The sequence below is a fragment of the Poecilia mexicana genome, unplaced genomic scaffold (assembly GCF_051168715.1).
Source record: "Poecilia mexicana isolate PSO_F unplaced genomic scaffold, ASM5116871v1 scaffold_4, whole genome shotgun sequence".
In the NCBI taxonomy this organism is placed as follows: domain Eukaryota; kingdom Metazoa; phylum Chordata; class Actinopteri; order Cyprinodontiformes; family Poeciliidae; genus Poecilia; species Poecilia mexicana.
The window spans coordinates 17,340,989-17,408,020 of record NW_028263373.1 but is presented as its reverse complement, the minus strand read 5'-3'; the positions used below and the strand labels follow the sequence as shown (position 1 = coordinate 17,408,020).

The following is a 67,032-nucleotide window of genomic DNA, read 5'->3' as shown; positions in this document are numbered from 1 at the left end:
AATTAATTTTTAACTAATCTTTGAACAGACCTGTTGAACTAAGACAGGAATAGATTCTGATTTGAGGAGCAGGCAATATCAAGCACGCACACCGTGCTTTTATTCTTCAGCATGCTTAGAAAGAAAGAGTCTCAAAAAGCAGAGCAACTTTAGATAAATTAAAGCACGGTGCCCTCTTACACAGTAACCACCCTCTGTGCCTTGTGTATGTATGTTCAAGCAAGAAGCTGACTTTCGTCCCACTGCCTACTACTCTATGTTTTCTGTAACCAAATTCCACCCTCATCCCTTTAGCTCAATGCAAATTCAAATTCAAACCACACTACTAATCTACTTCTTGCAGATTTATTCACTTTTTTCTCTAATTCAAGATTCTTGCAGTGCCTTAATAGAGACACAGTACATGATAGGCACACACTTTATAGTGTTGGACCTGATAAGCCACGCTGAAAAAGCCAATAAAAGAGATAAATCAGCTCAGAGGTTTGACTCTAAATCATTTTAACATGTCTGTAAAACAAGAGATGGTTCAAGCGGAGATAAACTTTTAGCTACTGGTTAGACAAGCGCACTCTCATGAAACACAATCTAAAGATATTCCCATTCCTGTGTTCCTTCTTTTGTACTTGTGCCCGAAGGGGAAGGTATTTCTTTTGTTATGAAAATCTGCTTTGACATTCATGACTCATGATTTTGCTGAAAAGACATACAGACAAGAACACTCAGCATACACAAGACAAAATGTTACATCCGAAGTCTGAGACGTTTCCCTCTGGTAACTTCATGAACATAGAGGTTTGAGCATGGGTTTGACGAATTAAAAATACGTTTGCGTCCGTAATTTCTCTGGTGTAAGTTTTGCTATGTAAGCTAAACACTCACAGTGATGCTGATCTCCTTTTATTAGGTGATATGATCTGAACTTGCACTGAGATTTCAGGAGCTGATAGACAAAGATAGCCAATGTAGGACAGATTGATCGTTAAGATTGTGAAAAGGTTTATTTACAGAAGACATCACTTGTACATACATTGTATGTGTGTATATAGGAATATATACACACGTGTGCGTGTGTGTCAGTATTACATACATTTACATGACTTAGTCTTAATCACCACCCACTACACCCCTGCCACCTGGGGTTGTAATCACAGAAGTTTACATTATTACATTTAAATAAATTCAAGAACTCCCACATTTGCCCCCCTTCTTTTACTGGGGGGCAACAGATGCCATACAATCGTACCAGCAACAGTTTGAAATTCACAGTGTTATTGTCACCTCCCTTTCATAAATTTATGTCAAGTATATCAGCACTTAAATCCACAGACTTAATGTGTGAAACAGGTATAAATATGTTTTTTTTTTAAAGTTATATGTATCCAATAGACCTCTAGATTAAACCAGACATGTTCCAAAGCAACAAGTGAAATGAATTATGTTATTCAGATGTTCTAAAAGTGGCCAGTGATATTGAAAGATTATGCCTCAATATGACACACTGAACATTTTGACGTTTCTGCAATTTTGAAGTTTCAGAATAACATACATAAGGCGCTCAGCAATGTTTAAATGTTCTGACTTATTTATTTTTAAAGTATTTCAGTATGATCTCTAAAATATTGCATTTATTCAAAGTAAATCCAGCTATATATATCCAATTTAGATATTATTTAGGGTAGATAACATAGCGATTAAAAAAGTAGCCAATTTCAAAGCCTTTTGTTTTCTTGCTTTAAATCAAGTACAACCAAAAAACAACCTTGGCTCGCAGTACACTAACTTAAGTAAGACATATTTATTTGAGTTTATGTCTGTTAAATAATTTATTCTTTCACGTTTCTTAATTTTATACTTGATCTGTTTTCATTTAACAAAATTGACATAAGCATAAATCACGCCCGTATGGTGTGCTGTCTTTGTCCACAGAAGTTGGATTTTCTGAGTTCCTAGTTGGAAAAAACACAAGAATGCCCAATAAAAATCATAATTTCAACTCAAAAAAGTCGGAAGTAGCTGCATAATCCAGAGTTCTACGACAAATACATTTCTGTCAAGGCTGGAAGTATAAAATCTATGAGCAACTCTGATAGTTTGTCTCTCCTTAAACCAGTCAGACCGTGTTTAAGGAGACACAAACACATCACTTAGTGCTGTAAAATCCATATCTCTAAACAACTTCCTTTATTATTTGAACACTTTTAGTGGAGAGAAATGCACAGCTTTGTCTTACGTTTCCCATAGTTAGCACCAATCCACCTAATAATTTCTACCAGTTTTCCAACTTGTCACTAGAAAACACTCAAGTGTGATGAAATTTTCATAACAAATCCTTCACACCACTACAGATTTTTTTTTTTTTTATTTAATTTCATAAAATTGTTTTTAGTTTTTTCTTTTCAAATAAATATTGTTTGGGTTTTATTTGACCTGCTTTAAATGACTCAAACAAAACTCTGAATAAAAACTAAATACTTCACATTAAACCAGTCAGGCTGTATTATAATATATAACAACATAACTGTTTTGCCTTGAAAGAAAGCCATGTAGCTATATTGATTAATGCAAGTTAACAAGCTGGTTTGTTGGTTTAATGCAGTTTTTTGCTCATCTGAAACTCCAGCATTTAGCTTCTATTACCCAAAAGGAGGCAGCTCAGAGCATCTAGCTGCATGCTGGAGCAAAAGCAACCTTGATTTCAAATGAAACATTTGGGTCTTTTACTTAAACATAATGCAGTCATACTTTTTTCTTGAACAAAGTTTCTTTAAAGCAAAGTTAAACCCCCATTTGTTTAGAGTTGTCTTTGATTATTAAGTGGATGCAAATGAATTCTAGTCTGCACTGCAACTTTTTACTTCACTTTATTTTGCCGCAGTAACATAAAGTTTCTTTTGTCTTTGCTCGTGGCATTTTGTTTTTGCCATGTAAAGCACTTTGAACTGTGTGTTGTTGCTGAAATGTGCTATGCAAGTAAACTTGATTTGAACTGCTTTCCGATGTTGCAGCAAATACAGTAAAACATGTTTTGATAATGCACCGTGTGTGCTTTGGAAACTTAAGTTTATAATTAGTAATAATCTAAAAGAGAGGACAGTGGGAGAATTGTTGTTTGGACCACAAAAAGGGTGAGGAGTAAGTCATCTATCATTGCTTGTGGCACCGTGAGGCCATTTTTGAACATTTGCAGCAGAGCCTGCAGCTGCATATTATCAGATTAAAAATGTGATTGGGGTAGATACTGTCTCTGAATTTGAACGCTAACAGAGTTTTCAGTACATACATATAAACCCACAATTCTTTATGAACCTTTAAAAATGGCAATAATTTACTTGACAAATTAAAAACGCTCTCCGACTCTCTCCGAAGAGTCATAAAGGAGAGTTTACTTGGAAGTTTGCTTTGTTGCTCGCTGCATTTGGCAGCATTTCCCTTTGGTGCTCTCTGTGGTAAAGTTAATCTACAGGGTTTCGTCTTTAACTCTCCCGGAGCTATAGGAGTTCTACTTTCTTCGAGCAGTTCAGTTCACTGTTCACCAGATGCCACATGCGCATGAGGTCCGACGGGAGGAGCTTGTGCACTACTATCATGTTTTTGAAGAAACAGGGCTCCCGGTTCATTTTACTGTTTTTGTTTTTCACTAAGCCAAATGTCTTGAAGGCATTGTGTTTTACAGGCGTGACCTGCAGCGCTTCCAGGCACATACCCAAGAATACATCGTCAATGGGGTAGATCTCAAGGGTCTCTGCGGCCCAGTGAAGCCTCCTCGCAAGCGTCCCATGCATGAGAAACCCCCCGCCTCCGGCATACGGAGGGTAGTAGGTTTTATTATAGAGAATATGAGGGATGTAATATTTGTTTTCCTTCTTACGAATGGGCTTGGCCTTGAAAATCACATCCCCTACAAACAGGTTCTTGTCATGGCTGCTGCCTTCTAGAAACTCCAAAATGTTCTCCACACTTACAAAGACATCATCGTCCCCCTTGAAGACATACTGCACTCTAGGGCAGTAGGTGTGGAACCACTTGAGAAAATGAGTCTCTTTAAGTGTCAGATTGAAGAAACTGTCTAAGAAGTCCCACTGAAGAAGATCTCCATAGATATAGTTTTCATACTCTACAAGTTTTTGATGATTAGCTCTTTCTTCAACATTTGAAGGCGTACCAAGCAGGAACAAGGTTTTTATCCTCTTCCCGTCCACCACCTGCTCCTTACCCCAGGTTTTTCGGATGACTTCTCTGCGGTCATGCTGGGTGGCCACCGATTTAATCACCATGAGCAAATAAATCTCCCCCGTGCACTTCTCTGGGTGGTTGAGAATCATAGGGAAAAAATGGCAGTGGCGATAAAGCATGAACTGCTTGAAGTTGTCCTCAAGCGCCTGGAACCAAGCCTGGCTTGACAGGTTGAGGTTGGCGCTGCAGTTGGAGCTGGTCACGTCCCAGTTACCGGGGCTGGTGTCGTCGGTAACCCCGGGCTCCTGTGTGGTGGCCCAGGCTTTGGCCTTTGGCTTCTGCCTGTCAGCTTTCCAGAAGCTCTTTAACCCCAGGTGCAAGCTAGGTCCCTCCTCTGGAGGGGCTCTGGGTCCATCTGCCGGGGAGGCGTGCATACGAGCCAGCCTCTCTAACTCAAATGGAGTCCCCATGTTGATGCTGCCTCTCTGGACAACGGTGAGCGCCACCACAGCCAGGAAGAACATGGCACACACCCTCTTGTACACTCTCCAGCGATCTCTGTTGTTCATTCTACAGGAAGTCAAAAATCACAGACAACGTTAGGATTTGTTAACAGTATTGAATCGTATATTTTGATTTGAAATGTAGTATTTGCAAAGTCAATGAGAGAATCAAACTTTTTCATGTCTGTGTAGATTACAATGCCTTGCTTAAATACCAATTTTTTCACATTAAAACCACAAACACTCATCCACTCATGGTCTTATCCATGAAAGGTTGTGGTGGTTGCCTCAGGACACCTTGGACCTGGTGCCAATCACAGAGCTACACAGAGACAAGCAGACCAAATAACCACACACACTATACCTAAAGGTAATTTAGAGAGACTAATTCCTCACCGCATGCATGGGGTGAAAATGCAAACACCATACAAAAGGCCGCAGCTCAGGGTTCAAACCCAGGACCTTCTTGTTGCTAGACAACAAGGTTGTACCACCATGCACTCAAATGATAAACTCCTCTGTATCTATTCATTTATTTTTTTAATTTTGTATAATAGACCAGCAGTAAGGATAAATCAGCTGAAAATACATTTATATATGGTTATCAAATTTTTTTTACTAAGAAAAAACAGAATACAGTGGCATGCAAATTTGTTCAACCAAATGAATCTGATCTATCTAAACACAATTCGATGCAAGCATTTGTCCCATGATCAGTAAATCTATATGTGTGTAACTTAATCTCAGTATAAACAAGCTGTTCTGTGAAAATTAAGAGGTTTGTGAGGGAACATCATCTACTAAATCGCATAATGAAAACAAAGGAACATACTGGACAGGTCAGGGATAAAGTTGGGACTGTTTAACAGAGACGATCATAAAAAAATGTCCTAAGCCTTGAATATGCATTTTTACATGTTCAATCCACCATGTAAAAATGCAGTAAGATTAGCAAAACTACAAAACCTACTAAGACATGTCTACCTAAAATGAAAGGTGTGTCAATGGTATTAATTGGAGAAGCGACCAAGAGGCCTGTGGTAACTCTGGAGAAGCTGCAAAGATTCAGAACTCAGGTGGGAGAATATGTTGACATGACAACTGTTATTTTTGCACTTCACAAATCTGGCCTTTATGAAAGAAGATCAAGAAGAAGAAAAGGCAATGTTGAAAAAGGCCAAGAGACATTGCCTTTGCAGGCCATGTGGGACCCAGCAGTTAAGGGGAAAAAAAAAACTGTGTACAGAAATGCATTAATGGAATACAACTGAGCAAATTATATCCACGTATAAGAAAAACTCAAAAGTTCAGATCAAACTGAATCTGTTGTAAGACTTAAAATGTTTGTAGATTCCCTCTGTTTTTCAGATCTTTTGTTGTAAAACCATTTATTCATTTCTCTGCTCAACAAAACAAATTGAGGTTTGTGGTTGTAATGTGACAAAGTACAGTGGGTATAAATACTTTTGCAAGGCATTGACAGCTTGAAAATAAAACGTTATGAGTTTCCTGTTTATTTGGAATACATTTTTGAAGCAAACAAAAGTTAGTCTATAATATGTAAAGAAACCGCTATGAGTATCTTTTTTGTAATAAGTCAGCAAAGACAGCGAAACCCTGAATAAAGTGTATTTGAGCAAAATCAGAACAAAAACAGAGAGAAGCAAACAATGCCAGATTTAAAAACGCATTCTATTTTACATATTTTCCCCCTTTTGTACAAAAACAATTAAGATTACCACAGCGGAAAACTCAGCATGGAGTCTTTATAATCACACCAGTATATAGGTCCTCTGGAAGAACATGTGGAATGCGCTGCAGATTCTCACATTTCCAAAATGTCATCCCGGGGCTCCCTCTATTCACGACCACTAAGACAGTGGGCCCCCTTACCCTTGAGGGATTCTTTCTCCTTCTCGCCTCTTAATTATCAGCCAGTTACTGAATGTCAGCTGGGAAATATATAAGTAACAAAATAAAAAATAAAAAACTATAAAAGAAAAAAACCCATAAAAATCCGAGATAAGTATGAGAGGCTCTGTCTTTAAAGAGATGTCTTTAGTTTTCTGATTAAAGTATCTTGAAACAATAAACCAGATGTGGCTTTTTGAAATGGCAAGGAAGAGGAAAATAAAAAATACTTTAAAATATTTTTATTGATAATTACATATATTTGAAATTCATTTTTAAATCAAATGTAGAATGCTGAACACCTGCTCATATGTTATACGTGCTTTAATAAAATGGTTTTTAGTTTTATTTAACTAACGATGAGGTGTCCCAGTTTCATCTGAATGATTTCCGCAAAATATGGCTTGATTAATCTTTTACATATTTTACAGAAAGTCAGCTGTATAACGATGACTCTAAGCGAGTGAATTTACTGATTACAACGTTACCATAAAAAAGGGGGGGCAACTTACCTGTTCTGTCTTCTGCTTTAGACGATGAGATCGCTTGACTATTTCTAAAAATACAACAGGGTTTCCGAAAATCCGTAAGAGGCGAATTGGTTCTGATTAAGGGGGCAACTACGGAGAAAGCAGATGTGCCATGCGAAGCCGCTTCTCTGCGCTCTGATGTCTGCGCACCGTTGCGCGGTCGCAGCTCAGGAGTGCCGCGCGCTCTGAGCGGCTTTTAAAGGCTCTGCTGCGAGCACGTGAAGCAGGATGTGGAAACTGAAAGAGCAGTGCGGCCACGCAAGCAGGGCAGTCAATCACAAGTCATGCTAAAGCCTCTAAAGACAAACCAAACATTGTTGTGTTTAGATAACCAGAGAGGGATTAGCAGACGTGGAGTCCTGAACTAAAAACCAGGAACACTAACTTAAACTGAGCCTTTTAAACAGCATGGAGCTTGATAATAGTCATGATATATAAAAAAATTAAGCAGGTGGTTATTGGTATGGCTCTCAGGGATGCACTCAGCTACATCTATCTATCTATCTATCTATCTATCTATCTATCTATCTATCTATCTATCTATCTATCTATCTATCTATCTATCTATCTATCTATCTATCTATCTATCTATCTATCTATCTATCTATCTATCTATCTATGTTTGTCTGTTCATCTGAAAAGCTATGCAAAAAATGTCTATTTATTTGCTTGTTTTTCTTATTGAATGATCTCCATAGCAATAGTATGACAGTAACATTCATGCAAGAGTAGGAGGTCAGAAACATTCTTGCATCAGAATTAGTCAATCAAATAACATAATGCCAGGTATTTTATTGAAAATCTTCCTTTTCCTCCTTCAGTACATTGGTGTTTTAGAACAGTTTTGAGGGAAACATACATATAATGTCAAGATAGTAAATCAGCACCTTGTTACCACTGCTGTGCTGCCATGCAATCAGACACTTTTATTATCATTAGTCTGGCTTTGCAACATTTACATTTGCTTCTGCTGTTGTTAGTACCACTGCATGTTAGAGAGGGCACATTGTACTAAATCTTAGATAGGTGACAGAACTGGCTGAATGTTGTATGGGGTTCTTTACAGCAAATTTCCCAGTCAGGCTCATCGTCTGTCAGCCACAGCACCATGAAGGTAACTTGTATATTATCAGTATTTGATCTTTACTTAGTAAACCAACAGTGGATTCCATAGAGTTCACATTTTCGACATGCAGTTTTGTTGAGAGGAGTTAACATTTTACCTGCAGTAAAAAAACAACTTTCATTAGCATGTTTTGTGAGTAGTCTCACTGGACTAGCCTGAAGGTTGAAGTGGCAATCAGAGCTGAGCCAACGGCAAAGCAAACACTCAGCCATTAAACCATTAAACTGCTGTCATGTATACATTGTGTCTTTACAACCAGCCCTCTACATTTTAATGCTGTCCTGTGAAATTTCAAGGGCTCTTGGGGACTCCAGGTTAACAGGGGTCCTAAGCAGCTGCATATAGTGCTTCAGAGCTTCATCATCTTATGGTTGGAGCCAAATCTGTAAGAATCTATGCCAAAAAATGCCAGTCTTTTTTCCTTTTTTTTTGCACTAGAACAGTTAATTGTGATTGTGCCTGCCACTGGCTCCTCCACGTTTAGAGCTTATGTCTATACATCAGAATGTTTTATTTAGGATGATAAAGTTTCAGAAACAACAATATCAATAAATGGCACATTTTGGTTTTAGTCATTCAAGACAGCTCATGATCTGTTTATGGTTTTCAGTTTTCTAATTTAAAGTTTCTTCACTCAAAAGAATTATTTGAGTAGAAATAAGTCAGCTGACTTCGATAACTAAGTGTCTCTCCATCTTTTTGTAGTGTTGGGAAGGAACAATAAAAACTCCCTCTGCTTCAAAACAGATTTTTTTTCCAGTCTAACAACAGCTGTGATTCAAAATCCCTCCTTCCTTTCCATCTCTCTCCATTTCCTGAATCCAACCAGCCATCCTTCTCAGGGCCATGTGCATCCTGTTAGCTGCTGGTGATGTTTTTTCCCGTTTTGATTTTTTTTTTTTCTTTTTCACCTCTCTGCTGCTTTCGTCCACACATATTCTGGAGAAGAGAGAAGTGGTGATGGATATTACGGTTCCTTGTACTTCCTTAGCAGATCAGAAACAATTAGTCACTGAAGACAAACAAAGGCATCAGCCAATAAGAACGCGGAGGGATTTGTTGCAACATGACCCTTCCCATGGACGGGTCAGAATCACTCTCAGAGTCCACCAGCTGATTGATTGAAGCTCAGCTCTCTTGACCGCCTCCTTCTCCCGCTGGTGTATTCAGGGACGAGGCGTTAAGGTTAACACATGTGCTTTATCAGGAGAAAGACTTCTTCATTTGGGCTTACAGACTCTGGTCCAAAGAAAACTATCTGAATATCAGCAGAAAATTAATTTTTACTTAATTCATTTCATTTTCATAAAGTGTTCAATGTAATTACAATGTAAAGGAGGAGTTTATAACATGCTATTGCAAGATTATTGTGGAAATTTGTTTTTTTTTTTTTTTTGACTACGCTGACTTTTCCAGCCTCTTACAAAGCAAACAACGACTAACACACTGATTTCTGAATGTTCACTTCCAAAGTTCTAAACATTTCCAATAAGGTAGTGATTAAAGTCAGACCTATTTTGCTTTACATCACACTGTGTCCTGGTTAAAATGATTCCTGTACTGGACAAAGTGATCAGAATATAAGTTATAAATTATATATTTTCATGTACTTTTCATCTAGTTTTTATCTCAGCCACCCAATCTGGTGTCCACCTCAGTCAGGAATTTTAAAACTGAGATCGTGATTCAATTTCAAAGCAGTTAATGATTGGAAAGCCGTTTTCACAGCTAATAAACCTTGATCATGTGTGGAATGAATGACTGTAAGCAGGAAACAGAAACGTAAGTGGTGGATTTTTTTCTCAGCACATTAAGTTGCAAAGTTACTTATATAACTTTATAACTTTCATTGTAAATTGGGACTTCCTGTTATTCAAGCTTTTGTTCTTGAATGAAGGTTGAAGGTTCATTTGACAAACAATGATTTTGTAAGAAATTGACAAGTTTATTTTTATTTCATTTATTTGTTTTATGGGGGAAAAGGATCCTCAGAAATGTTTTTGTCCATTACATCTTTGCTGCTTAATTTGTTTTGGATACTGATTTTGACCTATTAATCATTTACCAATACTATTTTGGAAACTTGGTGTCGTCAATGTATAGTCGGCACCTGAAACATATCAACAGTTTGGTTGTGGAAGCTGTGGAAACTTGAGATCAGCTTCCTTGTCTTGCTTTTGTGACGCTTTCAAACAGAACCTGTGGTTTTTGTCAACACTTGGATGTTTGCCGTTAATTGCACTTCCAGTGCAGTATTTCTGAGTAAATCCAGCAGTGATGGATGCAGGTGAAAAACCAATGTGGTAACACCCAACAATCTTGCTGCAAGCATTTTCTCATACAGATACCTGTTAAAATTCCCCTTGTGGTTCTATTGGCACATTCAAGCCATGGCCTCTGGGTAAATTTGTTCTTCTGCAAATTCCCAGCTTAATTTTTGTTCTCATGTATTGCCATTTTGTCCCTTTCCTATTTTTTTTTTTTTTGGTAAAACATACTCATGTACTTATCCATGGTGAATCAGTTTATCTTTGTAGTTAAGTGTTGATATTGTGGTGAAATGTCAGACTTTGATCATCAAACTAAATTAACTCCAGGTGACCTTCTGTAGATAAATAATACTTGTTGGTGAAACATAACCTAATTATTGTAGAGTAACTTATGAGTACAGTGAGACCCCGATATTCGCAGGGATTAGGGATTTCGTCCACCCACAAAAAGCTACAATCTGTGAATAATTGAGATCCCACGTAAAATTGTTCAGAACTCCCAATTTGAATAGCACAAACACTAAATATGCCTTAATATGCATAAATAATTACAAAGCAAACCATCTTGTCACTACCTCAGAAGCTAATCAATTTTCTTATTTCCTCTCCTGTGAGTACAGCAAATCAAAACCAAGGAATAAAAACGGCGATCCTGGATTTCCTGCTTTGCAAACGCCAGCTAAAAGTGTGTCAAGTAGCATTTTAGCTGTATTCCCTTTAGAATACTTTAGATATGCTCTATGAAAAGATTCTGGAGTATGCAGCTTTTCAGCGAATAATTAGGAGTTATGTTCCACAGAATAATTCCAGAATAGGTGAATCCACAAATGCTGAACTGTGAGTAGACAGAGGTTAACTGCAGATCATTGAAACTTTCTTAAAGGATTGGTTTTCACAGCAGTTATGAAAGATCACAAGTGTGGCAATGTCAGTGCAAAATATCTTCCGGCAGACAATGGGTGAAACAACCAGCACCAGTCCATACTGAAGAGGGTCAAGTGCGAGTTGGAGAGGATTAGTGCCACCTCCAAGAAGTTTGACGAAATGGTTCTCAATGGGAAAACAGCTGGAATGTTACCTGTAGGTCCATCTCTGTAACAAGCGGAGGAGTCCTGGTACTTTGGTTTCTTGTTAATAACTGATGATAGGAAGATGTGAGAGGTGGACGGATTGACTGGCGCATCCATTGCAGGAATTTGGAGCTATTCCAGTCTCTGGTGGTGATTGCATCTGTGGTGGAGATTTTCCAGTCAGGTTCCAAGATGAGGGGGGTTATATATTTCTACTTGCTTGGAAATACCTTAGGATCCCCAAAATTAGCAGGAGAATGCTGATGGGGAAAAATATCTGCGTTTCCCCTTTAGTTAACTCAGTGACCTGATCTTAGAAAAAAAAAAAATAAGAGAGAATGAAAGAGGGAGGCGTGGAGGTACGGATGGACGGATGGTGTCTTCACAACTATGGGAACACATGAAAATGTCCCAACTTATTTAGGCTAAAATGACCAAAGGAAACCTGCTTTTGTTCATTCTTTAAAATGATCCAGTTTCTGTTACAGTGATTCATCAAATATACGTAATTTAAAATATAAAAATTATTTTCAACTTATTTTCAAGTGTATTAGTGACTTTCCAAAGCATGCTAACATAGCTTCACAATGTGAAAATGGGAAAGCTTTCATTTGAAAGTTTGTGAGGACATTCCCGCGGTCAGGGATGTAAAAAGCGAATGCCAAGCAGCTGTAAACTGGAGGCTGTTTGATGAGTGGCCCCTTTGACCTTCAGTGCTACAGTGCACCCAAGAAGTTGTAAGCCTGCACACTAAGTGGAACTCAGCATGTCCTAAGAAAAAGAAAAAAAAAAACAAGAAAAAAGATGTGCCTGTACAACAAAGTGCAGCTGTGACGGCTGACTCTGATTCATCTGTTTGGACAAAAGGAAACAGGAAGTTTGGAAGACACAGACCCTGAAAGGTGCCTCTTCTTTGTTGGCGTCACATTTTATCAGCAGTGCATAGCCCTGTCCACTGATAAACATGACTGCAATGACTGCGGATGGTGCTGGTGACATACAGGACTCCTTGGTGAAGGATTGGGAAAAAAAAAAACTACCTTAACACCTATTTCGATTTTTTATTTATCTACTTTTTAACTTGAACTAACTTGAAATGTTTCTATCTGTAAACTCCTTCTTAATCTGCATCTGCGCTTTTATTTAGAGAGAAAATAATTGTTCCCTCTGTCCCACTCTCTGAGCTCGAGGGTTTCAGCATGGCTCGAGCTCAGGGTTAAAACCCACGGCCACCTGGCAGCAAGTGCGTCAGTCTGTCATGTGTAGCCTGTTTCCTCACATTGTGCTGGCCCTCACAGCCTGCATCTATTATGTTAGCTGTTGAACATGTCACCTCTCAGGGGGACAGCAGACGTGACCTACCAAAGCACGACAGCCTGGGTGTTTTTTGTCCTCCATATTTGACAGAACTAATATGCTGGTTTAGGTTTTAGCGAAAGAGACGTACCTGAGAAACATACTTGCTTTTCAAATTGGAAAAGCAAACATTAGGTTCTTGCTTCTTAAACTGTGGTATAGGTACAGTAGTGTGGACTAAATGAAAATGTTTGAAGTGCATGTCTTTTTTTCGAGACAGCACATAATGCTCAATCATTAAGGATTTTAAACTGAAACTACTGCCATTACATCAGCAGTGGTAGTTTTTTTCAAAACCCTGTGGTCAATGAAATGGATGAGTGTGCCGATGGAAACATAATGAATAAACTCTACAAATGCTAACGACAAAGGGAGCAAAAAGAGTAAAGTATTATTTGAAATATTTCAGATTTTTATTCAGTTGTGAGGTGGGGAAAGCCAAGACCACAGGATGTGGTCGCTTTCTTAGCATCAAACAACAAGCAGCTGCACCATTTAATGAAGCATGGGGCGATGAGAGTCAAAGCAGGTGAGTTTTATCTGAGAAAACAAAATGAACTATGAAATATTCACGCGCTGCATTACATTTTGCATTTGGAAACTTCATATCATGCAAGCTGTTAAAAGACGAAAGCTGGTTAATGATGAACAGCCACCAGAAAATGATCAGACCCATCAAAAATGTGAAGTTTATTAATTGAGTTATACTAAGAATTTATGTAGAATATTCAAGAGTTAGAGTTCGTGAAGTCAGATCGGGTCATGATAGTACAACTTGAGGGGTTTGGGGGTTACAGTCCCTGAATGAGTCTTTAAAATGGGCAAGACATGAGTGCATACGATTTAAATAAGGCAGATGCTTGTTATAAAAAAACAGAACCTACATATTTGCTCGTCTGACCAGGCAAATAAGTACGGTCAGAGCAAGCAAGTCAATTTATATATACTGCTCAAAAAAATAAAGGGAACATTTCACTTTAACTTTGTGTGTGGCTCCAAATCCAGGCCTCCATTGGTTAATAAATTTGATTTCCATTGATGATTTTTGTGTGATTTTGTTGTCAGCACATTCAACTTTGTACAGAACAAAGTATTCAATGAGAATATTTCATTCATTCAGATCTAGGATGTGTTATTTGAGTGTTCCCTTTATTTTTTTGAGCAGTAAAGTGATATTCAGCTATAAGCACAAAAGAATGCCGTTTCAGACAGAACAACATCAACAGGTTTGAAAGTCAGTGAAATTAAATGGGTTTTAAACGGAGTTTTTAATTATCCAAATCTGTAATGGTGTTCAATTCCAGAATTTTAGAGCAGCTTCTACAAAAGTTCACAGTCTTCTGTGTTTTAACCTGGATCTAGGAACAAAAAGAAAACGTTCAGCATACTTGGTTGGTCTATCTGAAATATGAGTACAGCAGTGATTAAACAGACAATGGTAACTGTCACAAACAAGGCTGTATGCGCGACATGTTTGTCGCTCCATGATATACAATGAGTAGGATGAGAATCAGGTCAAATGTCTCTCAGCCTCTAGGATATGAGGAGACTTCTGTTAGTTTTCGTCCAATGAGAATACACATTTCTCATTGTAAATGTGTATTTAAAATGCACACTACACTACACAAAGCTGCTTTCACAATTAAGTAGAGTGAAAACAATAAAGGTCATGTGACCACAACAATAAAATCAAAAACACATATTGCTCACTAAAACCACATATTTTACTTTGTCATGTCTTCAGAGGTGGGCAAAGTTACACAAGTCTATGAAAAGTTGTCATTTTATAATGAAAAACGCAAGAACTATGCAACTTATGGGTAATATTGAAACGCAGTTTTTAAATGTTTAAAATGTTTATTTTAACCATCAATATCATTTGTCTTTTCTTTCTGGCACCATTTGATTATTTATCAACAAAAGATAAAGTATAAATAACTTTGACTTAGAGACCAAAAAAGCTTAAATAACTAAACTTCCTGAACTTAACAGCAACTGTAGCCGGCAAGTCAGACTGCAAGGACAAAGAAGCAGGTCAGGTACCACATTTATTTAAAACCACATTACATCAGAAACATAGCACTGAACAGAAATATACACATTACCATACATGAAATAGTGCAGGAGAACAATGTAAAGTATGCTGAATTTAAGAAAATCACAAATATTCAAGTAATTTTTCCAAAAAACATCATATTGAAAGTTCTAAACACAATTAAAACACTCAGGCAAGCAGAGAAAAGTCAAACTACAATAAGTGCATCTCTCAGAGAGTCAGATGAGAGGAAGTCACTGCTTTTGTACAAGGTGAGGTTTTTTCCTTATAATTTTAAGCATTTTATATATATATATATATATATATATATATATATATATATATATATATATATATATATATATATATATATATATATATATATATATATATTTATGCTATTGTATGTATTGCTGACATACTGCATTTTGTCTTACTCTAAATCCTGACACAGACCAAGTCTGATTCATGCATTAAGCTCAGAAAGAAGGACTCCTTCATTCAATATTAAATAAATGAATACTGTTATTGAGAAATAATAAAAAAAAATACTCCGTCAAACAAATAAACATCCCGATGAAACAAAACATTTAAAATACATTTAAATAAATAAATAAATAAATGAGGAGGTTATTTTGTCAATCACAGTTTTACAGACTTCTAAAAGGGGTTTTATTTTGATACACGTATTTTGACATACGATGTCAAAAAAAAGTGTTGACATGGCATGTCAACACCTACCATGACGTACCATGTCAAAATAAGCTGCTTTATGCATTTCACGGGCTTATTTGCAGCCTCTCAGCTCACTGCACTCGAAACAAACAAAGAAAAATCCACAAAATACGTAAGGTAGCTGTACAAACTACAGGTGTCGCAAAATGAATCACAATTACGAAATAAACAATGAAATACAACTGTAAATAAATCATGAAATTAATAAACACTGATTGACAAAGTAACCATACCCCTCCCCCTAAAAAGAAAGCAATATGGAGTATTTATTCAGTATTTATTAATAACAGTATTTATTGTTTTTTACTTATTTAAGTTTGAATGAAATGACTCTTCATCTCCAAAAAAAACAAGTGGAAATGATAACCCAGACTGTAAAATGGACGTGGTCCATCACTTATTTTCAGTGGTTCCGAATATTAATGCTACTGGTCTGACCTGAAATGCAAAACATGTGCACTGCTTGACTTATTCCACGGCAAAATAACAAACACACATAAAGAAATTCAGAAACTTCTTGATTCACTGAGTTGCTTCGCTGGTTGTTGTGATTATTGTCTGCCATCATATCACGTTGCCAGAGCCGTGTGTGCTGAAAGGGGGGAGTGTGTGTGTGTGTGTGGGGGGGATTTAGAGCCACAATCCTACACATTGTTTCACACACTCCTCTGCCTCCTCTCATTGCTGCCGTCGATCCCTACCCGTCTCTGTTGGCCTGACCCCGATCGCAACCTGGGGGGGATGATGTTACAGGAAGCCTGACGTTCCTGGACAGATAGCGCTTCCCCCCATGGTGACAGCTCCCTCCTCACCTCCTCTTTGAGTGCCTGGCTGGAGAAGGAGCAAGAGGAGGAGAGGATGCATGGATGGTTGGTGCAATATCTATCCAATCCGGTTTTTTGGAGAGTCTCACATGTATGTTTAAATATGACATTTTCAAAGGTTTACATTGGAGGAAAAAAAAAAAAAACTATACTGAAGTATAAATGTAAATGGTATTTCTTCATCGGGAAATTCTAGATTATTAATTAAGTTACTCAAGTCATTGAAGAACACAGCTAAAATGTGAAAATGCAATAACTAAAACACTTAAAACAGTTGGAACTGGTAAACAAGGAAGGGGTCAAAGTTGATCTTGCCAATACTTACAGTAAGGAGCATTTAACAGAGTTAAAAAATAAAAATGTCTAAAAATTCACCACTGAAGAACTGCAGCAGCACATGTTTTTTTTTTTTTTTTCATTTTCAGATTATGAAAATGCAACAACATCATTTAAAAGTTTTTACTAAAGAGGCAGAGAGACACTGGCAGAAGACCTGAACTTTAAGAGCAATATTCAGCTTGACATAGGCCTTGGCTGGTGTGACAGACCAGACCTGATCAGAGTGTGAATGTGTGTGTGGATAGTGTGAAGTGCTTTGGTTTACTCTGGACAAGATCAAACACCATACAAGTACAGGGAATTTATTTAATCATTCACCAAGTTGATAAACATAAAATCCAATATAAACACACACCAAAGGGCACTTCTTTAATGTCGTGCTAATATGAATTTTATATGCCTCATTATGGGAATAAAGAGAACGCGTCTGAGCAAGAGCGGAAACAAGATCTGATGTCTTTATGGTAGTTTTCTCTGAAAACAGGAATGAACAGTTCTTACAAATACTCATGTACTTCCACTGCCTTATCTGTTTGCATGGCAACGGGAGGGGAACCTGTCACCATTTTCAGCCAGCGTTGCCAACCTGTCTTAACTTGGATAATGATCTCGGTATGAAGAGAGGACAGAGGCTCGCCTTCCTTGTTTGCACTGCTTGAGTGTCGGGCCTGCTCGGTAACTCAAACACTTCCTCTATTTCTCCTTTGGCAAGCGAGCGAATCAGTCAGTCATAGCTAATGTGCAAACAAAAGGTGGGTTAGCAGAACCACCGTGTGTGGTTTGGTGTTCCATCCCTGCAGTGAGGCCCGAGTTGAACAAAACAAAGAGGCGACATTTAAGTTAATTAATATAAACAGGTTTGCTGAACATGAGAGCTCCAGAGGTTTCGCAGCAAAACTGGACAAAACTTTAGTTTTTTTTTTTTTTTTTTTTTCCCTGTGTGTCTGCAATGATTACAGTAAGCGATTTCCTCTTGAGGCAATAAGATGTCAGACACTTGCCAGACCTCAAAAGTGCAACACACTCACAGGAGGATGCGGTGGCTTTGAGTGACCATTAGGTGCCATTACAAGCTTCATGGTAAGAGTCAGCCGGCGGAAGAGCCCGAGGTAATCGTTTATGAAATGCAGTTAAGATGCATGGAAGCAGGGAAAGATGCTATCGCCACGGCTTAAGAGCACCAGATCCTCTCTGCTGTGACTCAAGTTCTTTATGTGAGATACGACATGAAAAGCTAATAAAGCTGATTGGGCTGGGCAGAGTATTGACTTTGCTCGTTTAATATAAACTTAACCCAGTTTGACTTCCCTATTTGCTTATTTAAGAAAAAAAAATAACAATGATAGACAGTCACTGTATTGTTCTGATAAAACTTGAGAAAAAAAAATTGTCTGGAACAACAAAAAAAAAATATTTATTTTTATGACAGCCCTACATAAACCATCAATTAAAAAAACAACAACTGATAAATAGATTAAAATTAATAACAGACATAATATTTTGGTCTAAATTAAACTAAAGAAAGAAATCCCAGATAGATGATCATTAGGACCATGTCGTACATAAAATGACTATTCTTAGAAGTCTAGTCTTTTAGCATTTTTATTAATATATTAATAATAATAATAATAATAATAATAATAATAATAATAATAATAATAATAATAATAATGCTAAAGTTATTATAATTCATAATAAAACTTTACACGAGTTATGATTTGCTTAAGTCTGAGAGAACTTGTCCTGCTAAACGGCTATTTTCTGTAACCTGACTGTTTAGACTTGACACAGTCAAACACTGAAACATGTATAACAAAAGACTGCGCATAAGCTGTCAAACAATGAAATCCAGGATTTTGTTACAGAGTAAAAACTGTGTAACTGAAGACACACATGACAAAGAAAACCGAGAAAACAGGGAAACTGGGGCATGACTCGGCAACTTTACAGTAATTACTACTTTTGTTGTGTTGGATGAATAGTAATAGTACTCAGATGAGAGCCGGAGCAGGTGGTTACAGTAAAAGTCGTTTGTGAAGAGCAGTGAAAGACACGAAAGTGTGCGGTGTGAGGCAGGAAGGAGGGGACTAAGAGAGGGAAGACTGTCAGAATGAGACTGTGCCAGGAAGTTCAAACACTGCGGTGTAAAAGAACTAAAGACCACACCTGAAGCCACGCTTTTACAGCGCAGTTAACCAGGGAGAGATGGCTATTTACTGTTTAATTCTCACCGAATGTCAGAGCTGAACGGGCATTTTGCAGGTCCCCTATGCATCATGTTTGTATGCAAAAATCTTTTGGGAAAGAGTTTTAAGTAAAACTTTGTAATGTCAAAACATTTTCAAAACTACTGTGTATTAAGCAGAGAACTCTAATCTGTATGTTTGAACAATCTTGACCACTGTGTTTTTGTTTTGTTTTTTATAAGGACTAGATTTGTCAAAGAAATGAATTGCTTGTTAATATTGGCTGAGCTTAGTTTGCCACAACAATCATTTCTAGAGTTGTATGCAAAGAGTTTGAGAACGCCAACATATTTTCCAAAAGCAAAGTTCGAAATACTTGCTACAAAATGGGCAAGAAACTCATATTTGAGAATAGGAAACTTGCCTATGTCTGTTAAATTGGCGTAAAATATAAGCTATTATTGGCTTGATTTTTTTTTTTTTTTAAGGCACTGAACCTTCAATCATGGCTTGATTTCTCCCAAACTTGCTGGCAGATTAGAACGAGTCATTAACTGGGGGTAGGCATGAAAACACATGGCTGATTAACACTGGCTGTCTGGTGTTGATTGTCCCCCATATCTTTTGCTTACCTCCGCTCCCTCCTCCTCCCGTGGAGCTGGCAGGCCGACTGCCCTGCTGTGGCTCCGACTGGGAGAACCGGGGTGCCAGAGCAAGTTCACGACTCCGGTGATCACTGTTCTGGCTAACGGGGGGATCAGGTGTCCGGGGGATCTTGGAGGAGCTCACAAACCCAAGGATGTAGCTGTCACTGATGGTCAGAGAACAAAAAGACTTTCAGAGTTTTGTGGTCATTAAAAAATTGTCCAGAAACGAAAAAACCCCAACCAAGACGGTCAGTGGTTATGGAACCAGATCCACAAGTAAAAGATTTCTGACAAACAAACGACTTTGGACATGAACCACTTTGGCCATTTTAAATGTACTCAGGGCGAGCACATAATAACTTACCAGTAAAGTTTTTGAACCTATTATTTTCAAATTAATTTAAAAGAGGGACTAAGTTATTAGCCGGATAATGCTGACATGTAGGTCACATGACAAGTGCAATGCAGTTTGACTTGCTTTGGTCACCAATGCATTCTTCCTTCATTTTGTATACAGAAAGTGAGATATAATGCAAGACAGACAGATCCTTCATCAACACAACTGTCCTGTAAATGATCTGACTGAGCAGATGTGTGATTATGGTTCTCACAAAACTCTTAAAAACTCTATCCTCTTTTCACATGTTTTGCTTTTTTGACACACTTAAACATTTCAGACAATCTAAGAAAGAAAGAAAAAAAGATTAGGCAAAAACAACGTGAGTAAATGAGAAAAAGCTGTTTAAACCAGATATGATATGAAAAAAAGTATTTTTTTTCTTTTTGGTAAATCATAAATCTGTGAATTTTACTGTTTCACTGGCCAAGCAAACCCATTATTACTAATAGATCTACAGAATCAAGTAGCAATGGGTTTAGCACAAATAGAACATTGCTGATAAGATGAGGTAGGTCAGGCTTTTAAAGACCAGTGATCAAGACCAACCCTGTGCTAAAACACAGGGTTGTGCTGGTAAATAAAAAAATAAAAACCTTTAGCTTTTTGTGCAAAGCTAAAGCTAAAGCACAAAAAGCTTTAGCTTTAGCATAAAAATTATTTACTAAATAACTCAAGAACAAAACTTGAAATACTTTGTTTTCGGGCATAAAACCTCAAAAAAATATCCAGAATGACTACTTTCGTTTGGTTCAGAGACAAACTTTCATCCTTGATGAGGATTTCATGCATCACAAGATAAAGCCAGAGTCAAATTTAAGCTCACATGGGGGGACACAAAGAAAAGAAATCAGGACCGTATCACATATCAACTTTGGGCAAGTTCTTGACCTTAATATTTAAAAGTATCACTTTCAGTCAATAGCCTCAGTTTCTGGTGATACTCCACTGATGCCTGGTGAGACTTGGGAATCTATATTTAGTGTAATGATACTCAGAATACAGGATGCTGTAGAATATTTTTTCAATGAAAAACAGGATTTAGTTCTGGTAAATCCTAGCTGCATCTGCTGCTTTCATCCAAGTAACATCACAGATTATTGCTTGAACTGGATTTCAGTAGACTCAGTTTATAAGTTTTTTTTCCCAGGTATTTATGTCACAATAAAACAAACAAAGGTATAAATAAAAACAAACATACAGTATATCTTTATTGTAGATAAGTCATAAACTCCATTTATAATTGTGTTTTGAGATGGACGTTGAAAACACTTATTCTTACTATATAAAGAAAATACTCTGCAATAGGATAAAAAAAAAATTCAATGCACTGTAATGGGTGTTTTTTTTAGTTTGCATGGATATTTATTTTGCTGCCAAGTTGTGTAGCAACATACATGAGCAAAAAAAAAAAAAAAAAGAACCTGTCACATCTCCTGATGCTGAAGCACCACTCATCCACTTCTAGTGTCAAATCTGGTTTTACCTCAAAGATACGCCACAAATCATCTTTAGGCAGGTGAAAATCCTGTGAGAAATCGAACAGGTATAAGGAATCCTTCCTGATACCCTTTGAATGAACATTGAGTGGGAATGAAATGAAATGTTATCAGAATGAATAAACAACTCCTCTGCATCCAGTTACACAGCGTTCTCCCACTTTATCGGGCTGCAGACAAATGGCTAACATCCTGTGCAGAAATCCTATACCATGTCGAATAGATGGATTTCATGCTCGTTTCTGCTCTCGATAATCACACTGTCGCCAACCACCCTGATATGATCTGCCAGTGCTGCCTATTGTGTGACATGATCGTATCTCTGAACATAGGTGGAGGTGCGATACTTGCCATCTGCACAGCAGCGACGTGGAATAGGGGCAGATGTAGCATTGATTTTCTAGCCTTCTGACCTTCAATGTGGCCAATAAAGTCGACTGCTGGAGGAAGAAATGGAAACAGTGTTTTCCCAAAGTGTCACCTAATGCCTGTCAATGCATCTAAAGGACTATTTTAACATGAAAGAACCAAATGTGTTTACTGGTGCGAAAACAACATAAAAAAAAAAAAGGTACCTGCTTATCTGGCACTTGCCAAATTGCTGTGTTGCTAAGGCTCCATTCTCCCCAACATGAATGCCTGTTTCATCTCAGCATAAAAGACTTGTCATCCAGACTAATGAAATTAGGCTGTTCTGTTTAACCTTAGCCAGGCTGTATTGTGGAGGTGTTTTACGTTCCTGGGGGGTGGGGGAGCAGGGGCTTCCTGGGACTCATTACTCTTGGCGGTATTTGGGAGTCAAGTTCCTCTGGGATTTAGAGGAGGGAAGAAGCATGGGAGGCTGGACTGAATGGGTCCCTTTGTGGCTGCAGCTTGTTTAAACGCATGTCGCAGTCTCACACACCGGCTTGGCAGTGCTGACTCACCCATCGGTGTCTGGCACTGTTGCCAAGCCTGTCTGCAGACGCACACCTTTAGAAACACATGTCACGGCATACAGGGAGCCCTGTAGACGTCTGCTCTGCTAGGTTTGCTTTACATCAAACCTAGCGCAGGGATGAAACCCATCGACTCAGAAACCCATCGACTCAGAAACCTTCAGTTTTATTTGCACGTCTGGTAAAGATCTGGAAGAAGCCTTAAAGGCACAGTTATCTTTTATTTCAGAAACGTAATCTCACTGTGAAAAGCAATGAAAATATATCTAGTGTGAAAGATTCTGATGTTAGAGGTTTTATTCTATTGTTTGCCGTTATGTGAGTGTAAATGTGCGGAAGGGAATCACTGTTTGTGAAGCGTCGCATCTCGTCATGACCGTAATATGCGTGTCTCTACCAACATGAACTCATTTTGAGCAGTGTGTTTATTCAGATGAAGGGCTCACAATTCACAGGGTGCTACTGCATCAGGACAAGATATGATGATACTTTTGTTAGGACATCACAGTCTCATTTTTTGTCTGTTTTTTAATAAAAAAATCACCTCACCCTCTAGGAATGAAAGCTAAAATCCAAAGAGATCAAATAATTATTAGTTGAATTAATCAGAAAGTCGGTTTGGTAGGAGGCAGTTGGAGCCACTCCGTGTTTGGCAAAGTGAGTGAATCTTCGTCTTCGTTGTTGGATAGATTAGCCTCAGAATAAGTAATATTTTGTTTGGGTAATGAACTGAGTAAATTCAGTAGCAGTGGTACATGTGTGTGATATATTTATCATCTCAACATTTTAATGCTCTTTATATTAAATTTTTTTGAATTGGCTAAAAAAAACTGTGGAAGCCTGGCTTAGTGTGCACACAGTGGTTGGTATTTTGGTTACTAGTACTGCATTCGTCTGAGCAACACCAGTCCTCGGCTTCCCCAAAAATCATCCGCATTATTCTCATACAGACTTTTTTGTTTTTTACACATTTTTATCAGGAATGTCAATGAATGTGCAGAGTGCTGTAGTTGTTTGTAACTTCCAGTGAGCTCACTGACAGACTTACTGTAGGCTAGCAATGATACAAAACAGAAGTGATGCAGTATTAGTCATAATGGACCACAGGAAGAGGCCTAAGTCTGCAGGCAGTGGCGCAAAAAGTGGGTATGCAGCGCATGCTACGCATAGGGGCGCTACACCAGAGGGGGCGTAAAAACCCCGTCTGGAGGGGGCGGCGAGCCGTTGATGTCTTTGCATCCACTCGAGCGCCCCTACGCTTCTTCACCTCGCGCCCATAATGGGGTAAATATAGCGAGTTTTACCTTTAAAACTGGCTACGTGCAAGATACCTTTCACGTACGGGGGGGGGGGGGGGGGGGTAGAGCGAGCGTATATTGTGTACGCATCATCCACCTGAGAAATGTAACGCGTGCTCCTTCACCTTCACGTACCTTCCTTCAGGGGGGGGTTTACTCGCCTGTCTGCAGGCGAGTAAATTTTGGGTATCATTTACCTGACGGAGTGCCCATTGTGTCCCTCCTGGGACTGTCCTTTTCTGGTTTGATCTTCATATGTCCGGTCTAACTCTGAGTCCTGGTAGAACCGTCCGCATTCTGAGTCTGAATGTTGTGACACAAGACAAAGTAAGAGATCAATAAAGCCATTATTGGAATTTGAACAAACATCTGTCTTTTTTATTTTGAGACAAAGTTTTGGTATAAACCAGTGGTCTCAAACTGCATTCCTCGAAGGCTGCAACTTTCAGATGTGTCCCTTGCCAAGTGACACTTTAAAACTGGCTCACTAGCGTAAAGAGCTCTGCTAATGAGTCAGATTGGAGCCAGGTGTGCTGTAGCAGAGAGACATCTAAAACTTGCAGGCGATCAGCCTTCGAGGACTGGAGTTTGAGACCACTGGTAAAAACAAACAAACAAACAAAAAGAAAAGACAGTCTAGGACTGAATTTTCCCAAACAGAGAAAAATCTGATGCTTGGCAGTTATTCTATCTTCCTGAAAGAAAAAGAAGTTCATAAAGCCTTTGGTGCTTGGGATGTCGATAAACGTATCCCTGAAGAAAGAGTTTCGAGGAATTTGCTGCAACTTCCTTGTCTGGAAGTGCCTCGTTTTCCCCAAAGACATCGGGCATCACTTCAAATAAATCTGATACGATAGAAGGGAAATTAGATCTTTCCTCAAAATACAGAAAGATTCAGTGACTAAAAACATGTGATGAACACATGCCACAAAATGTACAGGCAAGGATGGATTATTTTACTATTCCCTGGAGTTGGAATACTTTTATAGCTATGGAATAATTAGTGAATCAAATATGGAAAAAGAAAAAAAAAATATTACAAACCTATGCTGTGATGAAGGGAGTCGGCAGTGCTGGGTCGGCTGCCAGAACGTGTCGGAGGTCGAGAGTTGTATGGGGAGGGGATCAGACTCCCTTCCTCACTTCTCTGTCTGTTTAGGGGGTATTCCCTGTTTCTGCCCTCACCACACTGACTGCTGGGACGATTTTCACTAAAAATAATACAATCGTATATAACATTACATATTCTAGATAGTGTAAACATATGTCAACATGCATACTGACAAAGTGTAAAACTTATTTTAACCTCAACTTTGGTTATTTCTTTTATTTTTAAATTGCAAAATGACCTCTAAATGTATTCAATGTATGACAATGCAATTCAGGCTTTAGAAAACATATTTCATTTGAGCCACTATATCAGTTTCTTAGCCAATAGAAGCTTTATTACCAGTTCAGCACAACAAAAGATGCAAGACAAACTGCAAAAATGGCTCAATGATTTCATGACAAAATGACTGTGTTGGTGTGAACTAATCGACCCTCAGAAGAGAAAGACCCCAGAAGTCAGGTAACTTTAATAAAGACTTTGAATCAAAAAAGACCTGACACCATAAAAATATGTTTTATGATAAATGAACTGAACTTACCCTGCATTTCGATGAGAACTCGGGGTGACTGGCCGTTGTAAGGGCTCATCAATGTTTGGGCACGCCAAAGGGGTTGACTTCCTCTTTACTTTCATCATGTTTGTCATGATCTACGACATAAGAGCCACATGCTAAACATTTTGCCACAGTTTTATATCTTTATTAATTAGAGGACGAAGACATTGTTCTGCACTGAACCTTTAGTTATTCAGAACCCTAAGTGCCACTGTGACTCTTTGTACACATTCATGTAATAATGTCTGCTGCTGACACACGGTGATGCCTGGCTCACGGTAATGCTTGCAGGAGCGTTACTATGTAAAGTTACCACATGAAGACATTTACTTAAATTTGTATACTTGATCAACTGGAGTTCAGATCAGGGTTAGAAGTTGATGTTCTCCAGTCTTCTGATGTATTTGCAACTGCTACAGTCTGAAACAAGATTCATTCCACATTTCCAAGAAACATGACTTACAGAGGTGTTTAATAACTGAAGTTGATGCAATCTGCCCCCCAAAAAGTTATAGCTGCCACAGTTTGCCACTTTTTGAAGTGGAAACCCAACTTTAGTATCATTGCACATGTACTTTGAGATACTGATGTAAAAATCTGTGTCTCACTGCATCCAAAAAATATTTTAACTTTAAGTTAAAGAACACACATTTAAAAACGGATGTTGCAAAGGGAATATATCGGCTAAAACAACAACAACAACAAAACATTGATAAGAAAATGTCAAAACACAGCATAATTTAAATAAAGGTTATAATTATAAAGAAAAGCTCAAACTGTCAAAAGTCCCAGTAGCAGGCGATGCACCTTGAGCACCAGCAGTACAACAGTCCAAAAGTAAACGCTGTTCATTAGGTAAAGGCAGACTAGTTAAAAAAGAGAAAGAAAATAGCATAATTAACTTAAAATTATGGAGCATTATTTTCCTACCCCAAGATACTCAGTGGTGAGCAGGGTCTCCCCAGACAGCTCCCTTTGCTGGGGTTGAAGAATTTCCTCTTTATCAAGTTCTATTTCCATTAAATCCTCCTGTAAAAATGTATCCACAGCAACAAGATCTGTTTACTGCCATCTTGAAGAACAACTTTACCAAAACATTCATTCTGTCACACATCACCCGCCGCCTTAACATAGAACCACATGTTACTGATGTATAAAGATGTATTTATGAGATAAGGCTTGTATTTGTGTTTGCTCTGTCTTTCATAAGGTTTCAGATATTTATAAAATCAGAAGACAGGCATATAATGTAGTGATTTTTTTTTTGTATTCTGCCTTCTTAACCAGGTCTTGGTGGGAAAACAAACTTTTTCACTCTCAATAAGAATTTCATTTTGCTACATAAGTGTAAAAATATTAATACATCTAAATGCCTTACATCATTGTCATCCTCTTCTTCCTCATCATCTGACTCTGGTCCCTCTTCATCACCTGGGTTAAAAATAGCACAAGGACTTAAAGAAATCCTCGACTGCTAAAATACTGAAGAGTAACAAACAAACAAGAAAAAAAAAAACAATAAAATTTTGCAAACTATGTCTCAATATTGAGAGATGGTTTTCGCAGAAGGAAAAGCCCCATCCACACTGATCATAAATGGTTGACTTTGTGTAGTACTGCCCATCGGATCTAAAGTAAAAATGTATTTGAGTTAACTAACCTGAGTTGAGCTGCTTAATGATGAACTCAATCTGTCTGTTGAGGTCCGGGTTTTCCTCTCTGTTGTAACAACGAAGAATCTCCTCTACACTCTAAACATAAAGCATAGAGACAGATTCAAAGGTGAACACACGGGTAACGCTAAAAGTTATGCAAGCACTCAAAGAGAGTGAGTATGAACTAAGTGGTGATGTTGTTACATTTGCAGCATTTCTTAGCTGTATAATAAGTGTACTTTTTCAAAAATGAATCAGGGATTGTTATTAGGCACCATCATTTACATTGTAAATCTATTTTCATCTCCATACTTTCAAAAACACAAGGTCTATGTGCTGACATTAGGAAGGAAAATGGCCGTGCAAAGTCTTTTCTCCAAACAGACGATGGTATTTCTGCTATCTCACCATCTCTTTGGCTTCCTGTCGCACGGAGGGAATACACAGGATACTGTACAGAGCTCCATTCACGTATGGCCGAATCTGAGGAAGGCGCACCGACACCAACAAACACAAACACAAACTCTGTCTTAGAGATATCCAGAAAATTTGATTTGGGATCTAATTTAAATATGGCTTAAGCTTTTTGTGTGGAGTAAAATATGCAATGAGAGGGAAACAGGAAACATTAACATCATAACTTCATTAGACTTTATTTAGGCCTGATAGCAAATCTACAGTGGCACGGATTACTTCGTTCATTTATATGGAAGCTATATTGCAGCAGAAAATAACTTGTATGTGTTATATATAAAAGTGGTCCGTGAGTTTTTTATTGCTCGGTCTGTGTTCATGTGGTGACAGATGTGTAAATTACCTCATGGTTCTCATGTCCGAGGAGGTCAGTCAGAACTTTGAGCACATGCTTGGCGTTCTCCGCGCACTTCCTTTTTCCTACAAGTGGACAGTTATTCAAAACAAGACGCTCAGAATCTGTTGAACGCTACATCACAGCAGTTTTTTTGTCTGTGTCAAACAATGACTCCATTCCATCCAGTTCCATCAAGATGAATTACTTTGGTATTTCTAAATGTCGGATGCAGGGATACTCAACCTTTTGGTAAGTATATTCCTCCGAATCTTTAAAGGTGATCAACTCTGTGTATTATTATTTTTATTTTTTCCGGCTAAAGCGACCTCCATTTGACAGTGGTCAAACAGGAAGGCAGGTCGTGGGAGAGGGAGGAAAACATGCGGCAAAAGTCAGTGGAACATGATTCGAACCTGTGACGGCCACGTCAGGACAAAGGCCTCCGTATACAGGTCACACGCCTTTAACATCAGGTCACTTTTACTGTTTGTGTATTTAATTTACTGTGTAAAACTCCAGAGGTTAATTTAAGATTAACATCTAAACTGTACCAGCGAGACTAAAACCAATGGTTGATTCCTACAGTACAACTACAAACAGCTGGCTAAAACGACATAATGCAGAAGTGATGAAGCAACGTAACGTTTAGACGCTCTAGCGTTCTCTTAATGAACCTACGTTTAGTTTTGTAACATCTGAAATGCAATAACTATCTTCATCCACATTATGTTTTTCATTCTCTTACCTTTGGTTCGCAGACACAAGTTCATAAGCAGAGCTGCAGAATACTCCAGGGTGTAGTCACTGAGGCAGTCCGAGTCCTGCAGCTCATCCACAAGCCAGCCAATAAGATCATCTTCGATCATGGCTGTCTGCTGGCTTCTCCTAACAAGGGCACCACAATTATACATTCTCATCAGCAAAGCCTAAATTCTAATAAACAGGACATTCATGTAAAAAAAAAAAAAAAAGAAAAAAAAAAGAGTTCCTGGATTCTGCTTTAAATACCATCTTCATTATTTAGGGTAAGAGTGTTCTGAGTCTTATCTGCATTCATGATTTGATTCAAATTTACCTCAGAGTAACAATAACATAGCTGATACCACAGTCCTGACCGCTTTAAACCGAAATACGTTTCCGTCTCTTCATGAGTCATTCATGATTTTAACTTTATGCAGTAGAGATATAAAACCTGAGTGTTTACGTCAGCCAGCTTAGCAGATCAATTTATACTCTGAAAGCATTCATGTTGTCATCCATCCGTCACCGACTGGCTTTATAGTTGTTCAATTTCTCTCCTTTATTTAATAAAATTGAGGCAATGTAACTATATGAGTGGAGACACTGAATGATCCTCCAGTTTGAGGCTAATCTGAAAAACGCATTGACCGAATGCATCTCAGCAGAATCTGAGATGAATAACATATTGAGCAAGGTGCACAATTTTGCTTATATCTGCAGCATAGAAAGCATTTAAAAAGCCTGCATGAGGATTGTGATGCTCATTGTCTTGTGCATCATTTCAGGTGATGCAGATCATGAATCTAGATTGAGCGGTATGATGGAAATTTAAATCTATAATAGAGGGTTGTAGTCACATGTTTATTGTGAAACAACCTTCATTATGCTGTAACCATGAGAAAAAACTGCTCATTTTTACCTAAGACTGAGCTTCTGAAGGGCAACCAGAACATTTTCCCGAGTCATCGAGTCCTTCTCCTCCCTCCTTAGTGTTTCTGTCAGAAGCTTCACAAGAATTGGAATTTGGGAGAGGTAAATCCGGCCTGTAATCATGAATAGAGCAGGCGGTAAAAAAAGTAAATGTAATCTTGAACATTTTCAAGTTTCTCCACAAAATATGAAATTACATTCAGTTTAACTAAATTACGACTATCAGCAATAATTCAGAAAACAAAATACTTGTTAAACTTAAGCAAGTAAGTCTTTACTCCTACGAAAACAACACAAACTCCAAATAAACAGTGTTTATAATGCCATACTTGGCATTAGTATGATTTGGTATGACTTGGTTGATTTGGCTGGATCATATGCTAATCGTTAAAAGTTTCCCTGTAACAGAGACAGAAAACTTTACTCCAGCCTCTTTGTAAACTGCTTTTCTTTATCATTTGCATTCTGCTACAGAGCATCATTAGTGGTTTCAGTCCTGAGGTCTTCGATCAATCTACATTTCCACAAGAAAGTTTAACGAGGCTATGACTCATATTACCAAGAAATAAAGATGCAAAACCAAAGGCTATTAGGAACATACCCTCTGCAAGGGAAGCAAATGCATTGATGAGGCGGGCAGTGTATTGACGGACAACCTCGTTTGCTGATTTCATCAAATGAAGCACAGCTTTCTAAGACAGAGGAAAAACACAGAGTCATTTCTTTGCATGTAGATTAAAACAAACTTCCGAGCAACCACTACAACCCCTGGCAAAAAGTATGGAATCACCAGTCTTGGATGAGCAGTCATTCAGACATTTCATGCTGTAAAACAAACTCGGATCAAAAACATGATACAATATTAAGGTCATTCCAAAGTGCAACTTGTTGGCTTTCAGGAACACTCAAAGAAATGAAGAGAAAACATTGTGGAAGTCAGTGAATGATACTTTTATTGACCAAACACAGGGAAATAAATATGGAATCACTCAATTCTGAGGAAAAAAGTATGGAATCACTCAAATTGGAGGTAGAAAAAAGGACACACCCAGTCTATTTCCTTTCCCTAAATGGACACCTGCCCCAGATTAGATGTGCCCGTTAGTGTGCAGTTCAAAACACCTGCAGTCATGACACCTTGGAGGGCTGCTGGACGAAGTGGAGTGGCGAGAACCATGACTCCAACAAGAGAAATGTCCCTTGAAACAAAAGAGAGGATTGTGAAACTTCTTGAAGAAGGTAACCCTTCACGCATGGTTGCTAAAGATGTGGGCTGTTCACAGTCAGCTGTATCCAAGATATGGTCCAAACACAAACAGCATGGAATGGTTGTTAAAGCCAAGCGTACTGGTAGACCAAGAAAGACATTAAAGCGTCAAGACAAACAACTAAAGGTCATTTGTCTTGAAAACCAAAAAAGTACAACTAAACAAATGAAGCATAAATGGGAGGAAGCTGGAGTCAATGTATGTGACCGAACCGTAAGAAATCGCCTAAAGGAGGTGGGATTTCAATACAGGAAAGCTAAACGAAAACCAGCATTGACACCTAACCATAAAAGAACAAGATTCCGATGGGCTAAGGAGAGGCAATCATGGACTGTGGATGACTGGATGAAAGTTGTCTTCAGTGATGAGTCAAGAATCTGCATTGGACAAGGTGATGATGCTGGAACTTTTGTTTGGTGCCGTTCCAGTGAGATTTATGAAGAGACCTGCCTGAAGAAAACAACCAAATTTCCACAGTCCTTGATGATATGGGGCTGCATGTCAGGCAAAGGCACTGGGGAGATGACTGTGGTTAATTCTTCTATCAATGCACAAGTTTACATTGACATTTTGGACAGTTTTCTCATCCCTTCAATTGAACAGATGTTTGGTGATGATGAAATGATTTTCCAAGATGACAATGCATCGTGCCATAGGGCAAAAACAGTGAAGGCATTCCTTGAAGAAAGACACATTCAGTCGATGTCATGGCCTGCAAATAGTCCAGATCTCAACCCAATAGAAAACCTGTGGTGGAGATTGAAAAAAATGTTCCACAAGAAGGCTCCAACCTGCAAAGCTGATCTGGCAACTGCTATCAAAGAGAGTAGGCACCAAATACTGTTTGTCCCTCATCAAGTCCATGCCTCAGAGACTAAAAGCTGTTATAAAAGCCAAAGATGGTGCAACTAAATACTAGTGATGTATTTTGAATGGTCTTTTGTTTATGTGTTTTTCATGATTCCATACTTTTTTCCTCAGAATTGAGTGATTCCATATTTATTTCTGTGTTTGGTCAATAAAAGTATCATTCACTGACTTCCACAATGTTTTCTCTTCATTTCTTTGAGTGTTCCTGAAAGCCAACAAGTTGCACTTTGGAATGACCTTAATATTGTGTCATGTTTTTGATCCGAGTTTGTTTTACAGCATGAAATGTCTGAATGAGTGCTCATCCAACACTGGTGATTCCATACTTTTTGCCAGGGGTTGTATCGTTGATAATTTTTTAGTTTCTTTTCCTCTAAAGTCAACATCATCTAAATAATCTGCAAGAGTCTTAAAACATTTGCATTCATCTCAAGGTTCAAGTGGACGGTAAAAGTTTGCATGCATGCATTGTTACTTGATCACCCTCTGGCAGTATTGCATTTGTGTTTTCAGTTTGCATTTTTACTACTAATTTAAATGTAATATAAACAAATTCCATTTTCATGCAGGGGTGGGCAACACGATGATCTTAAATCAAGAAGAATTAAAAAGAAATTAGTGACAAGCTCCCAAAATAGATCAGGTTGTCTGTAAGTCACATTCTTTATACACCGAGTTGCATGCTATTTAAAAATAAAATAGTAATTGAGTTTAATAATTACCAGCATTAGTACAGTTATAGTGGAAAATAATATAAGCATTAAAACTTTTTGATCGTCCATCAAACGCATCATCTCAGATGCGACGCAGGAGACGGGAGCAGAGGCCAAAAAAAAAAAAAAAGGCAGCAAAACTTAAATCAGCACAGAGCATCAAGTGATTCATGACGCTGAACTGGACTTTAGAATTGCACAGGACAGGCTTTTTAAAGAGGTTTGGTCCTCCTTATGTACAGAGTGAAATTACAGGGCAGATGGTATATTCCTTTATTAGTGTTAGCATGTCAAACGTTCACCATAAAAGCCCGATTCAGGTATTAAACGCTCAGAACTTCAGAGAGCATGAAGTTAACTAAAGCAAATAAGACTTGTTATAATCGTAAACATTTGCTTTAGGATTTCTATCCAATTCAAGCATTTCCACAGAAACCGCTGGCCCACCTTATTGGTGCTGTAGCGTTGCAGCAGGTCGTTACTGATGTAGGCTTGAAGCACCGTGTCCCTCTGTTCACCAGGGAGTGAGCGAGTTATTCTCTACACAAACAGAATTCAACGATTAAAAAGTCCTCATCCATCTTGTAAATAAGATAAATATCATGCTACGTTTAATTCAGTTACTACTTAAGCTCTCATGGTACTCTTTGTTATGCTCAAAAATTACAATGTGTAATAAGATGATAGTAAACATCCCTTTAAGAAGAAGAGCTGTTACTACTTCTACCAAGGGGACAGTTTCAATGTGTGCGGATGATCAGCAATTAATTAAAAAAGGCTAGACTAAGCTGAAGGCTGAAATAGTTCCGTTCCTGCTGACAAATGTAATGTAAGAAATGTAATAGTATGCAATCATTTGACAGATACAGTGAAACAGAAACATGGACTCAAGCTTCTGAGAACTGAAAAAAGGAAATGAAAATTAATCTGCAACGTAACGATATAAGAATCTCCTAAAACCCTTCCTACCCAGCGCAGAGCCTGCAGCAGGAGACACTTCAGTCTGTCTGAGCCGACAACCAAGTCGTTCTTCAGTTTGTCATAGTCCAGAGAAGGCAGCATTGGCACCTCCTTAGGCCTCCTGTGTGTCAATGATTCACTTTTACATTTTAGGATCTGAGCAAATAAACTGCACAAAAAATATACAATTAAACACTTACTGTAGTGCAATAGATGCACGTAGCATGGACGAGGCCTAAAACAGGAAGTACATGGAAAAGATGTATATTTTAGAACATTTTAGAACATTTATTGTTTCAGCCTAATAATCATAATTTTAGTTTAGTTTACGCAAAGCAGAACATAAAACATGCAAGTGTTCAAATTATTCCTGTAATCTTCATTTCATGTAGTTTCCACCAGCTAAGTTGTTAGTATAATATAATACATGCATTCATCATGCCTTATCTGAACATGCTGGACGCTGATATACACAGTGAAGGGGCTTGTGGGTAATATTGTCCATGCAGTATGCAACATTCAGGCAAAGAACCGTCACCAAACAGGTGGGGTAGTGTCCTCACTGCTGTTACATCTCAGCTCAAATATATAATGTATAATGAATAAACTTTTGACAAAAAGCAACATAATATGGCCCAAGACAAGGAAACAATCTGAATGTGTCTGTGGAAACAGCGTGAAATTTATATTTAACCTGAGGGAAATTAGAACACTGAAATAACTTTTTTTTCCTGCTTTTTTTTGATAGCCTCCAAAAGAAAAGAGATTTAGCGACACATAAAAGGAATACTCAGGAAATACTGAAAATGCTCTTCCCGGAAGTAAATAAAAGTTTCCGCAAACTAAAATATTCACAGATGAATAACAATTATTTATATTTCAAATGTACGTGATTAAAATTGATGTAACAAAACAAAAAAGAAAAACTGAAAACCAGGTGAAAGAAAAAGAGACAACTAAAAATGATCATCCTTGCCCATATTGCCTGAAGAGTTCACCGTTGTGTACAATCACTTCAAATGATCCAATTCAACGACCGTTTAAAAACACATGAATTACCATTCTGGCTATTCAGTTGAAAATGATGAATGTCAAACCTCAGACTCTGTCATTAATACTGAAACATCCCATTTATTACCAGTAATTAAAGCCATCTGCAGTGTTTTACAGCCTAACTGTGGGAAAAATGGTCTTTGTGTTGGCTACTCTCATTAAAGGTTTTATTTAACATGTTAAAAAAAAAATTACCAAAGAATGTAACGGGATAAAACTGAAACTGCTTTTAAAAGAGACACAAGCAAGAGGTGAAAGAATAAGACACAATATTGAGGTAGAGTCTGAAAGACACTATGGCCTCATAACCGGTCTAACAAAAGGATCCTTAAGCAGACAGATAGAGACACATCTTTTTAAACTAGGGCAATCTAATAGAAAGAAGAAAAAAATATGGAAAACTGAGCATAGGGTCAGGCAAAGAAATGAATTCATGTTGACAGAGAGCAGTTACATTTTATGATGTGAGGGGAGACGATACAGAGTGGAACAAGCAAGATGGACGGTAGGGACAGAAGGGATGACGGAAGAAAAAGATGTAAACATGAAACTTACATAGCCATCATCATAGGGACTCATAGAGTAATATCCCTTTGTGGACAAAAGCATCACACACAAAGAAAACACACACAGTAAAAAAAAAGGCTCGTTCAGATCAAACCATACAAACACAAGATTTCACAGGAGGAATACAACAGCACGTCAAAAACCACTGACTGCAAGCACCACTATGAGGATAGAAACTCTTCTGTAAAGGCTTAAGTGGAGACAGCAGGTTAAGACCTTGTCCACATGTAACCAGGTCTTTTTAAAACAATGCAGTGTAAATTTGGAATCATGTTAATGCTAGTATGTGGACGTAGAGCAGTGTTATGCCCCGTGTATTGGCAAGGATAGCTAACCGCTGAACTCCAATCGCTCTTTCTCCTTTGCAACTCAACGTTTTGGAGCACTCCGATTGCGAAAACAAAATAGCAAAAAGCGTCTGAACCAACGTAAAAATCAGCATCTCTGATAGCAGTCATCTTTCTTCCACTGCATAGTAAAACAGTTTTAATGGTCACATAGGTGACATCAGTCCTGCATCACTTGTTGTACTAGACTGTAATGCACTGATCTCTGAACTGTCATTAGTTTTTTGTTTTTATAATCTGAGTAACTACAGATTGTAAATTGGCACCAACACTACTTTAGATTAAGCCTGATTTGAAGTCTTGCTGTGAGTTACAATGAAAGGCAAACACAGTTCCTCCCTTTTTGCTCTCGCTTGTGTATTTTTAATATGTAATTTTCCAAGAAATTTTTTTGTATGAACAAAGCAAAACTAGGATCTTGGTTCTTACTTGCCGGATACATCCTGATTTATCGCTGACGGTGGAGTGTGCAAACAGAGACACCCACCATATCAGTTAATAATCCTTATGTGTTTTTCAAACAATGAGTCAGTCCGTCCAGCCCTGTCTGACGTGACTACTGACAGCCCTCGCCCATGTGACTTTTATGACGCGCTTCGTAAAGCCTTGTTCCAATCTTTGATGAAAGAGGTGGAATAGAGAGAAACGGATGTGAGAAATAGCTGTGGTTGTGTGTGGTTCTTACAGTGCCGGGCCTTGTGAAGTCCGTGCTCTGAACAGCACTTTGCCTCATCTGGCTGCTGAATAGGCGAACGCACACACTCTGCAGATACTCAGGGGAAATCTGCAAAAAAAAAAAAAAAAAAATACACAAGATCCTTTTTACGTTAAAATCTGCTCACTGGAATGTGTGTTTTTGTTAAAAAATTTGGATTAAAAATAAATACTATTAAACACAAATGATTTGTTTCTGTACTGGTCTTTACTTTGCAACTGCAAACCCCCCCCCAAAAAACAAAAAAAAAAACAAAGCATCATGTGTAGTCTTTTGTTTGTATATGCGGCATGTACACTGAATAAAAATATAAACACCCCATGTCAAATATAAGAGTTTTATGAAGGGTTACGCAATATATAGAGAAATTCAAAATATATTTTCAATAATTCATTATTGATCTTCATATCGGCAGTGATAACATCGTGGTATGGCCATTTGCAGCGGATTGACAGTCCTTTGAACATGATATGGGTCAGGTTGAGGAATTTGATTTTGACCAAATTGGCTTCTCGTAGGCAGTTACGGACAGTCTGAGGTGTGATGCGTCCGTTGTGCAGACCAGACCAATAGTCTCATCAGCTGTGTGTGTTGCTGGTCTTATCCAATCCCACAGACGGACGAGCCGGATGTGGCGAGCTTGTGCTGGAGTGGTCACACGCGGCTCACGAGGATGAGGTCGATTTGCAGTAGTGCCAGTCTGTTGGAAACAAACTCTTAAACGGCCTGTGGTCCGATAATGGGCATTGAGCTGTGCAGCTAATGCTCTGGTGGACATCCCTGCATCCAACATGCCGATGACACGCTCCCGCATAACTTGCGACAGCTGAGGCATTAAGACTTGTGACTAAATTTGACATTTTGGGGAGGTCTTTGATTGTCCCCAGTCCAAGGATTGTGCTCGTTTTGTCTGATCACCCAGTGGACATGTCCCACCCATGCACTGAGTAAAAAAAAAACTCACTGAGTAGTGCTCACTGACAGCAAGTTGGATTAAAAATTATACACAAATCAAGAGAAATATTACTTTTGTGCAGTAAAATGTCAGCAAATGCTCATTTACAGTTGTTAACTCCACATGGCAACAATATTTGACATGGGGCGTTTATGTTTTTGTTGAGTACATTTTTAAACATGCAATCAGCCCAGCCTACCATTTTTCCACTGACAGTGGCCTCCAAAGAGTCGACCAGCTCAGCAGTGATCCCAATAAGATTATGGTAGTCAGCTTTGACCTTGTTACACTTCCGTACGTAGCTGGAGATGCGTCGCTCCGACTCAGCCAGCTGAAGTTGCAACTGCTGCATGGCTTCTGTGCGGTCACACAAACACAGTCAGACTGAGGTTTATGTGCCCAAGGGGCAAATAAAACAATGTGCCAATGCCTCTGAAATCTATTATTATAAATTGGAATATAAAAAACACCCGATTGATCATTTTTAAATCAAACAACTGTTTGCACTAAATATTTCACAATTAAATATTGTACTTAAGTCAGTATTGACCTATTCAAATCTTTCATTACAACCATTTAAAATGGTTGCAAACAAATACAACAAATATTAGTACAAGCCTCAGAGGGTTTATCCACCTTTGTTGCTTTTGAATCCTAGACTGGGAGGATAAAATACTAACTCTAATCCAATAGATGCCTATGTGGTTATTATTACTGAAACACAAAACAAAACCGTAAATGGGATTTTTTTGTTGTAAATTTTGAAACACAGCTTTAGACCTTCTATAATCTCCCTCAATGCAAGTAGGTATTTTCATGAAAGAAACGCTTTCCTTGTGTTAAGCGTCATTAAACATGGAAATTTAGACAATCTGAAAATCTATTCAAAACTGTATTATCTGCAAACCAGTTATATACAGTCAACAGTGGACATATTTTCACAAACAGAAAGACATATGAAATAATATTGAAATTTTAATATATTTGACACAAATATTTACCTTTCGTAGTTCTTCCACCCTCCTTCTGCATAATGTTTAGTAAAGAATACACATGGATTCTAGTAAAGAAGCTAAGCAGCATTTATTTCTTCATTTTCTTATTTGAGTGGTTAATCTGGAAGTAAATGCATACAATCAGTTTAAACGTATATACGTCTTGCATAAGCAGTAGATAAAACAAAGTCAAAAAAGCTCAATACATTCTGTTTGAGTAAGAAAATTCATAGATGTTTGTACAGTAATAGTTTGTATATCTTGCGTTGGGAAGAGACGAAAGATAGAGTCAATATTAGCTTACATTACCTATGAATCAGTCGCGGATAACAAACGCCCTTTTGTCGTCAAACTGGTCTAATCTAGCGTTTCTATAACACATTTTAAAACTACTACCTGCATTTAAAGTTCTTTTCTCTTGTAAAGCATGTTTGGTATTGGGAAAAGCTTCACATTTTTTGTCAGAACTATTTTGATGATATGAGACCTAAATAAAATATGGTAAACTAATTACAAATTCAAGAATAAAACATGAACCATGGTGCAAGGTCTGTAGTTGGGAACGTTCATTGTTAATTGCTATTTCTTCTTAGGCAAATGTCCTCCAAAACAAGATTTCTTCAAAATAAATGTGGATTTTTTGCTAATTAAAATTTATAGTATTTTTAGGAAAATCTTAGCTATACTTTTAAATGTTACTATAAAAGAGCTACGTAACATATATTTATCAATTTATTTCGGAAGAGCTTAAGCATTATCCAGGTTTACTAAATGTCACAATTTTTACTTCTCTTCCTTGTCCCCGTTAATTATTAATTATCATGATTTATTAACCTACATAGTGCCTCGAGTCTCAAATAATGTAGAAAATAAAAAAAAAATATTTGTTTAAGTCTGAGGACATACAATACCATCTACAAGCCACAAATAAGTATCTTGGCTACAGTTATATATTTGCTGTGAAATGTGTGAATATTTAACTAACAAACTACACTCTGTAATAATCATTTTTATGAATACATTGACAGAAGTAATTTGCAGAACTATTTGCATTCTGACACATTTTGTAAGCAAAGATGTCTTTTTATTATGACTATTAGCTATAAGCTGCCCACAATTTTAAAACCCTTTACTCTGAATGCAGGGCTTTGAGATCACTGATGAAAACAACACTAAACTAACCACACCAAACCAAAGGTCTGCGTGCAGTCAGAGGAATTTTCTCAGAGCCAGTAGATGAGGCACAGAAAAAGGATACATATAAAGTCAACAGCCTTGGAATCTTAGACGATTTTAGAGTCACTGATAAGAACTTCTCCAACTTGTCCTTCAACTGTGGCATCCAGGAATCCTAGTTAAAAATTTAAGACATATTAGATAATTATTAGAAAGAATGTGCAAAAGAAAAAAAAACATGAAAAGAAATGCCTTTTAGAGCAGTTTGAGCACCTGAAAGAGATCTTTAAAGGAAGGGTGAATGGTTGGATTGGGAACAAAAGGCAAAGCGTAATAAGGCAAAAACTCAGTAGTCTGGCTCAGAGCTGATCCACGAGTTTCAAGGTACTGCTTGAAAAGGAAAATCCTCTCCTCAAATTCAGCTCGGTCCTGCAGAGAGATGACAGTTGGTCAGTTTCGTTATTTATTTGAAACTAATAGCTGAATGTCACAGAAGCTGATTATATCATTAAAAAAAGTGTTCCTTTTGGCTAAATGACTCTCGACAGTATGCTGAATAAAGGAATTAAAATAATGTAAGCAGCTCTAACTATAGCTCATAATTTTCTAAATATCAATATACGATTTAATTAGAGTTTAGCTAATTTGAGTCATAATGGCTAATAGAGTGAAAGATGTGCTGCAAGTTAGGAAAACACTGCATGACCAATGTGCTTGGCTTAAAAAGAGAATGTGGCACCACCTAGTGAACACTTTCAACAACTGCACATTATGCATAATTACACCATTACTTCTCTCAAAAAATAAATAAACTATAAATCTACATACTTGTCTACTCGGGTGTGTCCTCAGTGGGTAGACAGTGAAGTGGATACGAAGGTAGAACTCAAGGTTCTGTGCTTCATCATCTGAGTCTTTTACTGCTGAGGGAATGTTTTCTGCCCAGAGATCAAAGAACACTTTATGGTCGCCGTCATCAAAGGAGCTCAGAAGATCTTCCTGAAAAAGTCAGTTTTAAACAAATACAAGTACATTTGAATAAGTAAGAACTTAGATGGGGAAAATTGGCTTTGTGCATATGTAATTGCATATCGCACCATTAAAATAGAATAGAAATATATTGGAAAATTTGGAAATATTGTCTCCAGTGTACCAGCAACAAGTTAAATGAAAATAGAAGCATGCATTATCAAGCGAAGGCAAGACAAATCTAAAAACAGGACAATAAGAAAGAGAGACTGTACAATAAGGGCAAATTTCCAACATAAAAAAGTAATTCTGCACAGTTATTAAAAAATAGAATAATCAGATCAAAACAAATGTGCTACAAAGTACGGGCATTTAAAACGTTCAAAATGTGCATGTGTATTTTTACATAAAACACCAGTTTCTGCTAGCACTAATCCACAAAGACCACTTGAATCTGTGCCCTGCTTCTTACTAATCTTCCTATTTGATAACAGTCTGTACCACCACATATGATAAATTACAATAACGGAACAAAAGCTTCCTCGACTGTTTCATTACTGGATCATGTACCTGGATGACACGGGTCTTTGAGTCTCTGAGAGCGCTTCCACGAGGCTTCGACACAAGCTTCCCTTTGGTTTTGCACTCCTTGTCAAAAGTTTGAACGGTCTCCTCAAATTCTTCAAAGTTAAGGTACTACCAAAGAAAAATAAAAATAAAGTTCAAATAAACTCACATGTGGGACATACAATACAAAATGTGTCTGCAAATTTTATGACTTGCCAATAGTTAGCAGAGAAATTCTAAATTACGTTTCACACCTATTCAAATGCAAAAATACTTCATTAATGCCAATAAAGTGCATAAAATGTGTGCTGCAAAAATGTGGTACCTCTTTGATCATCCCAAGAAGATCAGCTTCAGTTGCCAAGATGTCCCCCATCTTGGCTCGCTCCCTAGAACTCATGCGAGTACCAGAAATGTTCAAACCCCAAAGAGACAGGAAAGATTTCTGCGTTCATAAATCGTGTCTGGAAATCAAAGTAGCATTGTTGCAGGCTGCAAAGACAGAACAATTCATTACCATTATAGCAAGTCAAAACAAAACAGCACACATACAAAGACTAAATCGTTACTATACACCAAATAAGAAATGGTACAATCAATCATAAACCGATTTCTTAAGTTAAGTACTTGGGTTTTGTATCCTTATTGTCATTAAATTGTTCTCGATTTTAAACAAAGCTGCAACTACGCCAGACAATTCTCGCAATATCTCAACTCACTGTTATCCCTCTGATGAAGCTAAACATCTTTAAACGTCAACTTTAACTTAATGTACAAGCTAGCTAATCAATAACGTTACTTGAGGATATTATCGTTATTCTTACCTCATTCGCCCATCGCTTATTGGAATTAATCAGATAAGAAATCCTTATTCTATGCATCAATCCGTAATTAAATCGTGTTAAACACATTTTCGACAGGGCTTTGTTCGCCCCTTTTTCCCCTTAAATTTCAGTCAGCTAACGATTAGCTAGCAACTGTATACAGAAAGGACGCTAAAACTACTTAGCAACCAGATGAAGCCGGAAAGTGGAGATAAATGTCGTACACACCGTTTGAACACGCTTATGTTTTATCCCCCCAAAAATAATAAAATTATTATTTGAAAAAGAAATAAAACCACACCTAAGTTCTGTTAAGTGTTTTTTTTCTATTTATTCACATTAGAACGTGGGATACACTTGTAACATAAAACTACAAAGAATATATAAAATTCTCGAGGTTAATCTATATTTGTCAATATTTAATTGCTGTCTCTGAGCTGACTGGTTTTTGTGTAATTTTCAATATTTTTTGTCATTTTAAATCTTACCAGTATTTTTTTTATCTTATTTTGTGGCCGGAAGTACTTCTCGTGTCAAAGGTTGAGCACATTGTTCCTCCGCGGGATATTATGGTTTAGATATTTATGAATGAAATCGCATTGTGTTAACAAATTTAGTACTTATATTCAACACTTTGGGCCTTTCAACCACCCAGAGTGGCTGTAGTTTTATTGTGCTTATAGTCTATTTGAAGAACAGCTTTTGTGGTAAGTTTAAAAATGGTCTGGGCAGCATGCTAAAATTAGCATTTAGCTTGAACATAGCAGCAGAAGTTGTAGTTATAATAGTAGTAAATGTATTTGTACGGGTGGCGTAAGGAATACGTAGCTCTGTAAAACAAGATGTTGCAAGTCCATATATTGGTTGAAAATCTTACAATTAAATCTTAATTTATATGTTATCAACTTTACACACCACGGGTAATTAATGCAAAAAAGCAAGAGTCGGAGTCAAATTATCATATTCTGCTGAGATCTCTAGCTTCGTTGTTCTGTAATAATCTGAGATGTTTGAGGGGATTGTTTTAGGCAGACCAACAAACAGGGAATTACAGTAATCAAGAAGAGACAAAAGAATGAATGCTGGTTCAGTGAAAAATGCAATTGATTTTACCCAACACCAAAGAAGTAGATTGTACAGTTTTAGGCACCATGTTTTTTTTTTTTTTTGTAAATATCCATTTCATTTTCTGTATGTTTTAAAAGTTGCTGTTGTAAATTGTGTCCTCTTGTTGATGCTGGATATCGGTTGTCTGGTGTTTTTATTTTTTGTATTTATTTTATTTTATCTCTTCCAGGAAGTCAGACTTAACACAAAATGGCTGGAATTCTGTTTGAAGATATCTTTGATGTAAAAGACATTGATCCAGATGGCAAGAAGTTTGACAGAGGTATGCGAGATGAAATAAAAAACCCTACACAAGAGGGAAGTGAAACAAAAGCGCATAATATAAGGTCTACACGCCTGTATTATTAATGTGTTTCATGGATTTATTGATCCTGACTCTGCTTAGTTTTATGAGAGTGCCATGTGTTTTTTTTAATTTTTTTTCTAAACCAGGCAACCATAGCATTAACCCCATTGACTGGTGGTGACAAAACATAAAATAAGTAAATACAAATTTCAGGAGGATTGAATGGAAAATCTGTTTGAGCAGTTTATCTGTAAATAATGGAAAATGTAAATCTTCCAGAAAACTTAATTGTTTAAAAGTGTGTCTTACTACCACACACATATTTTTACACAGCATATGTTGTTTACCTGTTTTTTTTTTTGTTTTGTTTTGTTTTGTTTTAAGTGTCTCGACTACATTGTGAGAGTGAATCTTTCAAGATGGACCTCATCTTGGATGTGAACATTCAGATATATCCTGTTGATCTTGGTAAGATCTTAACTGCTTTTGTCCAAGATGGTTGTTATAAAAAAATCTTATTTTGAAAAAATGTTATCTAGTTAATTAGAAAGCTTTTTAACAGTTTTCCATATACTTTTAAAAAAAAATCTGATGTCATTTGGTTTTTATTAAGGTACAATGCGTTGATTTGGTTTTATTTCTCAATTGCTCAAACTAGATGTGTAAAAAAAACATAGGTATAAAACTTGAATCCAGAGTAAACCTATGTCAGGGTATCTGTCAAGACAATAATGTCATCATTCTCTCATTTCATTTTCTATGTCATTAAGGTGACAAGTTCAGACTTGTGATTGCCAGCACATTATATGAGGACGGAACACCAGATGATGGAGAGTACAACCCTCAGGACGATCGACCATCTCGGTAAGGCATTTTCTACCGCATACATTTCTGCATGTTAATGTAAGTAAGCAACACCATGCTGTTTGCAGTTTGAAGTTTGTACTCAGAGTTACATTTGATTTTGTAGAGCAGACCAGTTTGAGTATGTGATGTATGGAAAGGTGTACAAGATTGAAGGCGATGAAACATCAACTGAAGCGGCGACACGTCTGTAAGTAAACTGGCAGTGCAGCATGAGTGAGTGACGGTGACATTAAGTCAAATGAAGTTGTTATTTAGTATGTATAATGCAAAACATGAAATCTGCATGAAAATATGGCAAATAGGTCTAGGACAAAAAAAGTAATTGTATGATATGCTTATCCTTTCAGCTCTGCCTACGTGTCTTATGGAGGTCTGCTTATGAGGCTGCAGGGAGACGCCAACAACCTTCACGGCTTTGAAGTGGACTCCAGGGTCTACCTTCTTATGAAAAAGCTGGCCTTCTGAGCACCGGTCTACTCCCTCACCCACGCACTGCACTCTGCTGTCATCTATCTTTGAAGTCATAGTGAAATTCACATCTCTAGGTCTGGACCAATTTAACAGAAGGATAACATGGACTCTATTGGAAAAATATTTTTGGAAACATATTTTCTATATGTCTTGATTCGCGAAAATGCTTCAACAGAGACGTAGTACAGACTCAAGACTTTGGTAAAAGTGAACAGATACAATCTCATGCTCAAGCAATTGTAAATAAATATTTCTTTTATAAAAACAATGTTTAGCTGATGATCAACCTGGATAATGTTTTTGTTTTGTGACTTGGTGTCCATTTACCAGGGTTTCTGCACAGTCTTGATTTCAGCTCTGGGTGGAGCTTTTTGTTGTATATATTTTACAGCAAATTGAAACATTCAAAGTACCAGACATTTGCATAAGGATCTTGATCCAATGTGGGGTTTATTGTTTTTTCTTTTCCATCTCAAAACCTTCAGCTATTCACCTTAAACATCGTATTTATTTGGATTTTTAACAGCACGACACCAGCAAGACTTGCTGATAATAGTGAGATGAAACATGAAAAACATTATCTGAGACATCTTCCTACAATTCAGAAGTTTTGTTCAGGGGGATGACGGTTGATATAATTTAAGTTTGCATTTACAGAATTCATTTTCAGATGTTACATTTTCACAACCATTTTGTTTATTTCACATATAGACAAACCACTCAACTTAAAGGTTTGTAAGATCGACTTTGAATATTAAGTGGTGTGGCCATGAAAAATTCAAGATGGGGACAAACTGAAATTCTATGATACTGGGGACTGCAAATTAAATTAAAGGCAAGAAAAAGCAGCTTTTGTGCACAAACAGAGCTGTGTAAGCCTGTGGTAATGAATGTCACCGGACAGAGAAGAGTTTCCAGTGACTCGCACATTCCTGATAAATGCAAGTAAAACTTTAATTAACGTGGAATTTTCTGATGGTGTAAAACAGGCCTGCATACACATAATGTACAACAATATACTCATTTTTTAAATTAGAAATATTTGATTTTTTCAGCTGGAAGTTAATAAATCACATCAGATTTTCCAATTCACACTCGCTTCGCGCATAAATTTTAATGGATTTATTCTAACGTGTTCAATGGGTCCAATACATCGCTTTACAATACTATTCACATTGTCTACATAGTGTCTGTGAACGCTATTCTCAATTGGCATTAAGTCTGAATACAGATTGTAGCGTGGATACACCTTTCCTAAAACACTATTGTTGTTTTGAGGATATTTTTAAAGTCACCTCAAGTCTCTAACAGGGTTTTTATATCTGTGATTGTAGATCTATCCATCCTTATAACTTGATATTGTGCCTGTTTGCTGTGTTCATGAAGGCTTTTGTGCACAACCACTCCCTAAGAGACATTTTAGACCCACCCAGAACAACAAAATATAAATTACACACGATTTGAATTTATTTACTAATTGGGTTGCTTCTGGAAGCATGCTGGTTGCACTTTATGTTTTTGGGGGCCATCAGATTAAATGGGGCAGAATTCATTTGCACACCACACTTTTCAGACTGTTATTTGAAGAACATTCATTTTCATTCCATTCCACAGCCATGCGTTAATTTGCAATGGTCTGTCATATAAAATCACAATATTATGCAAAGGAAATATACGAAATAAAATGTGAAAAAGTTCTAGCAGGAATACTTTTGCTAGGCACTGGAAGCACTAATATCAGCCACCTTAAAAAATCCCACAGTATTTTGTTTCCGTTATTTCCTGCACAGTTTTTGAAACTAAAATATTACAATGACTGATGAGCCCAATGTGATGACAAAATTAATTAGATTACAGAGAGGCTAAACGGGTGTCAAACTCCAGTCCTGCAGTTTTTAGATGTGCCACAGGTACAAAACACTGGAATGAAATGCCTTAATTACCTCCTTCTTGTGTAGATAAGTTCTCCAGAGCCTTGCTAATGACCTAATTATTCTATCCAGGTGTGGTGCAGCAGAGGCACATCTAAAAGTTGCAGGACAGTGGCCCTCCAGGACTGGAGTTTGACACCTAAAACATTTTGATATTGGTGAATTTTGTCAGTTGTCAAGTTTTTCAATGGTTACTTTCAGAGACTCCATTCAAAACGCATATGAATGCTTATTTATGAAAACAGGAATGAAAATTCAGGTTACACTTTGGGATGTCAGTTTTTGCTCTACCGGAAGTGATGTAATCTGCACGAAGGCAGCTTTATACGCGTTTAGCGCTGTAGGGATTGGTTGCGGTAAGCAGGATCTTACTCTTCTGAGAGTTTACAAAAAAAAAAAAATTCAAGTCACTTTGTGCTTATTAGCTGCTCAGAAAAGCAAACGCAGTGCGCTCTTGGTGGTTTTCTTTCTCCTGTCTTTCGGCTCCCGACAGATTTAGGATCTCATCTCCGTCGGCGTTAATTGGAAGCACCCGGCACTCAGGATTATTTCAGCAGAGCTTCATTTAGAGACGATGATGTCTTGAAAAGTCGGTGAAAGAAGATTATTAAGTCAGCCACAATGGACTATCAACGCAAAAAGAAACTGACATTCTCCACCATTGGACTCATTTTTCTTTTTAGCGGTGTGGAATATGGTAAGATGTTTATTAACTGCTCACTGACACTTCGTATTAGGGGGGGCAATGACATTAGTGTCTGAAAATGAATATACCACTATTTATTTTAACTAGTCTTGTGTGTCTTCTAAGAGTCTGCAAAGACGCTAGTTGACTATGCCGTTTTGAAAGGTATGGAAGTGGATTTGATTCTACATTCAGTTTAAATGCCATGCTCCATCTTCGGTTGCCATATCACATCTTGGGTACATGTTAGATTTTACCAACTAATAAATGAACAAAACATTTATTATTCTTTACATTGTTTTCACCCTACATACACTCCTAGGTTATGAATTTAAATCAGAGCTGTGGCTTAAAAAATGCAACTCCCTATTTATGCTACCCCCTATTTATGTTTTTAAACAAAATAATGTACAAGACGTCACAAACTGATCAAGTTTAAATTCTCTTTCAAATAAAGATGAGTTTAAAAGGACTTTAAACAGAGTTGAATTAAGTAAAGATGACCCCAAATATCTAGATTGACATTGACGGGATAATCTTTTTTTTTTTTTTTTTTTTTTATCAGGAAACGTCACCTTTTTGTTTTCCTGATTTGTAGAAAATGTTTTGTACTCGAATGTATGGATTGTTTACAAAAATCCTTGAAAGATCTAGAATCTTCACTCTGGAAAAGTACAGAATTTTGAACTGGAAAATTTGTGGGAACATGGTACAAAAGCAGGAAAGACAACCACAAGGCCCTAAAGCAAAAGTTTTAGTTGTGGACTTTGCTTGGGCCATTGCAACACTTTGACGTCTTGATTTTTTTCAGTCAGGCCCTTCTAGCTTTGCTGCTGTCTTACATTGTCTTACTGCATGGCCCAATTTGGCTTCATCTGTTACACACATGCGCACACTTGAATCAAAGACAGACAATGCCCAAATCCTGTGGCTAAAAAAACTATTTAAATACATTTTCTAATATCGAACAGTTGGTAAAAGAACTTTATATACATCTATATTACTTGGCTTTTACAAAATATGCCACTAATGTAAAATATTTTGTACCAGATGTTGCTAACCTTTTGTTGAATCAATATGGCTGTGTTATGGGTTTCAAATGACCCATCTGGACTTTAGTCTAGTCTTTGTGAAACTGTTTAAAGTGAGTAAGCAATTTCAAAGTCCTCAGTTCATATATAATAAGGGATGTATGTAGAAGTGTTCTACAGTTCTTCAGCTAGGATGACGTTGATCCAGATGACTTGATTACTTCACCGAAATGTCAAAATTTGAGTCAACAAGATACTACTATTTGAAACATTTTTACAGATAATTAAATGCATATATCTATAAAACTGATTGGCTTATGGTTTATCCTTCGTCTGTCCAGATGGACATTGGTGACGAACAAGAACCCCTTCTTTTTGAAAGGCTTGACTGCAGTTCCCTCAGCGGAATATAAATTGATAAGATTTAATGTTGCTACATAACATCATCCATACAGTTATTTTATCCCCACCTCTTTTTTTTTTTTTTCTGTGGATTTTCAGTAAAGCAAAACTAATGGTTTTACCACGAGACTTTTTTTTTCTTTTTTTGTTTTGTTTTTTTTAAAAGGGAAAGTTGATTTGCAGGTATCTGTAAAGCTTGTTTGGTCATATCTTTAAGATTATCAAGCTAAGTATTTAAATTTGTAAGTTCAACTTAACAAATTTAAAGAACACTTTCAAACTAACAAAGTTATAATGTTTTGAAAACCAGCAATACTTCATTTTGTGCTGATCAAATGAAATGCTTTGGTTTTGTACAGCAGGAAGTTGAATTAAAATGTATACATTTGCATATAAAACCTGTTTTATCTCTTTTCAGCTGTTATATTACCCACAATATGGAGATATCTGCAGACTTTAGAGGCAGCCCCTTATTTCCTGGGTTTGGCCATGTCAGCCTTCAGTCTGAGTGGGCTCTTGTCTGGACCGTTGTTTGGATATTGGTCTGACCGGACACGGACAACAAAGAAAATCATTTTGCTTTGTAACCTTTTTGAGATAATTGGTAAGTCTTCCATTTCCCATATTGTACTCTGTTCTTGCCTACAAATATTATCTTCAGTTGTCTCCAACCCTTCTGTAAAAAAAACTACTACATAGTTTGTCTTTTGCAGGTAATTTTATGTACTTCATGGGCTACTCCAAGTGGCTTTTACTGTCAAGTAGGCTGCTAGCTGGTAAGTCATCCTTCACAATGACGCCTATTAAAAAATATAGCACTGCTATAAATCAGTGGTTTTTTAAAATTTACAATGTCGTAACCCAACACGTTATGAACCTTTGAAAATTTATAGCACTGGTTGTAGATGAGATAACGGACATGATTTGTAAACATTGCCACCGGCCTCATTGTTATTGGCTTTAGTAGCATGTAAATGGGTGTAAAAAGTATTTCCCTCCTTATGTTTGTCTTTAAGTCAGTGCTTCTCAATTCCAGTCCTCAGGCCGCCCTGCTCTGCATGTTTTAGATGTGCCTCTATTCTAGAACAGCTGAGTCAAATGATTGCATAACCATCAAGTGCTGCAGAAGCCTGTTAATTACCCAGAGATGCAATTCAGATGTGGCAGAATGGAAATGCCTAAAACATGCAGGGCTGGGGGTGAGGACCGGAATTGAGAAACGCTGCCTTAAGTCTTTGGCTAAGTGATGACAAAAGTAAATACAAAATGCAGTTTTTGGGATTTAATTTATCTGGAGAACAGAACTAAGCAAACCTTCAGTTTATTCTGGTCCTTTGTTTAAAATAATAATAATAAAAAAACATCATGGCCCTTGTTAAATCATGAATTAACTCTGGGGTGATTTTGGACATGGTGGTAGGAGTTTGTTCTGTAAATGGTAGGTTGCTGGGTCAAGTCTCCATTTCATCCACATTCATTGCGTCTTTGGGAAAGACACTTTACCCATCTTGCCTGCTTGTGGTGGTCAGAGGCAGCCACTCTTCTGTTGGATTGACCAAGGGCAGTTGGTGCTATAATGTGACTTGCCACTATCTGCATGTCTATGAATGGGTGAATTAATCACTTTGGGGTCCTCTAAACCTGATAAATCACCATACACGTATACAGGCAATTTAACATGAACATTTTTTGTTCAGCAGAAATTTGGTGGTGGTGTGGGCCTTTTTTTGATGGTTTAAGACCTCAACAATTTGCTGTCATTGAGGGGACCATAGACTTTTCTCTGTAGTGGAAAAACTGAAGAATGTCCAGCAATCAATTTCTGACCTTGTGCTCAAGTGTAACTGGAGTTGGTGATCCAGAGAACATCACAAAGTCAACTTCTGAATTACTGAAGACCACACAAGACAGTCAAGTTTTGCTATATGGAATGCATCCACACATCATGCTAAAATCAGTGTTGGGTGTCCTTGTCTGTTGTTCCTAACTTTATAAGCTTCTATAATGCTGGTTATGTTTTACGAATGAAGCTTGGCATAGGCTCCAGAAAAATGGCATATTTGTGTGGATTTTTAGACCCTTACCCTGACTTTACCATTGATCCTTAAACTTTTTAAATGAACTTGGACAGACTCTGTGCAATGACCTGTTAATTTTCAGTGTTTGTGTTTTATATTTTGAGTTTAATGTAAGATGGCAATTTGCCAAGTTGCGCAGGTTTGATTCTAGATTTTCTTAGTGGAAAAACTGAAATGTTGTTAGTAATGTGAGCACTTCCCCACAGATCACATTGCACATTTTGTGTTTTAATTTGTAACTCATACCAAATCACAAAAGCATGAGAATTTTTTTTTTTCTCAATTTTTCATCAGGCATTGGTACAGGTGCTGGCTCATCAATTTTTGGCTTCCTGACCAGAAGCACTACTTCAGAGGACCGGACCACTGTATTTGCTGCTGTCATGGCTTGTAGACAGGCTGGCCTTCTAGTTGGTTTGTGCTTCTGTGTTCTGCTACATTAATAAAGATAATTTTATTGTAATTTTTTCACAATGTTTAAATCGCATCAAGGACAGCGTTTTATCCGATTCCACTTACCCAGAATCTCAGTGAAAATTTTACCTTGGTTTTACTTAGGTCCTGCATTAAACATATTTCTGAGACTCTGTGACTTCCATATTGGTCCATTTATTGTCAACAAATATACTGCGCCAGGGGTAAGGATACAAAAAATCCAAATTGTAATGTAAACTGATCACAAGCTCCCAGATACCTGACCAAGAACTAACAATCCTCTTTTCTGCTCATTTCAGCTGTTTATGTTTCTGTTGTGGATTCTCCTACAACTGGCAGTGGTCTTCATGTACTGGGACTTGCCACCTATGGAAAGAAGGATTTCAAACCCCGATGAAGAAGAGAACGTACCAGGCCCTAGCGAAGAGGAAGTCGAGGAGGAGGTCATGCCGCTAATGACCTCCCAGGAGCTTGTGGGCTCCTACGGCTCTGTGACGACGTCCAGCATGTGCAAAGGCCACAGATCAGCTGAACCCAACGACTCGCCGGTTGAATCTCCTGTGACATTGCCAACCCATGAGCTTCCCACTCCTTTCAGGATTTCCATCACATGCCAAGGTAACAGTCTGATGGAGTATGTATTTAGTTGGCTGAAATAATTGATTTTATTCATCTGTTCAATAAAAATCTCAAATTCATTTGCTGTAAAGTATCAAAATGTTTGCTCTCTAGGGATAAGTATCAGTATATAATATATGACTGCAGATTTAGTTTGTAATTTTTAAGGTGATCTTAACCACTTTATACATCATTGTGCATTATTTGTCATAGCTTTTGAAGAAAGGTATATCAAAGTTCTTGAAATTTGGTTTTCCTGTAACTTTGCTCTGCCTCCTGTTTTTGTATCAGAGTTCCTGAGAGAAGAAGTGATTGTGCTGCTGGCTGCTCAGTTCATCACCCTTTTCAATCAGACTGCGCTGGAGGTGCACATACTTACTCGTATACAACAGTCATGTGACTTTAGCACCAAAACAAGTTCTTGTTCTCAGAGTACAAGAAACATGATGTGAAAACTAGGATTTGCCAAAATGTCTGAGTTCAGGAGACTTGCTGAACCCTATGAATCAGGGTTGTGACAAACAGACTTTGTAGAGTTTTGGCTTTAGTTGCATCCTAATAAATTAGAATATCATTTAAAAAGTTCCCTTATTTCTGTCAAGAAGAAAAAGCTATATGTGCATACATTTCTGGTGTTGGTTTCTGTTATTTGGATGGTCATTACAGCTAACAATTAGTACATTTCATAAGACCAAATGTGTCCACTGGAGTCTGGGGTGTTTTTGCATAAATGGAACCAAAGTTAACGTACTTGATCGCTCCCCCAAATCAACACTGTGGAAACTTCACAATGGACATTGAGCTTCTCCACTCCTTAGACTATGGATGTTAATTTCCAAATGAAATGCAAACTTTACTTTCATTTGACTAGTTCACTTTGGACCACAGCATCGGTAAAATTATTTTTCTTTACACTTATGTAAGACTTACCTGATGTCATCTGTGGTTCTGGAGTGGCTTAAAATGAGGAATGTGAGAGCTGTACTCTGTCTAGCATATGTTTAAAAGGAGCTCTTGATGAACCGACTCCAGCTGCAGTTCAGATGTTTTAAATCTCAAAACTCTTAGGTTTTGCCTCACAATTTGCTCACTGCTGTTTGTGCATGTTTTTCAACCACACTTTTTCCTTCCACTCAACTCTCAAGATGTATGGAAGAAACCCTCTGTTTAAAATCACATTTCTTTAAGAATTACCTCTTATGGCTCATTTGGGAATAATATAAGCAATAGAAATCTTAAATTCATTTGCTGTAAAGTATCAGCAAATGATACTTTGCTGATTTTGCTTGCTAATTAACATTAGCAAGCATAATCATTTGAAACTTTTCAGTGTATAATTAATATGTATAAAATAAGAGTTTTAATTTTCAGTGAAGGAATTACTACAAATGTATTTTTTGGATGATATTCTAGTTATTTAAGATGTAAATTCATAAAACCACAGCTTGGTAAACGGCATTGTAAACTTTGATTTACTCATTTTAATTTGAATAAAGATGAACTCGTAGGAATCAAATAAAAACAGTAATGACATTAGTACCTTTTACTTGCAAATTTTTAGACAAATTTTCCTGAAACGGTTTTTTACTTTTTTTTTTTTTTTCCCTCCAGACTATGGTGACACCATTAACCCAGAAATATTTCAACTTTAAAGAGCTGGAAAACAGTGTGATGTACTGCCTCGGAGGTGTGGTGGTGATTGTCGGCTTCCTGCTTGTGCACTGGCTAAGCCGGCACTTCACAGAGCGGGTGGTCCTCGCCATTGGTTTGACCATTTGCAACATCTCCTGCATCTGGTGCCTCATCTTCCTCACTAATCCATTAGGTCAGTTTCAGCTTGTTGTACGTGTACTGGATGATGCTTCAACATTCAAATTAATACCATAAATTTTGAGGATCATCAAAAATTCTGTCACTAATTTTGATCCTACTCTTTTTCTGTAGGTAGTTTTTCGTGGCAGTTGACTGAGTTCATCATCGGGGTTTTCCTGCAGACCCTGGGTTTACCTTTTGTAGCTGTGGCCCAGGTTTCCCTCTTCTCCAAAGTTACATCAGAGAGTACCCAAGGCGAGTAACACCGCCATCTAGTGGATGCGTAAATATCTGCTTCTTTGGATTTATGTCTCCTTCCCATTTACCTGGCTGCTCCCCAGAAGCTCAATCATGTTAATCAGTAAAAGACAAATATGTTTAACTCCCTTTTTACTGAAGTGTTTGTCACCGTCTCGACAGGCTTTAGTCAGGGAGTGCGTCGCTCAGTTGGGGGTCTAGCCACCATCCTGGGCCCTCTATGGGGAGGTGGTCTGACTGAGAACATGTATATAATGGTGGGTGCAATGATGGCACTTCTGATCCTGCTTACGGTAGGTAAAAAAAAAATATAATAAAATTGTACCAAGTTCTGAAAATATCTTCAGCTTATGTGTTTGAAATTTAGTTCCATAATATCAAATATTCCAATTGCAGACAAAGACAAATTTGAACATTTTATTTGCACGCTCAATCTACCTTGACTGATTTTTTTTTATTTATTTATTTATTTTTTTATATAAATTCTTCATTAAAACCTTACAGCTTTTTACACCCCAAATGCAGATCTTATTTTAAGTAGCATCATGTGTCTGGTTTCATGTTGGTGGATTTTATAATCAGTTACCTATTTTGCATTTAAGAATAAATTACACAAAACTAACTTATATTGGTGAATGTTGCATTAGTACTTCAAATGGGGCCAGTAAGAACTTCTCTATGTATTCAGTCTGGTTATCTTAGTCTGGTATTAAATTAGTTTGATCTGAATGTGCTATTTAAGAATACCACAAAGCATAAAAGGGAACCAATCCCTCCCACCCCCCCACGGACCTGCTTGCATTTGGCCTCGTCGGTCACTTAATTTTTTTTAAAAAATTAATCCAGACAAATTATTTGCACTTTCTACAGATTATGCTGGCTTTCTCATACAAACGGCTGGTGGAGCCAACAGTGGAGCATGTGGAGCACGTGGAAAGTTCACAGCCCAGCACCAGTGGTTTGAGTACCTGAAGCTGCTGCTGCAGTTGCAAGGTAAAGTAACTTTAAGTTTCTGTTGCTTATTTGTCAAAAATCATAAACTATTGTGCACAAAGCGGTGACCCTTATTAAAAGTTTTTTAAATCAAAATAATTGTACAGGAGATTTTCCACAGACACATTGATGTAAATAAAGGGCTGCTTGTGAGACTGGTTTGAAACCTTGTTTTCTCAGGAATTTAAGTTATGATTGTATTGTGAATCTTTGTTTTAGATTCTATAAAAACACTTTATTTGCCAAGAAATATCAGTGTAATTTCAAATTCAATACAGACTTGGATTATTTTCCAGTTTTTTTTATTTTGTTCTGTATTTTTAAAAATTCAACTGTTTGAAGTAAAAAACAAAACAAAAACATATTTAATAGTTTTATGGAAGAAACTGCAATTTTATTTTAACTTGAATAAATTTATCCTTGTTACCTGTGCAGCCTTGGTATACTAAACACTGTGGAAACATTACTTTCACAGTTTTTTCTGATTTTCTCTTTTTGTTTTTTCCCTCTTAATATCAGAACACGGTATAAGTATCTTGTCCAGCATCTTTAGTCTGGGTTGGGACCAGTTCATAAGGTGACAACATCTCTCTAAAAAAAGCAGTTCGCCGACTGAAACCTGGATTTTAGTGGCTGTCCATTTGAAGAAGTCTAATGGAAACTACTTGATTAAATTATTTTTGTACATTTTATTAAACTATAAATGCTTTTCCAATTGGCATCTTATTGACTGCAGTAAATTAAACACTAACTTGTGCAACATGCATCATTTTAGACACTTGTTCTGGTGGGGAAATGCACAGGAAGCAAAACTAACAAATTGTATGTACTAAATGTATACTACAATTTATTTTTTTTCTTTGAACCAGTTGTCAAATTTGGAGTACACTTTGTGTGGTGGTGTTTGTTCATTCGCTCTGCCATTATTGGAAAAGTGTTATTTTTTTTTTGTCACTAATATTGCATGTCTTTTCTATGTCTGTAATTATTTTTTTCCACCTGATTAGAATGTTCTGAATAAAATTTTTACGCTTTAAGTACACACTTCTCCCATGTGTTTAATGTACTGCTTGCTTTTAACACAAGGGGGCGCCTTTAGTCTTCTGTTCGTCAGCCTCATTAATGCTGAAACCCGCATGCGGGAGGCCGCAGCCAGGGAAGCGTGTCTTGTTAATCACTCATGTATAGAACATGAGCTCAACTGACGCCGTCGGAACATTTATAAAATCTACTTGTCGTTTTCATAGACGGTGCTGTAGATGAAATAAAGATTTCATTTGGTTTTGGATGCACAAAAAAGATAAAACATGATGGTGACGGTAATTTTTTATTTATTATGGTCTACTTGACCTGTTGTAAACATGTTCTTTTTTTTTTTTTTTTTTTTTTTTTGTTCAGATATAAAAGTGTCTATTCCATTCACTATTTACCCAAGGACACAGTTTTCCTGGGTAAATAAATGTTATATTATTTTTGTCTTATTTACAGGTTTTATTTTTTTTATTGATTACAGATGATCACATTGAAGGGAAAAAATTGCTTTACTAAAAATGTCTCAGACAGAATTCCTGAGTGAATTTGTAGAGGTTTTTTTTTTTTAAAACGACCTACATTATACCACCTATAGTGTGTAGATCACACATTTTTATAAACCTGTTAAAATTATGACTGGTGTTGCACTGAAGTGACCTTAAAGTGTTCATTTTTAAAATTGTTTAGAGGAAAAATAACATTTAGTTGCCATTATTTGGTTACTTGAGGTTGCCCAGAATGTGCATACATTTCCAGTTAATGGCGTTAATTTTTTTTTTTTATATCAAATTGACTAGCAATAAAAGTACACTGCTCAAAAAAATAAAGGGAACACTCGAATAACACATCCTAGATCTGAATGAAATATTCTCATTGAATACTTTGTTCTGTACAAAGTTGAATGTGGTGACAACAAAATCACACAAAAATCATCAATGGAAATCAAATTTATTAACCAATGGCGGCCTGGATTTGGAGCCACACACAAAATTAAAGTGAAATGTTCCCTTTATTTTGAGCAGTATACAATTTGACTATTAGAATTTTAAAGTGACCTGTATATATTTTAATCAAAATTTAAAATGAACGTAAAACTAAACAATACATGGTAAACGGGGTTAATGGTTTAACAATTTCACAAGCCTAAAATTGTAACTTGTGTAACCCCTTTATTTATTTTTGCTTTTTTAAAAATAGATTTTTGGTAATAAAGATCAATATGATGAAACGATTAATAGTTCTCCTAAATATCCCAAAAATGAATAACAATAGAATTGATTTTCAGTTTCTATTTTTTTTTTTTTTTTCCAAAATTAAGTCCTCATTGTTTAAGAAGTAGTTCAATTTTTTTTAAAAAAAAGAGCTATTGGAGCTCAAATATTGGTAACTTATGAATTGTTTGTAGGGCATTGCACCTTGATGCACAATGACTCAACACCAATGTAATTTTTTAAGGAGGCAAAAATGTTAAATTATGGGGGTTGGGGGGGAAGTTCACCAATGAAGAAATTTTCTTTAAGCATAAATGGACCACAAGCTTTGAGAAGTGTACCTTATAGAGGGTGTTGGAAGCTTCGGAGACTGGGTTTGGACCCATCAGGGGTCGCTGTGACGTCGCTAACAGAAAACAGGATAAAGTGTGCTGTGCTTATGATAAAACGTCGTCTTCCTAGTGACGTGGTGGCAAAGAGGCGTAGCTCGTCACTGTGAACTCTGGTTGAACCCATTTCCATGTTGGGCGGGGCAAGTACAGAGCTGTTACGACACAGGGCCAGTAACAGAGATATTTTCGGGTTTTCCTTTTTTTTTTAAAAAAAAAAACAAAAAACTTAGACCCTGTGCTCGTCACATACACACAGAATCCCAAAACACAGTTGGCCTGGAGCGACACTCTGACCGACGATTGACCCCCCGTATTGGGCTCGAAAGTGCAGAACACGTCATGTGTCATAACAGTTTTTCTGGGTAAATTTGGCAAGCAGGCTCCTCCTCTTTCCGCTCCAATCACAATCCTATGGTACCAAATTCCACTATGATAATGGACGCGTGAACTTTTGGTGAACTCTGTTTTACCTCGACTAGACAGGGCAGCGAGGGCAGGCTGAGTTTAGTGGGACTTCAGTGTTTGTTGTTGTCATTTTTATTTTATTTTTTTTCCAAGTCCCCAGGCTCGAACGCTGATTGACCTCCGAAAACTGGGTTGGCGTAGTCTGGAGAGGGTGCCCATGACTGGAATTTCTTTGAAGCATTAAGGCTTACTTTGTACAAGTAGCTTTTTTTTTTTGTGCATGCCAACAAAATCTGACATGACCTGTAAGCTCTTATTAAATTTTAAAGAACATTTCCATCTGAGAAAAAGGAAAAAATCTGTATGACCAAGCGGAAAGCCGGTTAAGGGAATGAAAATGGTCGCATTACTAAAATGCTCGCACCGAATTGGATGTCGATTTATTCAAATATTGAGCAAGATTTGTTTTCCCCAACATTTAATCATACATGCACAAAACAAACCATCTGGTTTTTATATCCAGTGAGATGTACAAGACTCAAGTATTCATTTGAGATGCAAAAATCAAGTCGCCCAAGACTGTAAAATCACATCTCCATTTAATTATTTTATTAAAGAATCAGAAATGAGATGCATATACATTAAAATTTTGTGAAGGGATCACTTCAGGGAAGCCATTTAAAAATGTATATAGTTGCCAGGTTTCTTAAGAATAATGTAGATATTGGCAGTTTCATGTTTCTTTAAAGATGAAAACTAGTTTTTGAACAACTTGGCACATCATACAATATAAAGTAATTCTAGTTAGCAAACCTCAAAATGTAGACACAAGTGTTCAGGCTTAAACACTTATATAAAAATGGAAATATATTGCTCTATTCACTAAATGTAACGGGTAGAAATCATTGCTTTGCCAAAAACAATCCAGTCACTAGGATTAATACAAAAAATGCCAAACTAATATAATAAAAATGATTAAACAGTTATTAAATGAGGGTAATTGTCAAATGTAGAAGGGAGAAAATGTATTCTCAATAGTGATTAAGTTTAGTTTAATCACTTTATTGGTCTCCATGGGGCAATTAAAAGGTGCAGAAAGCATTACGTAAAATGATAGATGGTAAATGTGGAAACACCACTGACAGATTTAACCAATGTAAAAAATTTCAAAATCTAGTAACCTGACCTAGAAAAACTATGCTTTACCTATAAAGATAAAACTTAAAATTGCATTGTTTATGGTTAAATCCAAAAAAGTGCTAAGAAATTAATTGAAAATGTCTAATTTTAATGTAACAGAATACATTTAAACAGATGAAGTAAATGAAACTACATAAATCGGCCATGTGACATGATGCACTTTTTTTTTTCCATTTAATGAAAACTTAAATGTTGAGGACATCAGATTTGATGGATAAATGCATACAATGTAATTAAAATCATTCATTTCTCTTTCACGTGTCTCTAAAATAGAAGAGTTGCAAGTCGGACCTCAAACAAAACTGGAAATTGATATTGGTCATGAAAAGCCTGATGGGGGCAGTGATGTTTTTAAAGTAACTTCTATACAGTGAACATTCCTCTTCTAAAAATATCTGAATTGCCACCATGGGCATAAAATATTTAGTCTTTGCTCTGGTGTTGGGGATTCCTAATGTTTTCGCGCAGACCGTCCCTCCCGCGGTCAAATCAAAATGATGGCACCAACACCGGCGCGTGAAAGTCCCACAGTGGTAGCACTTGAAGTCCTGTTTAATAATACATGTGTCACTTGGAAGGTGCGACATTTCAAAAGCAAGACGATTATGGAAAAAATGGACGAAGCAGAGTGCTGGAGTTGTGGCAACACAGAGATAAAAGGATCCACTGCAGCAGCAGGTTTGCCAAAGGAAACAGGACAATACAAGTCAAGCTCATGCCTTAGTTACACCATGACCCAGTTTCTTCTTTTTAAAAGGTCACATCAAGATGCTTACTGCGTTTGGTTTATGTAAAAGAGTGAACTAGTAAAAGGACAAAAAAAAAATGAACCCCATCTGTCACCCTGGGCAAAATGACAGGAAGAGTTTTTCTTCATCATTGGTTTTATTGGGGATTCATGGTTGTGTAATACCTCTGCTGACTGGCTGAATAAATGAGTCTGCTCTGCCTGTACATAGGGCGCACAGGGTTATGCTCCACAAGGGTGTTTTATTTTCTAAAATGTGTCAAACTTCAACTGTTTTCCTCACTGAAGCAAAACTTCTGGATGCCTTATTTTTTATTTTATTTTATTTTTTAAATCGTCACTTAAAACACTTGGATTTTGTAGTTCTGTGATCTTTTTGACCTGTGACATTTTGAACTCTGTGGGTGATTAAAGAGGAGCCACTTGCAAAAAAAAGGGGAGATTATGAATATTTGTGTCTTATCCCATTTCAGAGTTTTGGAGCTGGTTCTAGATTTATCTCGTCCTCTTCTTTTTGTGTCGCATGTGATTTAATCATTTCTCCATGTTTCAACATCCTCTGTTTAATTTACATAGTAAAATATGGCATCATTAGTTAATATTTCTATGAAACTAATTTGCAAGTGGGTGTAGAAGAAAACCTACTCCAGATGTGAACATGTATGACTTGGATGTTAAGGTTTCTGTGTAAAGAATTCATTGAAAGAGTTTTTGAGGGTTTTTTTTTTTTAACAGCTTCAAGTTTCTTAGAACATTATTTCTGGAACATAAGCATAAGTTGATATATTATTTAACATCCTTTGACATTTAGTTAAGTTTTATCTTCTCATTCAGATCATTTTCCCTGTTATAACCAGGGTTCCTATGTACTCTTCAAAATTAGATTTTATGCTTTTCCAGGTTTGGATAAGAATAGTACCGTTTCTTTTATTTTCTAAAGGATAAAAAATCTAATTATGGCTTAGAAATGCAGCAGTTTATATTAAAATTGTTCATTTTCTATGAAGTGCAACATGAAACCACAATTTATACCCCTGTCCTGTAGATTGGCCTCTTTATACCTTTAAATTCGGATTGAAATAGACGTTTGGTTAAAATAGCAAACTGAAAGGTTTTATTGTGTTTTTTACAAGCAGGAGAAAGATGTCAGTGATTGCAATGTGTTCTCAAGAATCAAAATTTAATGCAGGATACTTAAGTCCTTATTTACAACTCCAAGAGTTATACATTTTTAAACAGATTTATTTTCGTCCTGATTCTCAAATGGCACTGAAATGTTCCCCTGTCTGGATTATGAGACCAGATTCATCTTGAAGTAATTAAATGTCAGTATGTTGTACTTAAATGCCAGAATGTCATAAAATATCCCAAACAAAGACAATTTCAGTCTTAAAAAATAAAATAAAATTTTAAAATCTGTGTGAATTCTGTCTCGCAATTTTAAGGCAATAATAAAGTCTCGAGTATTTCCCGTTGTTCTGGTTGCGTTCAGACTGCTGGTTGCCCTCACAAGGTGCCATGAACCAGCTTCCACTGGCCTCATGCGCGTCCCCTGTGCGCCCAGAAGGGAGATTACCGGCCCATCTGCATCGCCCGAGTCAGGCCATGCTAAGCCGATGGGAGCCCTGCTCAGCAAGCCCCTGCTGCAATTGTTAACCCTGATTAACTTGATGCGGCGCTCTGTTGAGGGAGCAGTGTGAAAATCAAGTCAGTGCCATGACCCAGTGCCCTGCTGCTGAACCGAGTGGAAATCGGGCAAACCTGGGAAGAGGAGGGGGGTAAGAATTTGAAACGGGGAGGGAAAAAAATAAAAGGAGATGAAAACAAAATGGAATTATGCACGGGAGAAGAAGCATAAATTCACAGACTAATCACTTTTCACCATTGCCCGCTGCCCCCAAGTCAAAAAGACTTCTTGTTTTGACTTTAACAAGGCATCAGTTTATGAAATGATCTCTTACTCAGTGAGACTCATTTGCGACACATTAGGGTATTAAATACAGGGATTGACCTGATGCAACATTTCCTGTTTAGTCATTGTTGTGCAGCACATCATACTACATTTTTGCTTCTTAGAGCTCCATAGCCTCTGGAAAAAGTGCTTATAAAATATCTGAAACAGGCTATTTCTGATTTAATTTAATTAACAAGTAGAAATATTTACTAGAGAAGATTCTGTACACAGCAAATGTACAGACTGCCTGGGTCAATCTGTGACTAAGGAGACTTGCACACCAAATAATCCCCATCGCTTTTCTCCATACATCCACTTGCTTAAAATACACACTTCATCATGGTTTGAGCAGTAATTGTTCCAGTTCTCAAAAGATAATATGAGTTGGATGTTAAAAACATATCTTTAACGGTCCACAACCTGTGAGTATAAATGTATCCATTTAGCTTGTGAAGGGGGCTTTACTTTGGTATGCAACTTATTTTTGGACTAAAGGAATTATAGGCAATGGAAAGAGTACATTTTTCTTGTCAATTAGATTTTTTAGACCAAATGTTGGACAATAAAAGCCTAAATGAATTAATAATAAATAATAACCCCTAGCTTCCACTTTTTATTCTTTAAATCTAAAAACTAAGCGGCCTATTAGTTGAGAAGCTTCTTTTTTAAATTATTTGGAGGCCAGTTTGGCCTTCCTTAAAATGCACCAGCTCTTTATTTAACTGCTACATTTTTTTCATCATATTGATATTAATATAGTATATAGGTACTTCTCACTAAATTGGAATGAATGCGTGTTTGTCAGATTCAAAGTTCCCTTTGATAAAATACCTTTAAGCAGATATTAATCATACGTTTCATTAAGCCCACATTGGTATTTTTTATTTTTATTTTTTTAATTTTTTGTATTTTGTTTAGTCTCATGTTTATGTAATTTCCTAAGAAATCAAATGTGTTTTCACTGGCTTTAAGTGAAAAATCATAATTAACAGAAATAAAGATATCAGTCTGTGCATAATTATTGCATATATTTAATTTAGTGAAATTAGGTTACTGAAGTAAACTTTGTATTAATATTTTATTTTATTGATATACATTTGTACTGACATATATATTTTTTTAAATGGCTACATATCTGAGACTTTTTAATATGACCAATCTGCAGTGAATACTTTGTGGAACAATAAACCCACAAAGGGAGAAATCTAAAGAAGAAATTAGATCTCCACAAAAAAATGAATTCAATAAAAGTACAATATATTCAAAGAAAGAAAGCAATGTGAGAAAATACAGAGAAACCTTTAAAAAATGTATATGAAACCAGAGATAAACTGAAAGCTGGTGATTAAAAATGAGTTTCTAAAAGCAGCTTTAAAATTCATCTAAGTACCACGCGGTTCTCACGTAAAAAAGCAAAACATTTCACAAAATGGGATAAAATAATGCAAAGGTACAATCACCTCAAATCTTTAGTTTATATTTAGAAGGATCTGAATACTGGACATTTCTGTTCGAGACACGGAGCAAGTAGAAATGTGCTGAAGAGAGAAGAGGTCAGACTCCTCCCGACCTGCAGGTGTGATTCACACCCCGAAAACAACAGCAAACTCTCAAGCTTATTGTTTACCAAATACGACAGCCTTTATTGCTGGAGAACATTTTGGACAGAGCGGCTGAGCATGCCGTTTGCAGGAGGTGCAGGACTTTAACAGAAAGAGACAGCCGGGTGACGGAGCAGAGAGGGAATGTGTTTGGCAGGAGTCGGCACCACTAAGCTGGAGGTGCTCTGCGAGGAAGGAGGATCCTGGAGCCGGCTTGCATTACAAAGGGAGTGACCTGGAATTAAGGACAGTAGCTGTTTGGTTTGACTGAGCAAGTTATGTTGTTAAATTGCTCATTAAATCCAATTAGAGCCGGGTAAAACGGAGATCGAATTGGGGGGCGGTGGGGTTTAAACTTTGGTCATGCTGCTCACGAGGAGGATGGTGTGCCAATCTGAGCAGGTGACAAACTCTGGCTCTGAACTTCTGACCTAGCCCTGGGACTCCCTGGTTCTTCTTGACTTTTTACTCTTCTCCCTTCCTCCAACCTTTTCACCAAATGCCCATTCACAGCTTCCACCTGTGACTTTTTCTTGCTTTGCACTGCCTCTGCGAGATGTTAGGCTGTTGGATCTGTATGCGATATGTTTGACTTATTAGGGTGCAGTCAGGTAAAGGTAAATGCTGAATTCACTAATTAGTCTAAAGTCTCATCTAATGAAAAAATGTGGCAGTCATGGAGAATTCCACATTTACACACCATGTCAACCCACCTCTGTGGCCTTTTCCTTTTAAACAAAGAGGAATTAAGGGGAAATAATAACCACGGGTAAATGTTGCTAACCTCATACTAATTCATCCATAATTTCTGGTCATTTCAATTCCACTGTCTTTTTAACTCAGTCTTTAATTATAGTTTTATGCTCTATAACTTATATTTGTTCACCCCCCCCCCAGTTTTAAATTAATTGTTGTCTCTGGAACTTATTGCAATAGTCAGAAGCACAAACAAGAAGGGATTAGGCGAGAGTGAGTCATTTTCCCCGTGCATTCTCATTTTATTTTTTATTTATTTTTATTTTTGAGCTCTTGTTTACTTTCCAAACGCAGGACTGCTGCTCTAATGGAGATTGTGTTTTGCTTTTGTTTTTCACAAGTCTTATTCCACTATTTGGCCCTTATCAGTGACTCATGCACTGCATCTCTGTGAGGATTGTCCTTACTCATCCAACTATTCTGTCTCTTTGTTGAAGTTTCTAACCATGTTTTTACCTACCCTTGTAATGTATTTTATGTTTGAAAGAATCTATTTCTATGCTTCAATACATTAATATGCGGTGAAGTAAAGCAAAGAATTTGAAAGTCTGAAAACAATTTTACCGTTCTGTTGCCTACACTTAGTCCATAATAATTTAGCATTAACAGTTCTGTTTTTTTTTTTTTTATTATTATTATTTTGTACCACTGGAGATAAGGACCAGCTTCAACTCTGCCAGAAAAAACTGGTGTAAAAATGGATGGATGAATAGATGGATAGATGTGGTGCCAATAATTTTTTTAAGACTCTAAGATCTCAAATAATTGTTTTATTTCTGGTTATACACCTCATGTTCATTTAAATAATTTTATTCTTACTTACACTTTTGATTTTTTTAATGTGAGATTTTTTCTTAGACAAATACATGCATGTACTCAAAATAAATGTGTATTTAAAAATAATTTTCAGTTTGATATTGTACTGGTGGAATAAAAGATTTATTTATTTAACGGCTTTTTATGCATTTTTACCTGCAACGGCAATAATTGTCCGGAAACTGTAGCTTTTACAGACTCAGCATTGACAAACATAAAACACCCATACAACACCGTTCTTATTACCAACATCTTTGCATTTCTATAAATATACATGTTTTTCATTTAAAATGTCCTTTACATCAATAAAATAAAGTAGGAGGCTTGTTTTCAGAATCAAACCGAGATGGGTAGACGTAAAGTAACACTTTGTTTGCTTGGTTGCTTGAAATTAAAGCCTAAATATGAGGTAGCCACTGTTTATTACTGTCATGCTTTTTTAAATATACATATTTTTTAATAAGAAATATTTTTATTTTACCTGTAAATTAGCATTAGTTTCACCCACTAGCCAAACACTACAACATTTAATGCATGTACAGTTATTTATAGTGCCGTATTGATCTAATTAAAATGTTTGTAGTGCATTGCATGTGCACTTGATATGCACTACCAAGTCTGGTTTTCATTTATCAAAGTGCTTCTATCTGCTTTCCTATTTAATGGAGTGTGGTTAATCTTACATTATCTGCGTTCCAATCTGCAGGTTCCTGTTATGTTAATCACACACTGTTAAGCATTGAGTCTTGGTTTTGCCTGCGGTTCTCATGTATCCCCATGTCCTCACTTTGTAGGTAGACATTTACTGGGTCCTTTTAGGCCTGTAGGCAGATTACAGGGATATTATATCGTTAAAATCCTCGGTTGAAACAACTTTTTATGGCCCCAGGAGTTTCTCTGGTTATCTGTCCCCAAGGACAGACTAAATTGATGCTGGCAGAGAGGCTTTTAGGTCTTCTTGCTCTTACTTCCAGTCTAGAAGGCAAAGGGAACTGATGAGAAACTTAAATACACTACTCGGTCTCCAAAAAGAAAAGTATTCTAGTATGAAGATTATATTTTTAAAACAAAATTTAAATAAAATATATATAATTTGGGTATGTGTAACATTCTTTTAAATATTATTTGTAATATTATAATATAGACATATACATTTTAAAACTGTGATAGAAATAACTTAAGGAGGCCAAATAACTAATTCATTAGTGTCAGTATTCACATTATCTGAATACATAAAAAAGAAAATACAAAATATGTCAAAATACATTTTTTATAAGAAATATCATTTAATCTATGGTTACATAATTAAAGTACAATTTTTATGGGATTTCTTTAAAAAAATATGTGGGTAAATCAAAAATTACATGTCATTGTCTTATGAAGTTGATAATTTAAAAAAAAATAAAATTCACAAATAAAAAATGGTAGATTAATATTTCATGATCTAAATGTTTGTGGCCAAATATTTTTTAAACAGTAAATCAAAGTTAAAAATAAATAAATAAATAAATAAATAAATCAATAAATAAATAAATAAATAAATAAATAAATAAATAAATAAATAAATAAATAAATAAATAAATAAATAAATAAATAAATAAAACACTATTTATAACAAATTAGTTTCCATTGTTTTTTAAACATTTTTCTGTTCAAAATTTTGCTAAACCTGTTCTTTGAATTTGTGAGAGCATACATTTCAGTCTTATCTTTCCAAGGACTGTATGCTGCCTTTTAGCTATACAATAGTGTTTTAAGGTACTAAATAAATAAATAAATACATAAATAAATAAATAAATAAATAAATAAAATAAAAACTCAAGCAGTGCTTCACTGTTAACATTTTGTTTCATATTTAAATATATTATTCCTGTCATGAGTTTTCAAAACTTGAGTTTACCACTTATAGACTCAAGTGGCTCCACCTTGAGAGTTTTGTCCATGAAAAGACCAGTCAGATCCTGACGCTCCTGTATGTGCATGTACACCCCTTGTTCCATGAAGACATAAGCATTGCCTCACAGACCGTGTTTGAAGGAGGTCTCATCTTGCTGTTTTGTGTAGCGCTGCCAAGTACTTCACTAAGTGTTAATGTTAACACAGACCAGAAGGATACACACTCAGGGAACGAACTCTTCACCCCTTCGTTTTTAACTTTAGATGTTTGACCTCTCTTTGGAAAAGGCCGCCAGCATTTAGACCAAAGACAAAGAAATGACTCAGATCAGTGGACAACAGGGTCAAGGTAGAATTGGTGGCTTAAACCAAAAAGCAAGATAAGGCTTGGTATGTCTGTATTGCA

General features: G+C 36.9%; 4 protein-coding genes across 7 annotated transcripts; 2 read left to right on the top strand and 2 right to left on the bottom strand.

Moving 5' to 3' along the window:
- Window positions 1–982: 982 nt before the first annotated feature.
- On the bottom strand, window positions 983–7,417 carry b3gnt7 (UDP-GlcNAc:betaGal beta-1,3-N-acetylglucosaminyltransferase 7). Its single transcript, XM_015009882.2, has 2 exons — window positions 7,103–7,417; window positions 983–4,746 (listed from the first exon to the last, which is right to left on the bottom strand). Exon 2 carries the CDS (start codon window positions 4,743–4,745, stop codon window positions 3,492–3,494), a length of 1,254 nt encoding a protein of 417 aa, XP_014865368.1. The 5' UTR covers window position 4,746; window positions 7,103–7,417; the 3' UTR covers window positions 983–3,491.
- A 7,555-nt stretch (window positions 7,418–14,972) lies between these two features.
- armc9 (armadillo repeat containing 9) lies at window positions 14,973–41,866 on the bottom strand. Of its 4 annotated transcripts, none has more exons than XM_088005030.1 (26): window positions 41,621–41,865; window positions 41,122–41,288; window positions 40,800–40,925; window positions 40,089–40,259; window positions 39,534–39,689; window positions 39,343–39,435; window positions 38,091–38,115; window positions 37,289–37,446; window positions 36,105–36,203; window positions 35,061–35,096; window positions 33,653–33,687; window positions 33,462–33,573; window positions 32,940–33,032; window positions 30,243–30,333; window positions 29,631–29,754; window positions 28,716–28,855; window positions 27,977–28,053; window positions 27,568–27,642; window positions 27,165–27,255; window positions 26,883–26,935; window positions 26,435–26,533; window positions 25,490–25,599; window positions 24,885–25,051; window positions 24,038–24,143; window positions 19,694–19,872; window positions 14,973–16,539 (listed from the first exon to the last, which is right to left on the bottom strand). In XM_088005030.1, the coding sequence occupies exons 2-26, from the start codon at window positions 41,194–41,196 to the stop codon at window positions 16,460–16,462; spliced, it is 2,571 nt and encodes an 856-aa protein (XP_087861156.1). In that variant the 5' UTR covers window positions 41,197–41,288; window positions 41,621–41,865; the 3' UTR covers window positions 14,973–16,459. The 4 variants fall into 4 exon arrangements, with proteins under 4 accessions (XP_087861156.1, XP_087861158.1, XP_087861155.1 ...); XM_088005032.1 differs by having other exon boundaries at window positions 14,973–16,543; window positions 41,621–41,863; XM_088005029.1 differs by lacking the exon at window positions 14,973–16,539 and having other exon boundaries at window positions 19,282–19,872; window positions 41,621–41,866.
- A 251-nt stretch (window positions 41,867–42,117) lies between these two features.
- On the top strand, window positions 42,118–44,640 carry polr2h (RNA polymerase II, I and III subunit H). The gene is made up of 6 exons (XM_015009877.2): window positions 42,118–42,327; window positions 42,918–43,010; window positions 43,419–43,502; window positions 43,805–43,898; window positions 44,005–44,088; window positions 44,249–44,640. Exons 2-6 carry the CDS (start codon window positions 42,938–42,940, stop codon window positions 44,364–44,366), a joined length of 453 nt encoding a protein of 150 aa, XP_014865363.1. The 5' UTR covers window positions 42,118–42,327; window positions 42,918–42,937; the 3' UTR covers window positions 44,367–44,640.
- A 1,898-nt stretch (window positions 44,641–46,538) lies between these two features.
- Window positions 46,539–55,655, top strand: mfsd8l1 (major facilitator superfamily domain containing 8-like 1). Its single transcript, XM_015009876.2, has 12 exons — window positions 46,539–47,000; window positions 48,840–49,025; window positions 49,135–49,197; window positions 50,794–50,913; window positions 51,058–51,137; window positions 51,234–51,552; window positions 51,844–51,917; window positions 53,164–53,377; window positions 53,497–53,619; window positions 53,785–53,915; window positions 54,493–54,615; window positions 55,135–55,655. The coding sequence occupies exons 1-11, from the start codon at window positions 46,925–46,927 to the stop codon at window positions 54,592–54,594; spliced, it is 1,488 nt and encodes a 495-aa protein (XP_014865362.2). The 5' UTR covers window positions 46,539–46,924; the 3' UTR covers window positions 54,595–54,615; window positions 55,135–55,655.
- The last annotated feature ends 11,377 nt before the right edge of the window (window positions 55,656–67,032 follow it).

Bases quoted from the DNA above. Each gene is read 5' to 3' on its own strand.
- mfsd8l1 (XM_015009876.2), top strand. From the start codon at position 46,925: ATGGACTATCAACGCAAAAAGAAACTGACATTCTCCACCATTGGACTC. The intron at 53,378-53,496 runs GTCAGTTTCAGC...CTTTTTCTGTAG, and splicing joins CTTCCTCACTAATCCATTAG to GTAGTTTTTCGTGGCAGTTG. The intron at 53,620-53,784 runs GCGAGTAACACC...CCGTCTCGACAG, and splicing joins TACATCAGAGAGTACCCAAG to GCTTTAGTCAGGGAGTGCGT.
- polr2h (XM_015009877.2), top strand. From the start codon at position 42,938: ATGGCTGGAATTCTGTTTGAAGATATCTTTGATGTAAAAGACATTGAT. The intron at 43,011-43,418 runs GTATGCGAGATG...TTTTGTTTTAAG, and splicing joins TGGCAAGAAGTTTGACAGAG to TGTCTCGACTACATTGTGAG. The intron at 43,503-43,804 runs GTAAGATCTTAA...TATGTCATTAAG, and splicing joins GATATATCCTGTTGATCTTG to GTGACAAGTTCAGACTTGTG.
- armc9 (XM_088005029.1), bottom strand. From the start codon at position 41,196: ATGAGTTCTAGGGAGCGAGCCAAGATGGGGGACATCTTGGCAACTGAA. The intron at 28,856-29,630 runs GTAAAAATGAGC...TGCCCTTGTTAG, and splicing joins CTTCAGAAGCTCAGTCTTAG to GAGAAGCCAGCAGACAGCCA. The intron at 24,144-24,884 runs GTTTGTAATATT...CACAACATTCAG, and splicing joins CTCCCTTCATCACAGCATAG to ACTCAGAATGCGGACGGTTC.
- b3gnt7 (XM_015009882.2), bottom strand. From the start codon at position 4,745: ATGAACAACAGAGATCGCTGGAGAGTGTACAAGAGGGTGTGTGCCATG.